This window comes from Carex rostrata, chromosome 19 (genome assembly GCF_964058835.1).
Source record: "Carex rostrata chromosome 19, lpCarRost1.2, whole genome shotgun sequence".
NCBI classification, from domain to species: Eukaryota; Viridiplantae; Streptophyta; class Magnoliopsida; order Poales; family Cyperaceae; genus Carex; species Carex rostrata.
In genome coordinates this window covers 6,017,603-6,087,999 of record NC_135936.1, presented here as the reverse complement: position 1 = coordinate 6,087,999, position 70,397 = coordinate 6,017,603, and the positions used below count along the sequence as shown (strand labels likewise).

At 33.4% G+C, this 70,397-nt stretch overlaps 6 protein-coding genes and 2 long non-coding RNA genes across 17 annotated transcripts; 3 read left to right on the top strand and 5 right to left on the bottom strand.

Moving 5' to 3' along the window:
- Window positions 1-143: 143 nt before the first annotated feature.
- LOC144571791 (Inositol monophosphatase family protein) lies at window positions 144-3,369 on the bottom strand. The gene is made up of 4 exons (XM_078321170.1): window positions 2,894-3,369; window positions 1,574-1,733; window positions 947-1,189; window positions 144-715 (listed from the first exon to the last, which is right to left on the bottom strand). The coding sequence occupies exons 1-4, from the start codon at window positions 3,314-3,316 to the stop codon at window positions 315-317; spliced, it is 1,227 nt and encodes a 408-aa protein (XP_078177296.1). The 5' UTR covers window positions 3,317-3,369; the 3' UTR covers window positions 144-314.
- A 16,335-nt stretch (window positions 3,370-19,704) lies between these two features.
- Window positions 19,705-23,553, top strand: LOC144571636 (uncharacterized protein At5g41620-like). The gene is made up of 3 exons (XM_078320986.1): window positions 19,705-20,213; window positions 21,564-21,686; window positions 22,091-23,553. Exons 1-3 carry the CDS (start codon window positions 19,788-19,790, stop codon window positions 23,297-23,299), a joined length of 1,758 nt encoding a protein of 585 aa, XP_078177112.1. The 5' UTR covers window positions 19,705-19,787; the 3' UTR covers window positions 23,300-23,553.
- Window positions 23,554-28,218: 4,665 nt separating this feature from the next.
- On the bottom strand, window positions 28,219-37,471 carry LOC144571723 (translation initiation factor eIF2B subunit epsilon-like). 6 transcript variants are annotated; one of them, XM_078321088.1, is made up of 16 exons: window positions 37,171-37,471; window positions 35,011-35,244; window positions 34,247-34,561; window positions 33,609-33,716; window positions 33,033-33,225; window positions 32,387-32,649; window positions 31,807-31,936; window positions 31,629-31,705; window positions 31,355-31,511; window positions 31,251-31,324; window positions 31,066-31,139; window positions 30,676-30,764; window positions 30,448-30,530; window positions 29,911-29,982; window positions 28,926-29,051; window positions 28,219-28,494 (listed from the first exon to the last, which is right to left on the bottom strand). In XM_078321088.1, exons 1-16 carry the CDS (start codon window positions 37,303-37,305, stop codon window positions 28,453-28,455), a joined length of 2,172 nt encoding a protein of 723 aa, XP_078177214.1. In that variant the 5' UTR covers window positions 37,306-37,471; the 3' UTR covers window positions 28,219-28,452. The 6 variants fall into 6 exon arrangements, with proteins under 6 accessions (XP_078177214.1, XP_078177213.1, XP_078177215.1 ...); XM_078321087.1 differs by having other exon boundaries at window positions 31,251-31,511; XM_078321089.1 differs by lacking the exon at window positions 37,171-37,471 and adding an exon at window positions 36,012-36,150 and having other exon boundaries at window positions 31,251-31,511.
- Window positions 37,472-42,577: 5,106 nt separating this feature from the next.
- LOC144571772 (protein trichome birefringence-like 26) lies at window positions 42,578-47,124 on the top strand. Of its 2 annotated transcripts, XM_078321145.1 has the most exons (5): window positions 42,578-42,988; window positions 44,553-44,621; window positions 44,858-45,138; window positions 45,609-46,015; window positions 46,481-47,124. In XM_078321145.1, exons 1-5 carry the CDS (start codon window positions 42,769-42,771, stop codon window positions 46,839-46,841), a joined length of 1,338 nt encoding a protein of 445 aa, XP_078177271.1. In that variant the 5' UTR covers window positions 42,578-42,768; the 3' UTR covers window positions 46,842-47,124. The 2 variants fall into 2 exon arrangements, with proteins under 2 accessions (XP_078177271.1, XP_078177272.1); XM_078321146.1 differs by lacking the exon at window positions 44,553-44,621 and having other exon boundaries at window positions 42,633-42,988.
- Window positions 47,125-55,377: 8,253 nt separating this feature from the next.
- LOC144571581 (high mobility group B protein 13-like) lies at window positions 55,378-61,313 on the top strand. 2 transcript variants are annotated; one of them, XR_013517534.1, is made up of 11 exons: window positions 55,378-55,893; window positions 56,215-56,352; window positions 56,600-56,842; window positions 56,932-56,963; window positions 57,060-57,162; window positions 57,253-57,318; window positions 57,410-57,580; window positions 57,656-57,744; window positions 57,849-57,933; window positions 58,026-58,230; window positions 61,244-61,313. XR_013517534.1 is itself a non-coding variant. In XM_078320923.1 (10 exons), the coding sequence occupies exons 1-10, from the start codon at window positions 55,516-55,518 to the stop codon at window positions 58,137-58,139; spliced, it is 1,419 nt and encodes a 472-aa protein (XP_078177049.1). In that variant the 5' UTR covers window positions 55,378-55,515; the 3' UTR covers window positions 58,140-58,323. The 2 variants fall into 2 exon arrangements, 1 of the variants encoding a protein (XP_078177049.1); XM_078320923.1 differs by lacking the exon at window positions 61,244-61,313 and having other exon boundaries at window positions 58,026-58,323.
- LOC144572047 (uncharacterized) lies at window positions 58,575-60,223 on the bottom strand. Its single transcript, XR_013517661.1, has 2 exons — window positions 59,785-60,223; window positions 58,575-58,865 (listed from the first exon to the last, which is right to left on the bottom strand). It is a non-coding gene; the product is annotated as an uncharacterized LOC144572047 (long non-coding RNA).
- Window positions 61,314-61,541: 228 nt separating the features above from the next.
- LOC144572049 (uncharacterized) lies at window positions 61,542-63,251 on the bottom strand. 3 transcript variants are annotated; one of them, XR_013517663.1, is made up of 2 exons: window positions 62,774-63,212; window positions 61,542-61,854 (listed from the first exon to the last, which is right to left on the bottom strand). XR_013517663.1 is itself a non-coding variant. In XM_078321447.1 (2 exons), exon 1 carries the CDS (start codon window positions 63,180-63,182, stop codon window positions 62,847-62,849), a length of 336 nt encoding a protein of 111 aa, XP_078177573.1. In that variant the 5' UTR covers window positions 63,183-63,251; the 3' UTR covers window positions 61,542-61,854; window positions 62,832-62,846. The 3 variants fall into 3 exon arrangements, 2 of the variants coding, with proteins under 2 accessions (XP_078177573.1, XP_078177574.1); XM_078321447.1 differs by having other exon boundaries at window positions 62,832-63,251; XM_078321448.1 differs by having other exon boundaries at window positions 62,845-63,216.
- Window positions 63,252-64,511: 1,260 nt separating this feature from the next.
- LOC144571713 (uncharacterized) lies at window positions 64,512-66,522 on the bottom strand. Its single transcript, XR_013517561.1, has 2 exons — window positions 66,002-66,522; window positions 64,512-64,877 (listed from the first exon to the last, which is right to left on the bottom strand). It is a non-coding gene; the product is annotated as an uncharacterized LOC144571713 (long non-coding RNA).
- Between the last annotated feature and the right edge of the window lie 3,875 nt (window positions 66,523-70,397).

Sequence of the window (70,397 nt, the reverse complement as noted above, 5' to 3'; positions counted from 1 at the left end):
TAATGAAATAGATGGATTTGAACAGTTTAGATTCACTGTTTGAAGTCAATTCGATAGGTTTTGGAGTTGGTGTTATATAAGCTGAATGACACCGATGTCATACTAGCCAGACTCCTAACTAAAGGTCGGTTTTCTAGTATTATAGTTCTTTTCATGCTCCATAGGCCATAGCACCCGTTGTAACTAATTTCTAGTATATACAAAAATAGTTACAAGTTCTATACAAAGCCATTTCCAACTTGCAATCACAACTTTAGGGGTAGGTAGGGTTAAAATATATGTACAAAATCACCCCCAAAAAGTTGCATTACACATCATACATCATAGCCAGGATTAACCTTCTGTTGAATATTGCCATAGCTCTCCAATTCAAGCATATCCTCTTTACTACCAAGAAATAAGGGAAGTCTCTGGTGCAATTCAACAGGTTGAATAGCAAGAATGCGGTGTTTACCATCTGAACCCCTGCCACCTGCTTCTTCAACTAAGAAACTTAGAGGGTTCGCCTCGTAAACTAAGCGTAAATGGTCTCTAGGGTTCATAGCTATACCTCCATACAACAGTGTCCTGTGGAGGTCAGCTACAAGAGAACATATGTACCGAGCCGAATACTTCTTACCAGTTTGTCCCTTTCCTTGTCGCACCGTGTCTATGTACTGCCTTAGACCTTCTGGCCAATCAAAATATCGGGCATCATTTACTGAGTATATCTGACCTGTTGGTTGTATTAAAAATGATAAAGAAAAGGGAGAAAATAAGATAAATTTGGAATTAATAAACTGATAGCTGTCTGAAGCTTAATTGCACAAAAGAGGTCAACTGGGTTTTAATTGCACAAGGGATGGTTGATTCAAAATAAAACCAGTCTTAAATCATATGTTACTGAGCTAATTGATTTTGCAAGACCGCTGAAATTTAAAAAAAAAAAAAAAAAAGGCAATCTTACCCCTTGGAGGAACTTTTATATCTGGATGTGTCAGAACAAATTCTCCAATTGTCTGGTCCAGAGTGAAGGCATGTGTACCCTTACCCGGCCCGAAACTTGCGCAAAAAATTGTGGCCGACGAGTACAGCACATATGCAGCAGCAATGAGGCGGGCCCCACTTTGTAGGGAGTTCACTTGTGCCTTCTCTTCAGTAGGCAGATGGTCAATTTCCTCAAGCCGGTGGTACACCCCGAAAATGGTGCCTGATAAAATAGATGAAGTAATTACGGTTTACAGATAGAATAACGAGAGGCAAACAGAAAAGAATGTGGAAAGCAAATTTCTTTTGATTTTGTAAGTTACTTTTTATGATGTAAAACTGTTTGGTACCTTATTGCTTCCTATAAAAAAATTTAAACATTGCCTGTAGAAGATCATCTTGGCCCTATACTTATTTTTGAAAAATCGATTTGGCATTTAGTTGAATAATTGGGACCAAACTCACACATCAGCCAGTTCAGCAACTAAATTGACTTGGCTCAAACAATTTAGGGACCACAGACGATTGCTTACATAATGCCTGTCCAATTTATTCTAACAAAACAATAATTAAGAAAAAAGAGAGAGGTCACAAACTAAGGTACCACCTGTTGGTATAGAGGCATCGATGTTTCTAGAACCATCTAGAGGGTCGGTGACGACCACAAACGGGCCTTCATCAGATATCCAGACAGGGTTTTCATCCTCTTCTGATGCCATTGCTGCTACTTTCCCAGAGCTCTTTAGAGAAGCCAGTATAATCTCATTCTACAATCAATGACAAAAGAAACTAAGGGGCTGATTAGATCAGTATACTTGTTGATTTCATATTTCATCTTAAATTATAGCAGTCTAAGAGTAAATTCACTTTAATTTGTTGAATTCAGTTGACTAGTATAACACCTAAGATCGAACCAAGCTCCTTGTGAACCAAAAGGTCATCTTTAAATTAATTAATTTTGACCTTATAACATCTATATATGTTTACCACACCTCCATATATATATATATGGAGAGAGAGAGAGTAGATAATATACAAACGTTTGTTTCTAGACTCAGAAATAAACGATTCGGTTCTCCGATTTTCAAAGTCCAAGCAGTCGATCCAAACCGTTAGATATTCAATATATATTAAAATGTGCTTGGAGACGAAATTTTATATTTTTTGAAATTTTTTTTACTATTTATTAAGCTGGTTTGAAAATTGTTGTTTTTATTAAAATTCTGCACTATTGAAAAACAACGATTTTCAAACTAACTTAATAAATAGTAAAAAAATTACAAAAAATATAAAATTTGGTATCCAAGCATATTTTAATATAGATTGAATATCTAACGGTTTTGATTGACCATTTGAACTTTGAAAATCGGAGAACCGAACAGTGTTCCTGAGTCCAGGAACAGTATATTAGCCATTCTCTCTCTCTCTCTCTCTCTCTCTCTATATATATATATATATATATAGAGTTAGGCTGGGGTGCTATGGATAGCATAGAGGCCTCTATGCTACGGCTCAATATTCGAGTTTTCAAAATCCAAACGGTCGATCCGAACCGTTCATCTTATTCTCCATATTAATATCTGCTTGGAGACCAAATTTTACATTTTTCTGAATTTTTTTACTATTTATTAAGTATTTTACAAAATTGTTGATCCAACGGTGGCTGCACAAAACAGTAAAACCGTTGGATTAGCGACTTTCAAAGTGGCTTAATAAATAGTAAAAAAATTCAGAAAATTATAAAATTTGGTCTCCAAGCAGATATTAATATGGAGAATAAGATGAACGGTTCGGATCGACCGTTTGGATTTTCAAAACTTGAATATTGAGCCGTAGCACGGGAGGCCACTATGCTATCCATAGCACCCCAGCCTAACTCTATATATATATATACACATATATATAAAATTAAGAAATTGATTCATACAGAAATTATATCGAGTGGTTTCTGTGCATCCCGACCCGAATCCGCACTGGAACTCCTCCCATCTCCACCGCTGTTTCCAACCTCATGGTTAAACGGAGAAGCGACGAGAGCAGCAATCCTTTTGCACGCGGTCTGCATGTGAGCGAGCAGTACAGCCAGGTCATCACCCACGTGGGCCCCTCCACTTCCGACGAACTCCAGCAGAGTCTTCCTCCCCTTTTCCATGTGATACTGCTTGGTACGCAAAGGTGGGGGAGGAGAAGACATCTGAGAGCTGGTGCTGATAGAGGCCGCGGCGCGGGGCGGAATCAGACAGCGGTGGACGACGGAGAGGCGGCGGAGGCACGGTGGTGATGGGTGGTGGGAGTTGGATAAAGGAGTGAAGGTGGTGATGGTGGTGTGAGAGGATAAGTGCGAAAGCATTATTATTAAATTAAATTTATATATAATCAAAGAAGAAATATTACGAAGTACGAGTGTGTTGTATTGTGTGGATTGGGTTAGGTCTCAATGTCTCATCACTTTATCTAATTTATCCAACAAATAATTCATTAAAGCAAGTAACGAAACACAAGTATGCCGGCGATTTTTATTAATAACCAAAAAAAAAGTTTTTTATAAAAATACCCTCAAAATATGAGTTTTTTCAAATATAATCAAACCGCCCGGACACAGGCGGTTTGTTTTTTTTTTTTTTTTAGAGAGATCTGATTTTTTTTCTTAATATTTTCATTTGTGAAGTTTTGGTTTTTTTTTTTTGTTTAGGATATTTGCCAAAAAATAAAACATTTGATATATTTATAAGTGGTGTCGTAACTCTTTATAACTTTGATTTGATTTGTCAGTTGAATATCACAAGTCTAAATATAACACTAATTAAGGACTAGGCAAATGCCCACTGATTTGATTTGTCAGTTGAATATCATCAAGAATCTTAACTCATTTGAGAATTAAGAGAAATGAAAATTGAAGAGATTAAAGTGAAAACCCTCTGTACTATTTTTTTTTTTTTCCTTCTTTTTTTTTCTTTACGGGAGAGAAGGTCCCTTAATTAAGGATAATAACTTGTTGTTTCACTCAGCACACACAAAATTTTGTATGTATAAAGGGTTCAAGTATGGATTGATACAACATGTAGAGCATTCAAAAATACATAGAATTGATATAAATTTCAACTTATTTGGATTTTTCTACAATTAGTTATGAATTTTCAAAGTTTAATTTTCGAAAAAACTTTAAACACCCATAACTTTGGCTAGGAAAGTCGAATTTATGCGTATGAGCACTTTTCGGAAAGAGGAAGACGAGACGGATCTGATTTTGCCCTGTGAAACACCGGGCATCGGAAGCATCAAAATTTTAAAAAAATATCGTTTAGTGCCTCAAAAATCCAGTTTAAGTTTTCGTTCGATGGTAGGCATTAAAAAACAGCGATTTTCAAACCATCTTAATAAATAGTAAAAAAATTAAAAAAAATGTAAAATTTGGTTTCCAAGCACATTTTAATATAGATTAAACATCTAACGATTTGGATCGGCTATTTAGACATCGAAACTAGAGATATGAGCGCGAATTAAAATGTCCCGTTTAATTCATGAAGTAGCATAGCCTTACTTTACATGTATATATATGTATATTATATATTATAAAAAAATTAGTTTATAAAAAAAAATTGTATATATGTATATGTATACGTGTTTATGTGTATATGTGTATATATGTGTATGTATATGAGTTTATAAAAAAAATATTTGAACTATGGTGAACTAACTCTGTAATACTATGCAAAATATGTAAATGGAATTAATGATTGAAGGTAATATACAAAATGCTTAAAGATATTTTTATAGAATAAATTGCATTTTAGTGTCAAGTATCATTTTATTAAGCATAACATCATATATTTAAGTTACTTTGTCCAATTATATGTTGTTAATTTGAAATTCCAAACTATTCGAATATTCAAAAAACCCGACCTGAAAAATATTGATCCGGGTTATTTATTGTAGTCTTTCTAATAAATCAAATTATATTGTATTTCATCTATTTTCAAAGAAATATATTCAACATTTCTAATTTTTTAATACAAAAAATAAAAAAAAATTCTGTTTTCTAAAAAAACAAAAATTTGAGACCGTGGGACCCCACGGTCTGGAAAAAAATTCTGTTTTTTAAAAAAAAAAAAAAAATTTGAGACCATGGGAACCCCACGGTCCTTATGCTTTTTGAAAAAAAAAAGTATCATATCGGTTCCGTAACATTAATTTTTTTAATTATGGTTTATGAAAAAAATTCTTACATATCCAAAACACAGCCACAGTGTTCGCGTATAATTCGAATAATTTATTTTTTGGGTGATGCTGAAGCGAATGTCAAATTATTTGGTGATCAAATTTTGACCAAATTAAATCCAAATAATTCGCAAATTTTACGAATTTTTCTCGAATTTTATGAATTATTCACGAATATTTTCCGAATTTTTTTCATAATCATTTTTATTTATTTCTTTTTGCTCTCTTACAGGACTAAGATTTTTGATCCAAATCATTTCTGAATTACGAATTTTTAATCTCGCCGAACCGAATCCAAATAATTTATTTGTCACTCTTATCCAAAACATACACTTATTTTTTAATTTAAGTTAGTAGCTTTAAATTGAGATTCAAATAATCAGAATCAAATATGATACTTCCCCAGAAAAATAATAACCAACTTTTCTTTATCATAATCATTCAAATGCTTTCAATAATCTAGATTTGTTTGTTCGAGTGTTCTAAATAACGCACAATAGCAGTAGTATAGCGTTTTCAAATCTTGAAAGCTAAGTTATGAAATAAAAATTTGTTATTTTAACTACGACCACTATAACAATAATAGCAGTCCTTATAATGCTTAGCATGTAACGCAAATAGCACGCTATGCTACATAGGTTATAATTTAAAAGTCCAAATTAAAATTTTATTATAAGGACCAAATTTTATAAGGTCCAAATTACTTTTACTTTTAAATAGAAAAAAATAGATAGTTTATGTCATGATGTTTAGATTATTTTGAATGCAAAAAATAGATAGTTTATGTCATGATACTTAGATTATTTTGAATAAAAAAAATATAAATAGTCTATAATATTATTATAAATATTTGAATAACAATTTCAATTTTATACTTCTTCAATATAAATATTATAATTCCTTAATTAATTTTGTATTAGTTATACAGTTTATTATGGCACCTGATATGCTATGAATGAGAAAAAAAGGAAAAATAGAGTAGTTCATCCCTTGGCTTATGAATATAATTTATATCCTCATTTTTCATTACTTATTGTTCTATAAAACTTACATAATGTTAATAATTAGTAGAAATATAAAATATAATTTTTAAAAGAAAAAAACGCTATTTAAAATAACTTTTGTTATAATTACGCTATTTGCGATAGCTTTTTTTTTCAGTCTTTCCGCAATGATGTGATATCCACTATTTAAAACTTTGATTTTTTTTCTAACACAATCTGAATAGAAAGAGAAAAAAAGAAAAAAAAAAAAAAAAAGCAATCCAAATTTTTGAAGAAATCTGAATGATTGGGATGAAGAAAAACATGTTTCTGTTTTTCTTAGAGAAAAAGAAAAGAAGTATATTCATATCCAAAATAATCACCCGAAACATTAATGGTACGTGTACCTATCCTTATTATTACTTTCATTTACCTTTGGAACTTATTCTGCAGAGAAAAATAAAGAAACTCTGATAGAATGCCAACAGATTATAATTTGAATGAACTTACAGAAAAGTAAAATTGAGAGGAAAATTTATTCTCAAATCCCTCTATTTTATACTTGTCAGCCTCAATTTGTTGAATATACTCTTCCTAATTCCCCAACGGAGATGGCTTAGATAAAAATTGTCCTTTTCATGGGCCGGAATATATCACTGTTCCACTATTTTATGCTTAACACAAACATGATTAAATTTGCATCGAAATGGCTCAACTTGTATTTTGTGGCGTCTCATGCAAAATGAACAGGTCAAATTTACATTAATAAATTCTCCTTAAAAAACATCAGCGGGTCAATCTTGTATATATGTTTTTCAAGATGGATTACGTGATCAGTTGTAAACAGGGATGAAAACGGTATGAATAATATCTGATCTGATCCGGATCCGTATTTGTATCTGTCTGATATATCTAATGTCCGTATCCGTATCCCAGAGATGAAAAAAGAAATATGTATATGATTTTAATTTTAATTTTTACCACTATCCGCTCTGTCCGTTTTCATCCATAGCTGTAAAACTTGGGAAATACTGGCAGCTTTGTTTCAACATTATGGGCCTTATACGGGCCGGAATTAGATCTGCTTGAGAAATCTACTTCTTGAACAGAGCAATGTGGTTGGGCCTTACAGTCTAGCCTAGCTTGAACGGCTCATATCTTATTTGTTGTGGGATAAGGAATTTGAGAATATAGAATGATCTGGCCCTTCTGTCTTAAATCTGAAGGCCCAAGTTCCGAATCAGCAACATTTCTCTGATGGAGACTACATAGCTATTCGATCAGGTTCGTTTATGACCGTCTGATCTAAAGCAAGATGCTTCCGTTACTGCACAGAGCTCTCTGCTTATAGTGTGTACCATATAAACAGAGAGCATTTGCTATGCGCTTTCTGATTGACACGCGGAGTTTAATTCTGGAGTTCGTATCCTCTGAGATATCTCATATTTTGCGTGACCGACGTGTCCGGTGCCTATTTGGAATTAGCACGGGGGCCAGTATTATTTGAGCTTCGAGATTCTCCAAATATTGCGATTTTTGAGATTTAAAAGTATTATATGATATTATGAATTTTAGAGGGGAGAATACGTAACTTTGAGGTTTTCGAAGGGTATATGTGAAATTCTCCCAAATTATATAGAAGAAATCACGGTATAGTCACGATTTCTTATTCAAAACTTGTTCTATGTCTTTGAGAGTTTGAACAAGTATAAACTGTGGCAATATCATAATTAATTGTTTTTTTCGGGATTTTAATAAAACTATGATCTTACTGTAATATGTCTTATTTTACTGGGGTAAATGCTAAAAAATCCGGATAGTAAATAAATAAATTAAAAAAACAATATTATTTGAAATGTGTGAAATATTATTCTTGAGCGTATTCCGTCTCTATCATGTAAGACTTAAAATCGCTATTAAAATAATTCGAAATTAATGCTTCTTAAAGTACGATTATGAAAGTGAGTGATGATAACTCTGTAATATCTAATGATTTATTAAATAATAATAAATTGTAATATGATTGAGAATTTGCAAAATTAAGTTAATATATTATTTTTGAAGGGAGATGAATAGTAATTTTTTTTTAGTCTATATGCGGGGGAGTATGGGAGAGGAGTTAATTTTCATTATATAGTATAGATTTATAACTAAAACATTACGACTAGTGGATTTTTTTTTTTTTTTTAAATATGGGTTGGAAGTTAAGCCATTAATAATTTAAAATAGAGGATTTTTCAAACCCTATGTATTAATAATTTAAAATAGAGGATTTTCTCACTTTGTGAGTTTCGAACTTATAACCTCTCACATAGGAAATAGAGGAGGGTTCAAATGCCCCATTTTTTGTGCCTCCATCATGCCTCCATTTTTAAAAACTTTAATAACCCAAAATTTAAATCTTAAAATTTAAAATAAAACCGTTGGATATGAACTATATCATTTTATCTATGCACATGTAAAAAATTATGGCATTTCAACTTTGTTTTGATTGTCATCTTGAGCTTGTAAAAATGTATACAAATGTGGATAATTTCTAGACGTTGATTTTTTAATTTATTGATTCATATAAAAGCAAAATCAAAATGTGATAATTTTTTATGAGCACATAGAGAAAATAACATAGATTACATCTAACGGTTTTATTTTGACATTTAAGTTTTAAACTTTGAGTTATTTAAGTTTTTAAAAATAGAGGCATGATGGAGACACAAAAAATGGAGGCATTTGAACCCTCCTCTAGGAAATATATGCTAACTAATTACAGCTTGCATACTTTAGCTGAAAGGATGTCTAATGAAAAATAAATTAAATAATTGAATAAGATTAGTGAACTGTTAACATTTTTTTTACTCAATTGTCTTCAACTGTAAAAATATAATCTAGAAATATATTTAAGGGATCATTTAAAAGAAATACAAATAAAAAATAATCTAGATATATCTAAGAGATTATTATTATTTTTTAAATGAATAACAAATTAATGAATGAGTCAAATAAAATTATTGAATTAAAATTTGAATTTTCAAATTAAAGTTTCAACACAAATAATCTCTAGATGTTGTTTTCTCCCTTTTTGTTGGGAATGAAAGATAAATAACAAAGTTTTACCACACAAATGCTTCTAAAACATCTTTGATGTATACACCAATACTCAAATAAATGGAGAAATAAGAGAGTCACACAAAGAATCAAAACAACAAGCAAGTAAGCACAAGAAATAAGAGAAAGACACAAGGTTTACGTGAAAACACTTTCGGGAGTAAACCACAGAAGCACACGACACTAATTCACTAGATCAAAAGTGTTTTATAAGTACAAAAAATTATCAAGCACAATAGTACTATCTTTCACACTCTCTTACAATTTAAAAAAATAAAAATAAAAAAGCTTAAAGAAGAAGCAACATAGAAACACCAATCTCTCTCTACCTCCGCCTCTTTGTTTCCTAAACGGAAATTATTTTGTCTTCAAATCAATACTTTTGTATCACTGATTTCTCTCTCTCGCTCCCACAAGAAAAATGAAAGCAAGAAAGTTATGACTATATTATCATATTTATCCCTCTATATTTCTTTCAATTGGATATTTAATGCTTTTAGCTTTTAATTTATTTTATATTTCCTGCATAGTTGACTAGAGGGGAGTAAGCTACTGGTACAGCACTCTAAACAAGGGAAAACGTTACACTCAGATTCAATGGATGTGGTAAATTCTCTCAATACCAGTAAACCCACAATTCTTAATTATGGAGATCACATAGAGAGATTTAGGAAACTTTGAGGGTTAAAGCATAAAATGTGCATGCTATAAATGTGGTCTACTCATAGGGAGCACGAACTCACTGGGGCTGCAGTTACTGCACACAAGTTGGCAAACCAGGGTAGAATATGTGGAAATAAATCTGCTGTGATTCATCGAGATTTTTATTTTTAACCAACAAAAAAAATATTTTAAAAATAATTACGGTTCAGCTGAATTTTTAAAAATAATCAGACCGCAGATTTTTTTCGCGACCCAAAATTTTTATAATTACGGTTCAGCTGAATTTTTAAAAATAATCAGACCGCAGATTTTTTTCGCGACCCAAAATTTTTATTCCGGGCCGCGGAAAAAATTCCGCGCCCCAATTTTTTTTTTTTTTTTAGAGTTTGGAGAGAGAAAATTTCCATGGTTTTTTTTTATAATATATGTATAATATATGTATATGTAATATATTTATATATGTATAATATATGTATATGTATATATAATGAGGAGGGATCAAGTTACAACATTTTTTGAGTTACAACAAGCATTATTTACATTTTCAAAGTCCAAATCGTCGATCCAAACCGTTAGATGTGATCTTTACAATAAAATGTGCTTGGAGACCAAATTTTACATTTTTTGAAATTTTTTTACTATTTATTAAGATGGGTACAAAATTCAATGGTTTGAATTTGACTAGTTTTTGTACCCATCTTAATAAATAGTAAAAAAGTTCCAAAAAATGTAAAATTTAATCTCCAAGCACATTTTATTGTAAATATCACATCTAACGGTTTGGATCGACGATTTGGACTTTAAAAATGTAAAAAATGCTTGTTATAACTTGTTGTAACTCAAAAATTGCTGTAACTTGATCCCTCGTCATATATAATATATGTATATATATATATCAAATTTGACCTCTACTGATAAATTAGCAAGTCTGGACTAATACAGGGACCAAACTGCAAAACTGATTACACCAGCATGTAGAGCATTCAAAAATTGACACAAATTTTAATTTATTTGAATTTTTCTACAATTAGTTATGAATTTCTAAAGTTCTACCGCAAGAAAAAACTTTAAACATCCATAACTTTGGCTAGGAAAGTCGGATCTGCGCGTATGAGCACTTTTCAGAAAGGGGAGAACGAGATGGATCCAATTTTGCCCAGGTGGTACACTAAGCATTGTCGCATCGGAAGCATCAGAATTTCAAAAAAACGTCGTTTAGTGCCTCAAAAACTCAGTTTAAGTTTTTGTTCGACGGTAGACGTACAACGATCGATATTTTATTTAGTATAATTCAGGTTTTTGTAGTGTAATTATTAATTGTAAAATTTTTTAGTGTGCATGTAGAGTAATTTAGGTTTTTGTATAATTATATTATGTTATATAATTATACAAAAACCTTAATTATATATAATTATATGTAATTATATTATAGATACATATACGTATATTATATTATAGATACATATACATATATTATATTATATATACATGTACATATATTATACATACATTATATTATACATATACATATATTATACATATATATTATATATACATATACATATATTATAAAAAAAATGAGTTTATAAAAAAAACTAAACCATGAATATTTTCTTTCTCTGAACTCTAAAAAAAAAAAATCAGAAGCCACCATTGAATCAGCGATTTTCAAAGTGGCTTAATAAATAGTAAAAAAATTCAGAAAAATGTAAAATTTGATCTCCAAGCATATTTTAATATAGAGACCAACTTGAACGGTTTGGATCAATATTTTGAACTTTGAAAATTGAAAAACGAATTAGTAGTACCAAAGCTCAGGAACTACCACTTTGATCTTAGCCAACCTCTCTCTCTATATATATATATATATTTTTTTTTTTTTTTTTTTGGACCAAAACGGCAATTCGGTCCGAGATATTTTCATAATTTTTCAACATATTTTTTTCTAGAAATCTATGAAAATGACCGAAATGACATTTGGTCTAAAAAAAAAGGACCGAAATGACATCTCGATTCTTATGATTTTTGTAAAAAAACAAAGCAATCAAGTTAGTTTGGTAAAATTTATTTTTTTATTTATGGTTTCTAAAAGAAATTCTACGGGCTGTAGCCTGTATGAGAAAAAGAAGAAGAAGAAGCTAGTGTGATAATTTAAATGTTTGGTTCTTACTTCTTACCATAATCTGATATTTTTATCTTTAGTTTTCTTAATAAAGCCAGTGTGAGGTTAAACTCATCAAGATGACAGATCATATAATTATGAGTTTGTTTAATATAAAGTCGAGTGATCAAAAATTGAAAGTTGAAAATTTATTTTAAGTATTTTTTTTCACAAGTTATTGACCAGCTAACATATTACAAAACAAATTAAAAATTTGTACATTTGACATTTAAATATATTGTTTGCGAAATAAATCGGTTAAACAATTTCAATTCATTATTTGAAGCTAATATAATTAAATAAACTCACAAACCACCACTTATACAAACTTTATTGTTTTCTTTCTCCGATAAAAGAAAAATACAACAAATGGGCTCATTCTGGAAATCCATACCATTCTTGGTAACTTGGCACGAATCTCAAAGCCCAATAATAAGCCCCCCCCACAAGTCCAAATCTCAAACTGTAAAGTGAGGACAATCCTCTACGGTAACTGGGAGGATATGGGTTCGGATCCCCTAACTTTTGGGTTTTAGATCGAGACAGTTCGATTTGAATCCGTCACTCGAGATCGTTTTGGAATTCGAATTCATTGCTCGAGATTTATGCGCTCCACTTCAGATGAATTATTGCAAATTTGAATCGGACAATCCCGATCTAAAAGCCAACTTTTGAATTACGATATGAATTCGAAGGATACGAATCCGGAATCCCTCATTCTCTACCATTAATGTTATATTAGTTGAGATGGGCTACGGTGAGCCATGGAGTAAAATAAGTTGGTGTTCCATGGCACTATATTTTTATTTTGAAAATCCAAACGACCGATCCAAATCGCTCAACATGATCTCCATATTGAAATGTGCTTGGAGACCAAATTTTACATTTTTTTTGGAGTTTTTTTTACTAATTATTAAGCAATTTTAAAAATCGCTGATCCAATGGTCCAGAAATTTTTATTGTTATTACCATTCACAACAAAACAGCAATTTTCATAATTGCTTAATAAATAGTAAAAAAATTTTCAAAAAATATAAAATTTGGTCTCCAAGCACATTTCAATATGGAGATCACATCTAACGGTTCAGATCGATCGTTTGAACTTTTAAAATGAAAATACGACATGAAGTACAAATGCGTTTTAGGCCAAGGCTCACCCTAGCTCATCTCATATTAGTTTTAATAGCAAGCTCTGCGCCAATTTTTTTTTTTTTTTTTTCTTGTGGCAAAGTTTTCAATTTCAGCCACTTGGCAGAATAGAAAGATTTGTCCAAAGATCAGTACAAGCAATGTTAAAAAAGAACTAAACAATTAGTACTGTGGTGAATGCTTTGGATTCTTTGATTCTTTCCAAAGCTCAGTACTCAGTACAGTACAACCAGTGTTATTTCACATCTTCTATTGGCTGTGTGCGTCGCATCAATGCATCATGCCCCGACCTTCTCTAAATTTCTATCCTCTCCAGTCTCAGGGAAATGTATATGAGTCCGCATCGTCTCCATTAACTCAAAAGAGCATGTGATCTAAATTAGCACGGATCTTAAAGTAAATCGGATGACCCAGATACATTAATATATGCCTGACCTTATCTGGCCATCCCATCGTCTCCGGTCTCATAAACTTAAGCAGAGATGGATATTAGTACGGTTCAAATGTCTTTTATTGTCTTTTGTTTTGTCTCACGATATATTTTTATTTTAGAATTTTAGTAACTTAAAAATTTGGAAATTTAAATATAAAAATTATAATTTAATTTTAGAATTTTAGTAACTCAAAATTTAAAATTTAAATATCAAAATAAAATAGTTACAAATGATTTATATTATTTTATATATGTAAAAAGTTATTGAATTTAGAATTTGTTTACACAATATATTGATTTGGATAATTTTTGAATATTTATTTTTTAATTTATTGATTCACGTAAAATAAAAAAGTATATATTCTTTTCTTGTGTGCATATATAAAAGATACCATAGATATGACATAGATCACATTTAATAGTTTTTCTTTGACATATAAAATTTATAATTATTGTTATTACAAAATTAAAAGAATAGAGGCATGATAAAGTAAGACATTTGAACCCTCCATGATAAATATTATAGTAATTAGTTTGTGTTTATTATGAATGAGTATTTTCTAACACATATTACATGACTTTGAACTTTTTTTAGGGCTTCGAAGCAGGAGCGGATTCACAATTTTCGTCGGGAGACAAAAAAGTATCGAATCAAATTTAAATCCATTAATTAATTGGATACTCGATAAAAAAAAAACAATGCTGTCTGTAATTTCTGATGTTTTAACTTATAATTCTAATTACCAATCATAATTCAAAAAATTTATTTTGATTTTAACACTAAATTTAATCCAAATTACAAATCAAATATCTAGAGAGGGGCCAACAAAATTTTCAGAGAAGAACAAAATCAATCAGTATCGATAGATCACCACTAAAATTTAAAATTTAGAAAAAAAACAGCTGCTCCTGGTACATGCTGGGACCGCCCCTGGGATTTTTTTGATAAACCATAATTAAGAAAATCATTTTTACTAATCCAGCATGATTGCTTTTTTTTTTTTCAAAAATAATTTTCTTAATTATGGTTTATCAAAAAAATTCCCGCCCCTGCTCAGAAGCAAGATTCACCAATAACAAGGACCTTTTCCAATTCACTACTCAACATCCTTTTATATTATATATATATACTGGTCAAGGTGTCACGAAACATTTGAACTGTTGAAAATTTTGAGAGATCGTTAGCGGGGGCAGCTGCCTTTCATTTTGAATCCTTTTATGTTATAACATACATCGAGAGCAATAAATATTTTTTTTATAACCCCTTCGTTTGTCGCGTTTCACATTTCATCAGAAGACCGAAGTTTAATAATTGCCATTCTCAACTTTTGTGTTTTATCCCTATTTGAAGTTTTTTCAAGGTTGAAAAGTATAATCTTTGGATGAAAATATATAAAAAAACCGGAGAAGGGCTAAAATGTCCTATTAATTTTGTATCTCAATCATGTCTAATATTGTTATTTTTATTTTCAAAATCCAAACAATGAATTCAAATTATTCAATATGATGTCTGTATTAAATGTCAATGGAGACCAAATTTCATATTTTTATAAAAAAATTTTATTAACTTTTTAGATAGATACTGTATTTCATATGATTTTGAATCATACAACAATAGTGAGTTTGTGCCTAATATAAACATTAATACAAAAATTATAAAATTTGATCTCTAAGAATATTTTAATATGAAAATTATGTTGAGCGGTTCAAATCGTCTATTTATAATTTGAAACTGAGATAAGAATGCGAGAAATGATTGGAGCAACCAACAGAGCATTTTAACCCTACTCGAGAAATAAAAGTTCACATCTGTTGTTATAACAGTGATGACAACAAATTATAACGTGATCTAAACCATTTGATTTGAATCGTTAACGCTTTATTTTTGTTAAAAAAAAAGTATTAGAAATATGTTCAATTCAGATTGCGCAGCTCAGTCGTGTAATTGGAGATTTAACAAAATTCATCACACAATTTCATTTATTATCTATGGAAATTTTATTGATAGTTGATAGAAATTCTACAAACAAATTAAATTCCCACATGAAAATGAATCAAGGCAGTTAATAATCATGCGTTCTGTTGACGCATTCTTTTATAATATGGATCATCTCTAGACTTAATTTAATTTGTTTTTTAAGTTCTTTTAGGTGCAAATTAATTTCACCAACCATGCCATGTGCCTTGGGAGAAGACAGCCTTCAAGCCAATGTAATGGAGGTTAAGAAATGCTAATCACCTTTTTGACTTTGACCAGAACAGATAAAATATCCTCCCAATTATATATCTTTCATTCCATGATATAAATAATTTGACATTATAGAACCGAGTATGGCTAATATAACATCAGTGTCATTTCAGTCTATATAACACCAACTCCAAAACCTATCAAATCGAGTTTAAATGGTGAATCAAAACCGTTCAAACCGATCTACTTCATTAATTAGTTGTGTGTTTACATGTAAAATTTATAAGTTTTTGAGTTTATTTGATATCAAGTCAAGCGGTCAAATGTGTGAGTTTTTAAGTTAATTTTAATACATTTATTTTTCAAATTTTTTGCCGCTTGATTTGATACTAAAATAACTCGAAAATATAAAAAGTTTGCATGTAAACGTATCACTCATAAAGTAAATCGGTTTAAACGGTTTGGATTCATCATTTGAACTCAATTTGATAGGTTTTGGAGTTGGTGTTATATAGACTGAAATGACACTGATGTTATATTAGCTATACTCTATAGAACTTTCATTCATAGCTGCTAAAAATATTATTAGAGGATGAAATATTTCAGGGTTAGAGCAATTAATGCTTAATTACAATTATGTTAATATCACCCTGTAAATTAATGTAAATCATTGATAAATAGGGCTGATATAACGGTTTTAGCATGCCGTGGCCTATACTTCTATAGGCGCATAACTTAGTGTTTAAATTAACATAAAAATCTTGATTTGGACCATAAAAACATGTGCCGACTTCTCAGTGTTAATTGTTAGCTTCTTTGCTCAATTACCCTTGCACTTTACTTATATTATATCGCAATTTGGTTTTAATTGTAACATAGAATTTTAAAAAATATAGACGACTTTAAGTATGTCAAGTCAGGAGAAAAGATTGCTTTCAGATAATTTTATTATCCAAAATAAAATTTTTGTTGTTGACATAATTCTTTGTTCCCGTGAAATAGTATAAATAGCAAAATTCGCGTATAATTTTTTGTTTTTGACTTGTCTGCCGAGAAAACATCTATCAGCAGAGCCACTTATAATAAATGGGGTCCAATTGACCTCATTTATTTTCAAAACTTGTGTTTATTGACTAATTTATATATAATTTAGTAAAAAAATGCTATGAAATTGTCAAATTGATCCTCATTTGTAGCATAAAAAATTCATATATTTGATTCCTATTCACATTTTACCCTCATAGAATGAAGGTCTAACTCTGCCTCTATCTATCAGAATATATACTCAAATAAAACAAATGTAGGCGTTTATGTACAAAAGTCACAAAACGATTATGCTTCCTTTATTCAAATCAATTCTCAATAAATTAATTACGATCCGCATCCCTAAAATTTCACGAGGTCGCAAAATTTGCAAAATGCAACTAGCGCCAAATCCGACAGCAAGACCTTCCAAAAACCAAGCGTATAATACCAACGAAGAACGAAAGGTGAAAACAGTTTTGGTTGGACCCGGAGCAAATCATTAAATGTGGAATTGGGATGATACATGAAAAAAGAGTTTTTAATATTAAAGAATCTTACAAATCGGTGGCTTTAGCAAAGAAGTTCAAATAATTAAGTTGGCCAACTTCTAAGAATTGAATTTTGCTGAATTTCCAAGCTTAGATTTTAGGGTCTTGAAATCTCTCCTCTCTCTTCTTTCTCTCTCCTCAAATCTTCTCTTCTTTCTTTCTTTCTTCTCGAAGATTTGAGGAGAGAGAAAGAAGAGAGATAGAGAGAGGAGGGATTTTGAATGCATATTCTCTGCGTTAACTCAAAACGGAATTTTTTGAATTAATGAATTTCAACTGTTTAATTTTAAACGGAGACAATTTGGTCCATGCTTATGATTAATATTCATTAACTCAAAAGATTCCCTTTTGAGTTAATGCAGAGGATACAAATTAAAAAATTTTAGGACCCTGAAATAGGAGTAAGAATTTCAGCAGATTTGAACACAACATTTACTATGCTTATCATAACTTTTAAATACCAAAATTTACATTTTTAATGCTAAACATATGAAGGAGAATTCAATTTGTAACATAAATACATCTGCGAATACTGTTGATATTTAATATTAATAAGCGAATTTGTGTAAATACTAACTCACAAAAGCACATGAAATATTTTCTTAATTAAAATTTCTATGGACATGAATAAACTCCAACATGTAATGTTTTTCTTTTCTTTTTGCATGAGAAAGTCCATTTTTAACGTGAATTTGTACAAAAGTGAACGCTTTATTGTGATGAATTTGGTATTTGGATCTTGTTTCCATCTTTTGAAGTTGTATAGCATGAATTTTAACATTTATAATTTTAATACAAATACATTATTCTTAATGTAGAATAAGAATAATATTCATAATGTTTATCTGAAAATAGCTAGTATAAATGATTCTGAGGGTTGATAATTTTACTCCTCACATTCAAATATGTTGATATTTATATTAAAAAATATTTATACAAAAGACATAAGAAATATAAATGTTTGAGTATACAAAAGTGAACGCTTTGTTGTGATTAATTTGGTAATTTTATCTTTCTTTTTTTCATCTTCTGAAGTTGTATAATATGAATTTTAACATTTATGATTTTAATACAAATACATTATTCTTAATGCAGAATAAGACTAATATTCATTATGTTATTTGAAAATAGTTAGTTTATAAAATTTTGAGGGTTGATAATTGTATTCCTTACATTCAAATATGTTGATATTTATGTTTAAAAATATTTATACCTGATGAATGCTGTTTATACTCTATTTTACTAGCAATAAAAACTTTGAAAGTTAAAAGTATTTTATTTTGAAGTTCATTATGATAGTAAGAAAAACAAAAAATGTTGAATACTTTAGGCATTAAATACAAGCACTTGTGAATTTATAGATGAATAACTCGAATATTAAATATAAACATTTTTTATGAATTTCGGACTTAGTGCAGTAGCACGAGTTTTGTCTCTCTATGGAGGTGTCGCATGTTCAACTCTCGAGAATAATATCTAAAATTTGTAATTATACAAACACTCTTTTAGAATATAGATAATGAATATAGAAAGTGAGTTGTGAAAAACAATTTCTCAAATAATAAACATGACAAGAACATGAAATTACAAGCATATGATTCCTCTGACCTGTTCTATAGAACCAGTACAAACTAAGGCCATGTTTGGTTGTGGAGTAAGAGGTGGAGTAAACTCCTTACTCCACGCTTAAGGAGTCAAACGAGGAGTAACATAAGCGGCTTAAGATGGAGTAAGATTTGAGCTAAACCGGAGTAACTTACACCACCTAGAGAGGTGGTTTAGCTTACTCCACTAAACATGATTAACTTACTCCGGTTTAGCTTGGAGTAAGAAATTTAATCCGATTTAACTTTATTCCACAACCAAACATGACCTAAAGGTTTAAATAGCATTTATTGTGTCATAGTGATCGATGCTATAAGACAAAATAACACGTTATAGCGCCATAATTTTTATGGTCCAAAAATACTATAATACGGCTATAGAACACTACTTAGAGCTTACAAAAAAAAAAATTAATTACTTCTCAGTTCTCATTTTCAGTTTTCAGTTATATACGGGCGAGTGGACCAGTTCCATCCAACAACAGAAGCGAAATATATAGTAAATTTCCAGAATCGTACCCGTCGAGCTTGGTTCCGGGACCCACCTGATCCTGGCCGTTTATTACCAATAACCACCAAAGTATGATCTGATCGAGCGGTCGCACACCTCTCCATTTCCTCGAAACAGAGCAGCAGATAAATTCCAAAAGTTTCACCTCCTTTTCCTTTACTCGCTCTTCCCTTGTTCTGTGAACCCTTTTTCCTAACTCACAGTTCTAGAGCTGAGAAAGAGAGACAGCAATTAAATGGAAGGCAAAAAGCAAGAGACAGCAAATGATGAAGAAGGAAAAGAAACGAGCTCTTCTCAGAAAAGAGGAGACCAGAGGGGCCTGACAGCAAAGGAGGAGTTCCTGGGTCTGAAACTGCGGAGAGGCATAACAGCCACAGGGAGAAAACCGGGTGGCGGGGTCCACACACCAGTGCCCACGTGGAAGATGGAACCTGACGATCTGGTTGGAGAAGAAGGACCAGAGGGGGTTGCTGACGAGGTGGGACCCAGCTCTGATAAAGGGAGGCGGAACTCCGTCTCAGCGAGACAGCTCGGGGCTAGCCTGTGGGAGATCCAGAATTTGGTGCCGCGAAACAAAAACGGGAGTAGAGGGAGCGTGAGCGGGGCCCACAGGCAGAGGCATGGGAAGGGGGTCGAGGATGAACCTGGAGTGGAGGATCGGGTGAGTTTTTCTCTCTTATTTGAAGAAACTGTTTTTTGTTTTTCCGATAATATGTGCGGTGGTGAGTTGGTACAAGCGAAGATCTTGTCTTCGTTCACAAATTTCATTATATGATTTATCTGAATTACCTTTGTACCTGCTACCTCTTTTATTTGAATTACTATACAAAAAGTGTGGCTCTGTACCTTTTTTGGTTTTGTCTGTGCTTATGCATGTGTTGATGTGGGATTAACTGAAACTGTCCCTTGCACTTTTTCTAAATTGATGTTTGCATCTTGAGCTCTTATCTTTATTGTTTTTTTTAAAATCTGAGGTATATTTTCTCAGTTAAAGGTGTCCTGCAGTAGAAACTCAGGGTAAGGCGACAGGTCATGTTTGTGCATATCGGCATTAATAGCCGTAATGGCACAAAAACTGGTGGCATTGACATACATTTACTGAACCTGAGCACACAGTACCAAAATATACTTCGTGTAGAACTTAATTGAAGTGTTCAACATTTAGTCGAGCCTGAATTTATCAGAATGGAACTAAAAATAAGTCACAAGAAGAGAATTGGATGTTGCGGTTTCAGTTCTGTTGGTAGACAAAATATGGATGCATTGCACTATCAGCCACATAAGGATGTGTCACAATATGTTTTTGGTCTTTTGCGAATATAATATCCAACAATTTAATAATTGCATAGTTGACTGCATTTTTTGTGTGGTATAAAGTGTAATTAAATACCATTCAACAACTTAATAATTGCATCCATGACTATGTAATTTTGTCATTATTTGCTGATGACTGCATATTAACAGGAATGTTTGAGGCTGACTTAAATAAGCAAAATTGCCTTATTGATTCATTCCAATTTCCAACTACCTTGTGAAGAAGAGAAATAGTTTATCGTTTTGTAGTTAAGTATAAATTAGTAATTTGATATTGTTTTGATAAAAAAAATATTTAATATTATAATGTTTTGATATTAAACTTCTGTTGCAACTGTTATACTTGAATTTAGTTTTTTCATTGCCGTAGTTTAAAGTAAGAAAAAGTATTATGACATGCCTTTTCCTTCCACTAAAACTGTGCAGACCTTAAAAATATGATTATTCAAGTGACAATAAATTGATGGACGTTATTGGAATGAACCTTCCTATCACATTATTTGCAATTGTAATTAGGTGCTTTGTATTATCTCCGAAAATTCTCTTATATATTCTTATATTTTGGCCATATGAAATGCACCAATCATGCTTCTCTGTTTAAATTATGATTATGGTCTGTATAAATAGCCTGTGTTCTGCTCCTCCCCTCGCTGCCCCTCGTGCCTGTTATGTAACTTCTTTTATCCCAATTTTTCAGCCGAGGAGTTCTGCTAGTTTGAGACAACACAGGATGGATTCCTTGGAACAGCACAGAGTAAGAGAGAGAGGTAGTCGAGCACCGTTTTCTGGCTCGCAGGCCAGTTACTGTAGTTCCATTGGGGTATGCTTCTGATTTGTCCATTTTCAATTTTCTTTTCCTCAACTTGGATAGCATAGCTGTTTTTAGAATATGTTCATCTGTTATGTTTTTTGTTACGTTTGAAAAATCATTTTATTGTTATTGTTATGAAGCAATTATGTCTCAGTCAAGTTAGTTACTAGTCTATCCCATTTAGCTTTTTGGCAAACCAATAGGTACTTGTATGATCCACAAATAAGAATAGTATATTATAGTTTTTTTTTTCTTTTCTTTTTGTAACCTTTTGGGATTGATAAACGATTCAATATTTTTGTAACCTTTTGTGATTGTCATCAACAAATTGTCAAACATTAAAATAAAAAATCAACCCCTTAGATCTTTTCAAAATTCGTTTTCTTTTCCTTATTCACCATTTATACATTCAGGCAGCTGCAGTTAACCCCGCAATGACGCCGAGCTGTTCCTCTGAAATTATCAAAACAAAGCATGGTGAGGGGCGGTACAACCTTAAAACCTCGACTGAACTCCTCAAAGTTCTAAATCGCATCTGGACCCTTGAAGAACAACATGAATCACACAATTCTCTTGTGAAATCGCTGAAGGTCGAGTTGCATAATGCTCACCTGCGTGTAAAAGAACTGGAGGGGTTACTAAAACATGTTTCAGCAGAAAAGTTGGTTAAAAAATCAAGAGAGAAGGAGAAAGTCAAAGAGGCAGTACAATCATTACAAGAAGAAGTGCTGGAAGAGAGGCGGGTGAGAAAACACACTGAGAGTTTAAATAAGAGATTGGGAAAAGATATGAATGAATTGAAAGGGGCATTTTTGAAAGCTGTAAAGGAATTGGATAAGGAGAAAAGGGTAAATTCCCTTCTAGAAGATTTATGTGATGAATTCGCAAAGGGGATTAGGGATTATGAAGAGGAGGTTAGGCTTTTAAAACAAGGGAATAATTATAATGATCACAGCCAGAAGTTCGATAGATTGATTTTGCATGTTGCTGAGGCATGGCTAGATGAGAGGATGCAAATGCAAATGGCTGAGGTAAGGGGGGACCTAGTTGAAAAAAGTGCAATTGTAGAGAGATTAAGCGGTGAATTCAAATCTTTTCTTCATTCAAGGTTAAGTTCTCACAAAAATAATATTATTAATAATAATGGTGGTAACTTCAGGCGCCAATCGCTAGAATCAGTACACTTGAATGGAACAACAAGTGCCCCTAGGGTTGCTGATGAAGATGACAGTGATTCGGTTGCGAGTGATCTGCATTGCTTTGAACTTGACATGCGTGCAAATGGCAAGCCCTCGAACAGCAAGGCCAAGTCACATTCTAGTGCTGAAAAAATAATAAATGTCAAGGAAATAAAGTCTGCTGATATGGGGCAACAATTGTATGCCTCTGACCCTCAACGCAGTGTGCAAAGGAAGCTACCGTACTTGGATGATGTGCGCAAAACCATTTCATGTGAAATTGAGGGAATTGAAGGGAATCTGCATAGAAAATTTGAAAAATCATCCGAACTGCCGCCTGGGTTTAGAGATAATACATTAAAGGCGAAGTTGATTGAAGCGAGGTTGCAGGGGCGGAATGCAAGGTTGACGGTTTCTGATGTTTCTTCGGTCTCGATGAAGTGACCACGTTGCATCTTACCTCGATGTATGTGTAGTTTTGGATTGGTGGTAAGTTGGTCACTGGAGTTTTGTGAAATAAGAGAGAATTGTCACTAGGTTGTGTTTGTATAGTGTATTAGTACCACGTAACATCTTCTTATTGGTTTTCCATTTATATTTTGGATGCCCTTTTTGTTTTCCTTTTCTTGTGATTCCTGAGGAGTTGTGCCTTTTCTTTTCTTTCCTTAGGCTTCATACAATAAAATTTTTCACTGCTATTTTGTGTGCGCACATTTCACATAAAACATTACTAAACATTAAACTATTAACTGAAAGTAGTCGTGTATAATGTCGGTAACTTTTTTTTTCTTTTTATGTTAGTCTCACTTTAGTTGTTCTCAAGTAACTCGAGACGAGCTTTTGGAGCTTTGCCTATATTGTTCACCATTTACAAAATACTCCAACTTACTTTCATGAATTATACTGGTTTCGATTTTATTGCTCAGACACTGATCTTTATCTCTTCCCTTTTCCATCTACTTGCTAATTTAGGGTTTCTGTAATTTCTTAATTACATTAGATTGAGCTCCAGTAAATTGTATAATAGGAGGTTAGTCCTTCATCATGAGCTGCAATTTGGTCTAATTAAATGTTAAGAACCTCAAAGCTTCCGTTTTTATTGTTTGCTATTGGCAGGTAACTTCGTCCCATACAAATTATTTTTACATATCACTATTTCCAGAAATCTACTTTTTTTAAGAACAAAAAACACTATTGTACTAATTTAATGATGATGAAACTGCTGCAATCTGTGCAGGCTCTTCAATTGGTTCACAATCCGACCGTGTCAATGTGATTTCATGGTCTTCTCTAAAAAAATCTGTTACACCTTTTGCATTGTTACAGAACACTGATTTCTAATGTTAATTAGTTGATACTGTGTTTCATCATCATTAAATTAATACAGTGATTTTTGTTCCCGAAAAAATGTTGATTTTGGAAAATAGTAGTGCTATGTAAAAATAATTTGTAAGGGACCAAGTTACTTTCCAATATCAAACAATTAAAAAAAATGGGCTTTTCATTTGCTTACCTTTTAATTAGACTCAATTACCTGATAGAAATGAGGAAGAAAGGAGACCAAATTACCTGGTAGAAAAGAAATCAGACCCATGTTTTGGTTAATCTGATACCAAACAATATAAGTTAACATAATATATGCCCTTATACCTCTTAGCATGAGAATGTATTGTGCCAGTCAGATGCTCGAACCCTAAGAAGAAATAAACGTATTTTTCTAACTTGATATTTCGTCAGACAATTTCTCAAAATTTATTATTAACATTATTTAAGATCAGCTTCTAATTAGTTAAAAAGGATATGCAAATATAATATAAAGTGCCTTATTTTTCTGTATTTTGATGGAATTGTATCATAATTATATTTTGCACATTACTGATAAAAAAAGTTAAATATTTTTCCTCTTTCATCATTTTTATTTGTAGCATTTAACATTTGTCTTTTGTAAAGGAAAAAAATTGAGTCTTGAAACTAAATTTTGCATTTAGGCTTTTGTCAGAAAAATCGAAACCTTAAAACTAAATTTCTCTCTTACTTTTTTTTCCCTCTCTATGCAAGGTTGGTTAATAGCAGAGTTTCAGCTTTTGATTGCTTATCTCCCTGTCTATCCGTCTGTGTCAAGCTTCGAAGAGGTATATTATTGTCTTTAATTCTGTGCTCTTATTATTCTTTGTCAATTAGGTTGCATCATAAATGGTTTTAGTCAACCAAAGAAATCACCAATTTGTTTTGATAAATATGCAATTTACTTCTCAAATCTTCAATTTAGAATCTGCTTTTAGCAAGTGAATAAGAAATTTTGCACATAATTTCTTATTTTTTATAACAATAATATGCATACAAGTGTACATATTTTCCTTCTTATGCAAAATAACTACATTTTTTGCACAGATTATATCAAGTTAGCAGAAATTTTTTATAATTGTGTTTTGCAATGTGTCATGATTGCTTATTAGAATTGAGCATAAACTGTAAAATATATATATATTATAAAAGGTTTATTGAGTATATTTACCCAAAAAAAAAGTGCAATGTACTTGCATTGCAATTATTTTGGTATATTTTTCAAATACTTGATGTTAAGATATTGAATTTGTTAAAAAGAAACATGTCATTGAATTCCATCCATTATGTTTATTGTATATTAACTCAATTATTGTGAACAAGAAGAATTTGCAATAATCTTTCCACTATCTCATAGTCTCCATTTTGAAATCATTGATGGCTGAATAATGTACTTGGCTATGTTGGCAGCTATATTTTCAAGTGGTGCCAGTTTACAAATAAACATACAATAATCTGCTGCAAAAGTGTTGTCCATCACCACTCACAGTTCACGAATCAAAGGTTAGTTTACCTGTTGTATTTTTTTAGTTTAATAACTTTGTAGTGATTTTGTCAATTAAGTTGATATATTAAATAGTTCATTTACTGTGCTTTGAAAGTATAGTAATAGAGTTATTAGTCTTTCCTTCAATGTTCATCATCAGTTGGAGATAACATCGATTTAGGTCATGAGTGAAAATGATCAGAGTAAATTAAGAGCAATAGAAATTAGAAGAGAGAAAAGAGTTCGACAAAGGTCTTCATATGTGATGGGAAGATACGTGTCTACTATCGATATAACTTTACATATAGTTAGATATCAATCTTAATAGTTAATTATATATATTCATATGCAATGTCATGAACAATTTTATTACACTCCTCTCGACAATAGCTGCCGAAGCAAAGCGACGCATCTCTCCATCTCCTTCGACTACTACTTCTCTATGGAGAGCAGACCCTGGGCTGACCTCCCCCAAGAGATTCTATCCCGAATCGCTTCAAAATGCAGCGGTGCCACTGATGTGTATGTCTTCATAGGGCGAATCTGTAAGAAATGGTGGCAATACCTAACAATGTACTCCCCGGAACCTCCGCTCCCTTCCCCGAAGCTCCCCTTCCTCCTTGTCCCTCCCAAACTCATTGACAGTCGTCCTCCCAAATTCATTGACAATCATCTCCCTGGGAAGGTCTTCCCTCTCTTCACTATTCCAAAACTCATTGATAATTGGTCCCCGCTTGCAAACTCTATGAATTCAGTATGTATTGGTTCGTCTCATGGCTGGCTTATTACTCTTGGCAAAGAATCATCTGTTTCTTTACTAAACCCTGTAACCGCCGATTCAATCCCTCTCAAGCCCCTCTCCACAATCAACAACAAACTTCTCTCATTCAATCCAAATTCATACCCAGAATACCATGTCAAGACCAAACAAAAAGCCCGAACACTGTACTATCAACACGATCTAGTTCAATTGTCTATCCTGTCCTCTGATCCGGCAGAAGGTAATGACTTTACCTTACTGTTATTCCTAAAAGGATGGGAAAATTGCTACTTCACATTGAACGGAAGAGATGGCGCCTGGACTGCGCACTTTAACCAACCGACCGAAGTGAAAGATGTAATCTTTATCAGAGGGGTTTTCTTTACCTTCAGTCCATGGACATTTGGTATTTTTGACTTTAGAAATGTTGAAGCGGGATTGTCAGCGAGACTTTGCAAATTCAATTTGAATGTGCGATATGGAAAAATCTTCTTGGTTAATTCCAATAGTGTACCTTTGACAGTGTACACCTGTCCGTTAGATAACCAAAGGCCAGAAGTCGTCGCAAGAGGATTATACTAGGTGAATTTGGTGTATGAGTGTATGAGAGGTGTTGATATTTCATTGTTGATTTATAACAGGGCGTACTGAACTATTTGCTGTTTTTGTGACTTGATATTTTCTACTCTCAGTTGAGGTGTTCCCTGTTTGGAGGGCACACTAAAACTAATTTTGTAATTATCCAATTTCAGTAATATGAAATGGGCTTCTGCCTTTTTCAAAAAAAAAAAAAAAAAACAGGGCGTACTGGGGATTATACTAGGTGGTGGGGTTGGCACCTATCTGTACCGCTCGGTGTGAACTACCCCTTGTTCGACTCAGCATCTCTGAACTACCGCACGGTGGGATTATACTAGGTAATTAGTTTGTTTTTTTCACAGCCATATTGATAATGATTTTATTCTTTGCAGCATCTTTTGCAAGAGCGGTCAAACTCCATGTAATGAATTTTATTTTTAAGCCAATCCATCTAAAACACCAACTATGCCGATATGAAAAATATTGGATAAATGATTAGGATAAACAAGGCATACTTCTTCAATTTAGTTTTCTGACTGCTATTATTTTGTTGTAATTGTAAACAGTTATTGGTTTTGTAATATGTCTATTGTATGAATTTAATGTAATTTCGACAGAAGAACTTACATGTTTGTAATGCAAACTGAGTATCTATTTGTTGTTATTTTCTTAAATATTTGTTCAGTAATAGTTTCAAGTGAGATTTCATTCATCTAAGATTGTTGCACATTTTTAGTTACTCCTTTAATTTTCATTAAGATTGCTGCAAATTTTCAGTTACTCTTTCATTTCGAGTAAGATTGTTGCACATTTAGATTAGGTTCAAGTTATATGCTTCCTTATCCTTACACCCGGCTGTAGTTCATTCTGAAAAAAATCGCTCAAAATTGTAGTCCATAGAAGCATCACTCATCCCCAGTATTTTTTTGTGTGATCCTACCTTTAAAAATCGCCTAACCACTAACCAATTAAGTTGCTTATGGTTAGTTCCATTAGTTTATTTATATTATCCTAATAATCAGCTCAGCCCATTTGCCGAAATGTTGCCACTTGTTTGAATCCCATTACGCCATACAAACAATCCAGTTCTGAGTGACCATATGAGGTGCAATATTATGAAATGAGATTGATGTGGCGAAACAAACCAATCACCAAGGGAAAAATAATGGGAAGTATGGGGAAAAAAGTGGCAAGTATGGGGAGAAAACCAGCACAAATTCAAAAGCTGAGACAATCACACATTCACAAGCCCACAAAACCAGAATTAAAGGGAAAAAAGGGAGGGCCTATTGAGGCAAGCTAACTTCTCAAATGGATCACACTGAATATAAAGTAATTAACAATATTATTTATAGTACATAAATAATTTCGTCCCTCATCCCATATTTTCTAAGCCTTAAATTCCAAAATTGGTTTTAAAATGTAGCTTCACTCATTTTCATCATCCTCTTCTGGAGCTTCTTTGAGCCACTGTACCCATTCAAATTCAAAATCAAATTATTTTCGATTAAGTGGTTATTACAGCTTAGAACTGACAATTAAACCAAGCATGAAGTACAGAATATGAATGGCAGGTCAAGGTGGCACTATACAAAACCTTTTTGTATTTTGCTTCTTCACCATTAGAAACCTAATATCTCACTAATCTTCTTCTTTTTCTTTTCTTTTTTCTCTCTTTTACATCAAATCGCAGTTCTTTTGAACATAATAATTAAATTAGGATATTTAGAAAGAACAGGTGCATTACAGGTTTAAATTGTTACAATACACAAGAATGCACCTATCCTAGCAACAATCTAAACATCTAAAACAAGGTCTGATGTGTCATTTGCAAATTGGGATAAACTGGGAAAATTTTGCAAAGAGACCCAAAATTAACATAACTTGAGGTTAGAGAATACCTTTAGAAAAGGTTCTGCCTGCTCGACGAAGACCTTGTCAGACTCATCAGCCGCAGCCTTTTCTGACTCCCATTTAAGAATGGCATTTTCAGTAATTACTTCCTTGTCATATAACTGATGCAAAACCTGTCAAACCAAACTAAATTAGTTTGTACCAAGGATGACGTACCAGTGTAGTACACAGCATGTGCAGGACAACTTTCTTCTTGTTTTAGTGCTGAACTACACTTATTAGAGACTTAAGAGTGGCAAAATCTTTGACAATTTAAAAGTTCAAAACATCATTTAGATTTCTCAAGTTTGATAATATCCATCAGACTTTTGACTGTAGATTGTTAAACCAGAGCCCTTCGAGTTCGTGATGTTTTGATCACACAAAAGTATTTAAATCGCAAAAAGAATTATTATGCCAAAGTTTAGAGTGAGTCTATGGTACTATGCATATCACGGGTTGTTACCGTGCTACGGCTCTATATTCGAGTTTTTAAATCCTAACGGTCGATCCGAACCGTTCATCTTGTTCTCCATATTAATATGTGTTTGGAGACCAAATTTTACATTTTTTGAAATTTTTTTACTATTTTTTTAGATATTTAGAAAATCACTTGATCTGAAAATTCTGGACCATCCAAAAACAGTGATTTTCAATAAATCTAATGTAAAATTTGGTCTCCAAACACATTAATATAGAGAACAAAATGAACAGTTCGGATCGACCGTTAGGATTTGAAAACTCGAATATAGAACCGTAGCACGGTGCCAAATCGTAATATGCATAGTACCATAGACTCACTCCAAAGTTTATATTGAACATAGTTAAAGTACCACAAAGACGATTCAAAATATATTCTGTTATTTTCTTAAAAATAAACATAAAATCTTTTTCCATTCAAGAACAATCCGTAAATACACAAAAGGCTCTAAGGCAAAGGGAATAGCATATGCAGGAAAGAATGAAAAAGAATAGAAAGAAAGAAATAGATACCGAGGAGAATATAGGAGAAAATTCTCTGGCAGTCTCCATGCACATCTCCTCAAACTTCAATATGACTTCTATCTGCACAACAAATATGCGAGTAATCTTCAGTTGAATTAAATTTTGAGCAGTATTTCAGCAGTGAAACACGGTACCAAAATAGCAGCAATTGTGCCATGTCATTTTCTCTCTCCTTTTTTTTTTGTTATGCACAGAGGTTGCATCCTTTGCTTGCAGGAAAATATTAGATAAAATATGTTACAATTATAGAATGCATCAAAAAATTCTATATAATCTCTCTTTCCAAATTAAATAAAATAACATCAAATATAAGCGGCAAGCAGATACATGTCCACAGACTGAAATTGAATGGGGAAGTTCCTTTGCGAATGCTTGCTTTCCCAACAAGATAAATCAAATATACATCTAAACAGTGTAGTATTATTTTCAAATGAAATAATCCAGAAAATTCTACAGCATCGTACTTATTTCGCACTAGTCCAGATCACTTAAACATTAAGCATAGATGAATCTAGAAGATTTTACCTCCTCATCCACATTTGTTATGAAATTCTTCAACAGCCGCTTTGATTTCTCAATTGCATCAATGGTTGCCTTTAGCAAGTTGGCTGAACATTTATTGCAAAGAAAAGAGGATAAGGGGAATTTTTCCAAAATTAGATGCACATTAAGCAGGAATTATCATTTTACTTCATTGTGCAATCTTTGAAGTATTGAATGTATCTATTTAGGATAATATTTTATGAAGATTACATTTTGAGTTGGAAGCAACAAGGGCACTCTTAATTACAGATTGGAACACAGCTCCGGCACACTCCGCATGTGATACATTGAATGATAACCTGAAACAAAAAAAAAAATACATTTATGTCAACTGTTGTTGTATTAATTCTTCTCTATTTTTTGTACTTTTCATAATATTATATAAACAGCCATCTTGTTCTTATTAATGAAGTCAAATTACTGAGTACAATATATGTACATTAAAAAGTCAATTTACAATGATTTACTAAGCTCTCTTGGGGGGAAACTTATGATTAAAGCTCGGCTAGAAAACCAAAAGAGCACAAAATTTGGATACCAGATCAAACATATCATCAACCTATACAAAACACAGACTAATGATCAATTGATTAAGCACACCTGAGCATATTGATTTCCAATTGCACATTGTCCTCAGCCACCCCACCAAGAACTCTCTCAAATGTTTCCTCAACCTGAGAAAACAAGCAAAAAAAAAAAAGAACATGAAGCACATGTCCTTGCTATAAGAAGTATGCAAATTCACACATGCAGCAAATAGAAAGCTATTAGGCGGATGTACATACCTCCTTATCAAACTTCGCAACATCTCCTTTGTATTCACCGTCGCTGTCATCAAAATTGGTGCTCTTAGTCTCAGATAAATGCTCCCCAGAAGGTGTTATGCCAGTTTGTTCTGCATCCGATGACGTTTCATCTTCAGCAAGCATCTTAGCATAGAATTCGTTTAGTTTCTCCTCTGGAATTGGGGCCAAAGAGTACCTCCATTCCTCTTCATTTCCAGTTTCACAACTTGTCCATATGTAACCAACCCCAGATAGATCATCCTACATAAAAAAGTGACAAAATTAACAATCGTGGTTACAAAACTGAAAAGAATAAAAAATATTAATCATTGTGCAGCTAAAAGATTCGAAATATCCTAGTAAAGGAGGGGGTGATACCTCTGACAATCCTAACTGTTCGGTATCAAATGAAGCATGATCATGTTCAGCATTTGCAGGGTTAATATTAGTAATGGCTGCATGAATAAAATCATGTTAAATATTTGCAAACACAAGCTAACTTTTCTACCAGGATATCAGAAAAAAAAAAATTACGTGAATAAGATAAAAATGTTACATGGGCTATCAATAACACCACTGCTGCTATCTGCATATTCAAGCTCCTCATCACTGTCTTGCTTCCTGGGTTGAGGAAGCAGTGACACCTTGGAGTACGCTGGGATTGTTATATTATGACCTACTTCAACCTAAGAAATATTACTTCGTTGGTTAGATATCACTATATGCATATTTTATAAAATGTCAGATGAGAAAGAAGAAAACTGAAAACAGATAAATGTGAAGGCGATAGAATTTAATAAAAAAATACTGAGAATACATACATCAGGAGTGAAATAAAGGATACATTGGCACATTAACACTACTAACCAGACCACTCAATGTTTGAACAATTGTAATGCCTATATTGAGGTTGTATCTTGTATGTATCTATTACAAAATTTTGGTGCTAATTTCAATGATGAAAAGATCACATGCTGTCCATCCAGTGCTGCCAGCATTTTTTCAATAGCAATTTCATCCAATATCTATGCCAACAAAAGGTCTCTTATGTTTTTTTTTCCACAAGTCGACAGGCAACACCTTCCCCATTATAAAGCCAAACTCCTCCATAACATCAACAAAATACTACAAAGTACCTTAAATGACAGTATCACACCGAGCTCGAGAGTGGCACCAGTAAATAGATGGACACCAGTACAGACAATTGAATTGCTCAGTCGACAGCCATCTTCAATTGTCACATTATCCCAGATATAACAGCCATCAATGGAGACATTTCGGCCAATAGTGCACAACTCACCAATAATTGAGTTTGACACTGAACTGTTGTCTCCAATGGTTGTACCACTGCCAATTGCACTGAATGCACCAATGCTTACCGAAGGAGATAAACTGATGTCTGAAAAGATCATCAATTTTACTTTTACATCAACCGTTAGATGGAAAAAGGTAAATAAAAATTGTCATACAACATTTGCTATAAGACTCCTGTCCCATGGAGTAGCACTGTACTGGTGTCAACTACGTTTTCATAATTTCACGCTTTAATGATATAATTTTCAATGGGAGTGATAAAACTTGATGTGACAGATGCACATACTTAATGTCATTATTTTGCAAATTATGAAAACAGTACTAGGAATCACCCCACCCCCAGAAATGGCCTATTTTAATTTTTTACCAGGTCTAGGTAGGCAGGTAGCCCAAGACCTGAAACTCACCAAAACCCAAATGTAGGGCAATTAACAACCAATATCTCTTTTATGTGATATTTAAACTCACCTGGGGCTTTATATATGCCTTCCCTGTGTAATCTCATTTGAGAGCGATTACCAGCATATAACACATCTGGTACCAAAGGAAAAGACCATCGCTGAATTATGTCCTTGCTTATGGTGTCATAGCTCCTGTAATTGTCTACACGTGCAGTATAGCTTGAATCAATCTCATGCATATATATCTTTTTTCCCATAATCTGAAAGTATCATCACATGATTAGCAAACACATCTCAAAACAAATGACAGACATCGTTGAGGTGCTCGTGATTAAGTTGAGGTGATCAAAATGAGTCATCTAATACTATCAGAAAATGCAATTGTTCCCTAACCACCTTACTGGTATGGGTATTAACAGGTACAGGTATTGGTAATATTTATATGAAACCAACCCATTTTAGTACACCATTCATCATTAAAAAGAGATCACACATATAAAGTAACATAAGTTCTGAAAATAATAATAACAACAACAATAATTATAATAATCATTACGAGTATTGATTACTTCATTCGGATTAACCTTAAAACTATAAACCCAATATATTGAAAGATAAGGAAGGTTGAGGGTAAGGTGCTTACATCATCATGAAGTAATCCCTTAACAAAGTGATGGCGGAGATGTTGATAGTCGAAATTATCCAAGAAGATTGTTAGCACCTCAGGTGAGCATATATCTATATAGCAATCCTACAAAATTTTCAGATAAAAAAATTCCCATCCAAAATAAGTGAGGGGCTGATTGATTCACTTACTATCAACAATGACTGAAAGTGTTGCTTTGACGACAATCTTCAAAAAGTTATAAATGAAAATCAAGAGCAACTGATCTTATACAACACGGTTCAAAAAAACATATAAATTATGTATATCTTGCAACATAAAATATGATGATCAGTTCAGAACCTTGCTTGAACTTCAGATTGTTAAGTAGTATCATAGAAGAAAAATAAAGGTAACCTGTGGCACCACAAACTTGTCATAGGTATACTCCTTTTAGGGAAATGATTGAACTAGATTGGTCATGTCAGTAGGAATAGAATACCATTGTATTAATATTACATGATCCTATAATGAAGACTCATGTAAAAGAGGCATACATGGTGTTTCTTGTTTTTTGTAAAGGTGCATATCGAATAAAATCAACCTAGATATAACAAGTACACTGAGAGGTACACTCCCGTGCAGTATTTTGCTTAAGGAAAAAAGGAATGTATTACCTCCAAGTCAGTTCGTAGATAGAGGGATGGATTATCAGCGAGCAACGACTTATCGAGTGTCACTTCTTGCTTAGAGCTGTCAAATTGATCTTCATAGAATAAAAGTTGCTTTGTCTCAGGATCAATGGCCGTCACTATCTCGTCATTTCCAAGGCGGCTCTGGGGTGTCAGAGGCATTGGCTTAGATCGCTTGACAAACATAGTCATGACTGTGTTCGGATCCTTCTTCCTCCTTTCTTTGTGAGCCTGGAGCGCCTCTGTAAGGTTCATGTTGCTTATTGTGTCGCCTGTTATGAGAATGAAGTCCCCTCTTATCTTCACAAAAGTAAATGAATATGTTATATCAAAGTTATATGAGGGCATTTGTCCAGCATTAACTATTTTTGGGCATCTCATTGGACTACTTTTAATTCATTTAACAAAACTTAATAGGTTGATTTAGTTTGTTAAATACAGGTCAGTATGGGCTGCCCGTTACATGCCATTGAAACTCATGAGTGTCTTTTCACTACATATACCAACTTTGTAACCAAAGCTACGATAATAGTGGATAGCTGGACATCATTCCCTATTCTACTGAAACCCATTCTTTATTTTTTTATCTGCTCAAGGTCATTTCTGGACATCCAGATAAATCAACATGCAAATAATTACAGAACAACACATACAACAAATAGAATCTCCAATGACAAAAACAACACAAATCAAAACGTTATTTTTCTGAAAAAGTTGTATAGTAAAGGAGGAAAACTCTGGGCACGTACCACATTTTTTCCCTCGATGAAACGCAGGGCATCGCCAGCACTAATAGAGGAGTTGGATTCAATGGTGGTGATGGAGAAGCTGGCACGACTCTGGCCCCAGGGTGACTTGCTTATGTACTCCTTCACCTGCTCAGCATGTGCACAGCAAAAGAGGAACACCTCCTCCGCCCCAACAGACTCCAGCCATGCCAATGTGTAGTCTATCATCGGAGTGTTAACCAACGGCAACAACACCTGGAGTTAAGTGATCAGGCAGATTTGACATGAATAATTGGAGACATTTGTATGATCCTGGTTACTCAGTTATGCATCAGTATTTAAAAATGATCAAGTTTTAGGGAAAATTGGTTATTTGCCACTCCAAAACCTTCAAATTTGAAAAATGCCACTCCGAAATTAGAAATCATCATAATGCCACTCTAAACTTAGTTAATTTTTAATTTTGCCACTCCAAATAATTAATGACTAAAATACCCTCCCATCACTAAAATGCCATCTCTATTTTTCCCCACTCATCTTCTTGTAACAGAGTAAGGAAACCAGAATCGGTGTGGATCTGCACTCCATCAGAACCAACAGAGTCTTGCGTGAAATTGTACTTGTTAATTCTGAATTGACACGGCCATTCACTAAAGTTTGATCTTTCAAGCCCATGCTCTCAGCCAATTTCGTTGCTATATCTACAATCACCTTGTGCAAACTTTCGGCATAGGCCTTGATCGTCTCCCTTTCATGATCATTAAGAAAAATTAAAAAGTTGAAGAATTTTCAACTATTAAAGTGTTAATTTAGTAAATTAGGCTAAAATTGAAAATGAAAAATTCAATTACAGATATTTTGTAAAATCATCTCAATTGCCAGCCAGTGATCAGGTATTATTCACTGGAAAACCTATGCCAGAACATAAAATCTTTATCAGATAACAACAGTATCGATTATTCATAACAATTCTGAGCACAAGTTGCCAGCTTTTTAATCTTAATAAAAAAATTGATGATTACCTGACATGGCTTGGGGCATCAAGGATAGAGCAAAAGGCATCCACGTCAGACAGAGAAGCGGCGTCATAAAGACCAAAGGACTCGTACAACGGGTTCTTGGGAGTGGGCGCCACGTAACCACTTCCATGGATGACATCAGCATTTCGGCGCTTGACATCATCGGGGAGGTCGAAGAGGACCTTGACAGCGGCCTTCATTTCGGACTGGAGACCTCCAGGGATGCTGTGGTTGATCACACGAAAGCAACCCCAGTAACGAGAAGCTTCTAGAAGGTCCTTCTGGTTTGGGTCTGAGAACTCCGCTAGATCTATCACTGCTAACTTTGCCATGAAATTGGGTCTGAGAACCCCTGTAACAAGTAGTGGATGAGTAGAGACTAGAGAGAGGAAAAGAAGAAAGGGGTGGAGGGAGGAAGGGTATTTTAGTCATTAATTATTTGGAGTGGTAAAATTAAAAATTAATTAAGTTTAGAGTGATATTATGATGATTTTTAATTTCAAGATGGCATTTTTCACATTTGAAGGTTTTGGAGTGGCAAATAACCAATTTTCCCCAAGTTTTAAGGTTATTTGGGTTAGTTGAACCTCACAGCTCAATTTCTACACCAAGAAAACTGACAACAGTGCCTATGTGAGAGGCTGAGAGGAGTTGCTTGCTTTTGCATAATCTTTCCACCATTGTTTTCTCCTCTTTTATGTGACTGTTTATTTTGTGGGTTTAGGGTGAGTTGAAGATTTGGGTAATATATATAGCTTATTTTAAACCTAAAATTCCAATTTCTATACCAGAACCAGACACATTAACGGTACATCTGTACCTGTGGAAGAGGTTCAAATGAGTTTTACACTACCATAAGTTTTCTTCTCACTTTATTCAATATCTTTATTATTAGATTGAGTAGAGCATAATCTGAGTTTGGTTTAATAACTGTACATCTGCTTCCTTAAAAGGCTTAAAGACATGCAAGAGGACATTGACATAAGTGAAAAAAAAATTAAGTTAAATTATCTCGCCAAGCAATGCTGCTAAAGAAAAAACTATTTTGTCTCCTACATCCTAACCTTCCTAATTGAACAGTACAACATTAACCCACGGTAATTTTGCCACACGCACACACACACACACACTATAAACACAGAGAGAGCGAGAGAGAGATTGCCTTGGGGCGCTCGAGGGTGATCGGGCGGAACTTCAAATTGAAGGTGTCGGCGAGTAGTATGGCCTGGAGCGGCGTCCGGGCAAGCTCCTCCGGGTCGTCGGAGGCGGCGCTCTTGCCTCCTTTCTTTTGCGCCATTGTTTGCTTCTTAAGTCTTAACAGAACCTTCAAACCTTTCCTCCTCCTTTTAGTTTGCGGAATTAGATTCGTTCCTGTTAGTTGCTTTCCGAGGGTTTTTCTTTCTTTTTTTCCCTCTTTTTATTTCTTTTTTCTTCCGGTGGTTATTTTTTTCTTTTTTGAGGGTTTTCTAAATTTCCAGTTGTCGTCCTGTAGCGGAATACGCATCCTCTCAGATATTTCATATTTTGCACGACCTTTTGGAAAATCTCAACCGTTGAAATACCTTGTGCACGAATTTTAATGCTCAAATAATACTGGCCCCTGAGTTATCCCCTAATAGGCACCGGACACGTTGGTCATGCAAAATATGAGATACCTGGACTCACTCAGAGGACGAGTGCGTATCCTCTGAGATATCTCAACTTTTGCGTGACCAACGTGTCCGGTGCCTATTTGGGGGTGATGTAGGGGGCAGTATTATATGTGCTTAGAGATTCGTGCAGAACGTATTTAAACAGTTGGGATTTTCCATAAAGTCACGCAAAATTTGAGATATCTCAGAGGATACGAATTCCTTAGAGGACACGCCCTCCTTGTAGGGAAATAAATCTGCTGTGATTCCAAATCTAACCTTTCACTTTTTGAAATACACAAATTTCAATAATACTTATTTTTTATGCACGAATCTCTAAACAGATAAATGGATGGATATGTAATAACAAGGTCCTACGATCTCTTTAGAATCACAGCAGATTTATTTCCCTCCTTGTAGCGTACTTGAAAATTATGTTGTCCGAGGAAAAGAGAGAAGTTTATTTGTATGGGCTTGGGCTCAATGCGCTACCATGTTTTATAGAGTTAGGCTAATATGACACTAGTGTTATATCAAACTAAATAACACCACATCTTAAACTCTTAGATCTGCTTTAAAATTTGTACAAAATGAAGTGCTTGAACAGTAAAAGCGGATAGTACGAATCTTAAAGCATATCTAAGGGTTTAAGATGTGGTGTTATTTAGTTTGATATAACACTAGTGTCATATTAGCCTAACTCTGTTTTATAAGAATATTAACATAACCCAACTGTCCCATGAACAACAAATTATAACTTTAGTAATAGTTCTTATTTCCCTTCTAATTAAGAAACCTAAAAAATAAAAAAATAAACATGTATATATATAACATGCTGTCCTTTTTTGTTAGTCACATACCCTTGCCATAGGAATCGTATTCGCATTCTATCTATCCTAATTTAGAACTGCGATTGGGACTCTAAATAGAGATAAAGCATAAAGGGGGACATAGGAAAGAGCTGAGTTAAATAAGGTAAGTCTCCCTCCTATAGAGAGCAATTGACCCTTTTAATTTTGGAGTTTCCGTGACAGTTTGGTAACTAGAAATTTTCAATCTTTGACCGCTAGTTTTCTATCATGTAGGGTTGAGATTTAAATTATGAAATAAGGAGTTTAGATCTCAGTTATTCTATTAAATATGAATTAATTAGGTTGATTTAAATAAGCATAACTTTAAAATCAGGTTTTTAAATTTAAACCTTGGCAGTGGCTGCTTTTTTGTCTTATCTCTCTCGTGTTTAGCCGATATTATTTTTAATATTATCATATTATTTTAGAATTCAACTAAACATAAATAGCTTAAGTCGATCTAAATTTAAATAATTAATTTAGATCTTCAAAACTTTAAGCCTCAACTAATTAAATACCACCAAAATTACAAAACTTAAGTACATAACCATTTTATTAGTATTCCTAAATAAATTAAGGTTTGTAAAAAGTTCACTTAAATTACAACTATTATTTTCTTCTTTTTTGGGATAATATAGATCACATCTTCGGCAACACGGCATCACCGACGCTTTTGTTTCTTCTTTTAAAATATACCATCACAGCATCACCGACGATTTACACCAATTACAGTTCCTAAGCTTTGGAACCTTATAAAAAAAAATAATAAATAAATCAAATAACATGGAATGACCGTAGCATATAAATTCTTTGTCTATTATTTTTAGAAAATGAAATGGGCTTTATTGCCTTTTTAAAAAAAAAAAATTTTAGTAAAATATCAATAATATATATGGACGTATGCTTTATCAATGACAGTTCTTTTTAATGGGTGCATTCAAAGAATGCTTCTGAGCAAAAAGCCGAAGTAAATTGAGGAGAGAGGAGCTAAACGCTCTCTATAAATTGAAAATTTTCAATTATTTTAATTTTAATTTTTTATAAAAAAAATATTATTAGCTGCTCATAAAATCAAAATACAGAATATCTATTTATCCAATTATCTCTATCTTAATTTTCTAATTTTGTCTCTGTAAAACATAGACAATAAGTAAACTGTGAAATAAAGGATTTAGGCCTCATTTAAACCACCAAACGTGATTTAATTGAGCCGATTAATAATGGCTTTCTCTAGACCAGTCTAAAAAAAAAGTTAATTCACCTATCAAGGTGGTTTAACGTTTAGTCGACACATGTGGCTTAAGCTGGCAAATATCAAGTATCATATGATTCATATATTTATAGTTTATTTGTGAAACAAGTTAATTATATAATTCTTGAATCACAATAAATTTATATGTTGGATTGTTGGTTAAAATAAAAAAAATTGTCTCTAACTTTAATTTTGTAGAATGAAAGAATTTCATTAAACGGTTCAGCTTAACCGTTTGAATTTCAAATCCAATTAAAGTGTACTTTAATACTAATATATTTTAGTAATTAATATTTTGCATAAAATTTTATCTAATCTATATCATGTCAATGTGATTCATATTTTTTTTTTTTAAATAGTTAATTTATTAATGCACACTATGTAAAGTTTCAACGATCACCATATATCGGAACAAATTACGGTAATTAACGAATAATTTAGTCTAAAAATATACAAATAAATATATACATTAAATACATCATCACATTAAATTTGCAAAGAAAGTCCGTATTTTGAAATTGACGCCTCCGACATCCCTTAATTTCGAAATAGTAATTATTAATCTAAAGTTTTTAATCTTTAGGCAGCTCCGAATTCCAATAACCTTTCAGCATTCACGCAATCACGCCATTAACGTGAGAGATAAAATAATTGGACGCACTTTCAGGACTTCACATCTCCTAAAGTAACTCAAATATTAAGTTTATTCTGGACCGTACGATTCTGTTTAAATTGGCCTAGATTCTGGTTGAACAGTCCGAATCTAAACTCAAAATTTGAGGTACTTCACAAGCTTTGAATTCAGAAGGTTAGAAAAATGATGCCAGCTGTACACGTAATCGTTTTCTATTAACCGCTTCATTATTGATATATGACAATATGACATGGGTTTAGCAATGCATGCGTGGAAGCACGTCGTCCGTTGGTTCAGATTTCAGAATGGAATATTGAACGTGACCACTGACAACACAGGTATTTTTTATTTAATTTGTTCCCTCGTAATTTGTAACAATCAGGGGTATAACATGTTGTTTAGTTTGTAGATTATAATTAAGAAAATGCTCAAATGCACAGAAATGTACTGCCTATAATTACGAGTCCGTGTCCCCCGCCCCCGGTATCTGAGGTGCGATTAATAAAAATGGACGGTCTATATTAATTTCATTCAGGCCGAACTCAATTCAGTAGCCGTTGAAGTTATAGGGGGTCTGCTTTGAAATTTGTGTCAAGTGAAATGAACGGTTCAGATTCACCGCTTGCACGTACCTGGGGTATAACTGTTTAATAGGGTAAAATTAAGAGCTCCGAATTAAATAATTAACTGCTACATTTTTTTTTTAAAATTGAGGGGTGTCAAAATTTTGGGTACAGAGAAGAGGAAAAAAAATACTGTTTTTTGGTATTCCATTTTTAATTGTAAAAAAAATTAATATTGTTCTAAATAACGATTTTCTACTTTACCACTTTTCCAACTTCACTTTTTTCTATTAATATCTAAAGTATCACTTCTTAGTTATTTTCATAACTTCCCACCTTACAAAGAAAATTATTTATGAAAATAAATAACCTTTTAAAAGAAGATATTATTGCAAAAATATCGGACATGTAACAAATTTTGGACATAAATAACTATTTTTACCGAAACGCTATAGACATGTATATTGAAAAATAACATGATAAATTATGCAGAAATTCTGCTAAGCAATATGGAAGGGTTTTATTATTTTTAATACTTTATTTATATTTAGATACATGATCGCACAACTAAAATATGTCTACTTTTATATAACTAGGAACCTTAAAATTTTAATATTTTCTTACGAGTGAAACATATTCCTATTAATATAAGTTTTATCTTTCAGTATATTGTTAAAAAAGAAGAAGGTAAAATATGGAATATGAGCATATAATGAATACTTAAATTGATATAAATTTATAAAAAAATTATTTGAGTTGAGCATCAAATTATCAATGTCACAATAAAATAAAATAAAATAAAAAAGACAATAATATAAGGCATTTTTTGCTTCCTCTTTCAATAGCATTTTTTACATATTTGATACAGGCTTATATTAAGTTTGTACTATAATTAAAAAATTCTAAAAAAAAAAAGGTGTAAATTGAGTATGAAGCAAGAAAAAGTTTCTCAAATAATGTAATTGTTACTTTAAAAATAGCACCGCCCATAAAATAATTTCCCTATTTACTCGAATTCGTTTTTCCACTTTCAGAAAAGAGAAATTAAATAGAATAAGAAAAGCCATCAAAAGAAAAAAGAAAGGGGCTCTTAAAAATTACTGTTACTGTTTTACTAATTAAACAGAGTCCGCATCGTCTGCATCAACTCAAAAGAGCATCTTTTGAGTTAATAGATATCAGCCGTCCGATTATAAACGGAGCCCATTCGGATCCCCACCTATAACATAGGGCGTCTTTAAATTAGTGCCGATCTAATTTGCACGAATCTCAGAGCTGATCAGACGGCTAGATACATTACCTCAAAAGATTCCTTTTTGAGTTAATGCAGAGGATACGAATTCAATTAAACAAGCACAAAGTCCCAGAGGAGCGTAAATCCACTTTTCACACCAACCCAAATCTACTCTAACCGAAAAGACAAGACAGCACAAGAGTAACAAGACGAATCCGAATCTGCTGTAATCCCGGAAGAGATTACAGAGCCCTGAAATTTCAATATCAACCGTTTAAATATTTTCTGCACAGATCTTGAAAAAAGGTAAGTTTTCATGCACAAATCTCAAAAAAAACCAACAGTTCGGATTGGAATTACAGGGTCCTGTAATTCCCAAAGAATTACAGCCGATTTATTTTCTAACAAGACAAAGCAGCTCAGATTTCATCTGCCATCTCTTTCCCTCTCTCTGTTCCTTTCCCACCTTCCACCTAAATAGTGCTTTCGCTTTCCGATCTCTCTCTCCTCTCTCCTCTCACTCACTTTCTCTCTTCACACTCAAACTCACTCCTCATTTTAGATCAGAATTTCGTACATTTGTTTATAAGATTAAATGGGATCGGAATTGGTACAGCCATGGCCAGGTCTGAATCGGAAGAGTAACCATGCATGGATCAAACTTGTACTAGTAATTCTTCTATTTGGTGTTGCATTTCGTCTCTTCGTGTCCTCCTCCAACCAGCGGTTAGTGTTACCGGACTACGTACGCCATGCTTTCGTCGGGGGGCCTCACTGGACAGAATCGACGTCTCTTGAGCCGGGTCCAGAGAAAGGTGAGATCCTTTGCAAATTCGTTGATTAATGTAGGACTTGTGATTTAGATAATTGGAGGAGATAAGAAACTGTGCTATTGCCATTTGAGAATGGGAGAGATTTTGACTAATAAAATTAGAAAAAAAAAAGGTTGAGGGGGAAATTGCTGAAATATCAATGTTGACTTGTAAATCTCGGTTACCACATTGGTCGTTGAAACATTCTGGAAAGCCGATTTTACCATTGGTAGTTTTTTTTAATCTAAAACAGAGACTATTTGTGAGATTTGACTTTGTAGTAAAGTTGGATTGAGCAATCTACGGCGTATATTCATGGCTTTCCTTGATATTTGAAACTATCTTGCTTCCATACTTGGTCAAACTATAGCTACTTATTTTAGTTGGATCCGCTGATCTAGACAGGAGGACATACGAATTTGGTAAACAACCCGCATCTTTGAGCAATTTTGTGTATTTATTTTCCTCCTATGGTTTCAACTCTGGCTTGGCATTGGTTTTTCTATCATTTGTTCTTAAAACTTGGCTCTTTAAGGCAGGCATTATGATTCATACTTAAAGAACCTTTGGCTGAATGAATCTTAAGTTTGGAGAGTTTTTTTATTTTTATTTTTTAAAGAACTTTATATTATTTTAATTTTTTTTTAGACATAAAGCGTTTATTTTTAATCCTAGTAATAGAAGCTGTATAGCTTTTATTTTTTTACTCTTTAGTACTAGAAGCTGTATGTTCTTACTACAGAGATTGGTACAATCTGAACTTTGACATTGGACGATTAGTATTAGTAGAAAACAAGGTAACTACGAATTTTATTTCTGCATCACGCTATGTTTGTACTGGACGGTATTGACTGGTAGGTAGAGTGGAAAAAAACGTGCTGTGCTGTGACTAACATGCCGTGATTTTGGTCTTGTGCCGTCCCGTGCCGTCCCGTGCCGTCCCGTGCCGTCCCGTGCCGTCCCGTGCCGTTACCAAGTTAATTTTTCACGTGCCGTGCCGTGACCAAAATATCAAGGGGTGGTCACGGCATGCCAGTGGTCATGGCACGTGAGTCACACTGTGCCTAAACATGCTGTGACCAAATGTGTCTCGCGTGACTCGTTTGACCATTTGATCATAATTTAAGTTGGTTTATTCAAGATTTACCATTTAATCAATATCTAATGGTCCTAATTACACGTGACTCGCGTGACCACGTGCCATGCTGTGCCATGACTAGATCTTTCATGTGCCGTGCCGTGCTGTGCCAAAGTTTCAAAAGATGGTCACAGCACGGGACACGCGAGTCACGGCATGTAACTGACACGCATGTCGTGCCGTTCCGTGCCGTAACCATGTCGTTCCGTGACGGAGCCGGCTCCGCCGTGCCATTTTTCCCACTCTACTGGCAGGCACTTGTACTGTGATTGAGGAATGCAAATTGGTGCTGTTAATCTGCTGATATAACACAATTTTCAGCTATTATACAGAAATCTATTTTCTTTAAAAGATGTCAGACTTCCTTCTTGGTTATGATAGAGCTAATACGAATTTATGAAAATATCTCAAATTTGGAAACTTTGGCAGATTTTGATGTGGAAGAAATAGATGCTGGTGATCAAAGAACTTCGGATGCCCAAAAGGATTTTCTACAGGGTACTTCCTCATTGTTATTACTTGGTTTTGTTATTGTGGTTTCTTTTTATTAGTGATCTAGGGCGTAAAAAACTAAATCCTATTCTTGTACCAGAAATATATATAGTAGTTAACTTCTACGCTTCTAAATTCATTTTCTTTGTCAGTTTTCTCTGAGATAACATTGTACAGTACCTTTTCCTTGTCTCTATAAGAAAGTTCTGATGTTTCAACGCTTATTCTCTATTTGATTACAGAAAGAAGATGCGATATATTCTCTGGGGAGTGGGTATATGATCCTTCAGGTCCACTGTACAAGAATGACACATGTCGTTTCATCGAGTCACCTCAGAATTGTATGACAAATGGTCGGCAAGATAGAGAATACCTCTACTGGAAATGGAAGCCATATGGCTGTGACTTGCCAACTTTTAATGGGGAGAAGTTTCTGGAATCAATGCGAAATAAGAGCTGGGCTCTCATTGGAGACTCAATTCTACGCAATCATGTCCAATCTATCCTCTGCCTTCTTTCAGGGGTAAGTAACTGTACCTATACCTGACACCAGTAAAGCCTTGAGTTTGTGCCATGCTGGTATTATGCATATTGCTCAAGCATAGTTTGGGGACTATCGCCTGGTACATAACATTAACATCTGGCTTACCTTTGTAAGATTTAGCATAGTTTGGGGACTATCTGCCTGTAATCTTGATCTGCTTCAAGTACCTTTAAGCATCATGTATCATGGTAAATTCTTATTGGTATAACCTTACCGGTTCATAATCAGCCATTACATACCAAATCCCAGTATAGACAACCTATACTGTAGGGACCATTTCGGAAACAATATCAACTATCAACTTCAGCAGTCTCATCAACTAAATACCCTGATAGGTTGATACTAAACTTTCGAGATGACAGAAATTTTAGGTTCAACCATTATTGCAGCCAAAATTCACCTTCGTAATCATGCAATTCTAAATCCGACAATAATTTTTCTTATCCCAGATTGAAGATCCTGAAGAAGTATACCATGATGAGGCCTTCAAGTCAAGGCGGTGGCATTTCAAATCTCACAATTTCACACTCTCTCTCATCTGGAGCCCTTTCCTGATCAAAGCTGACATTTTTGAGAATGATGACGGTGAATCAAAGGCTGATTTAGAACTCCACCTCGACATTCTTGACAAAAATTGGACTGATCTGTATCAGAATTTTGACTATGTGGTGATCTCAACCGGGCAGTGGTTCCTCAAAACAGCAATATACTGGGAGAACGGCACAGTAATTGGGTGCCATTATTGTAAAGGTAGGAACTTGACAGATGTCTCGATTGGATATGTGTATCGAAGGACACTACAGGAGGTGTTTCAGTTTATTAATTCGTCACCTCACAAGCCTATTGTGTATTACAGGTATGCACTTTGTTGGTATAACAGCCCAATATCTAATTAGACATAATGCATGGCTAAAAATACTTGAGGCTAACTTAATGGTAGTTGTTCACTCTAGATAAGTTACAAAAGACAGCTGCCTCCAAAATTAGGCACATTTTTCGATTCCTTCGCTTCTTAACGTGTAAGTTTCTGGGGATGGGATGGGGGTTAAGGTTGCAGTGTATGTCTGGTAATTGTTTGCATCTTCCACGTCTGTGCTAAAGCTTTCGCCCTCTCTGCAAATACCGTAGTTTCCCTTGTAGGGGCATTTTTGTGTTTCCACTGAATTCTGTAAAGAAAAGAGTTTAAACTGTTTAATTTCCAGAAATTTGATTAGCATATTTTAAACCAGAAAGTTATTTTACAAATTATTTGCAACTATACAAAAATTGTTAGCAACAAGTTATAATTCATTCGTCTCTTCTTATATTTTTATGCTTACAGGACATGGAGCCCAGACCACTTTGAGAACGGCGAATGGTGGAGTGGTGGGACCTGCAACCGAACACAACCATACAAAAAGGGTGAATATAACGGTAAAGACATTGACCGTCTGATGAGCAAAATCGAGTATGATGAGTTCAATGACGCAGTTCGGCTTGGTGGGTCCCCCATGAGGTTGCTAGACACGTTCGGTCTCTCTTTACTAAGGCCTGATAGTCACTCAGGTCCTTTTAGAACCTTCCATCCTTTTGATGAACAAGGGAGAAAGAAACCTAGTGTGGTGAATGATTGCCTCCATTGGTGCTTACCTGGTGCAATTGATGCCTGGAATGATTTATTAATGCATATGCTGGATATTTGAGGAACTAGTTTGTCCCGGTATCCAGTGCTCCAGTGCTGTACCCACGCAATTTTCAATTACCCAATGCTGCCATTTTGATTTAGTTCTTGGGTTGTTTGTTCTGGTGCCACTTATTTATATGGCAAGTGTAAGTAGATTAGACTTGTTATCCTGGCCTCGTGAAAGATGTGCCGCTATTGTTGCGTTAATTATGTAGGTGAAGTATATATGAATTGTATATTCATGCAAGGTAAATAAATGTGTTATTAAACAACTGCCCGATTAATTTCATTCCATGTGTCAAATATCTATCAGGACTTGAAGTTGGTTAAATCAGGGAGAAAACATTTACTTTGACAACTTGTGCTCATTGCAGTATTTTTTTGACCTCTCTAATTTAGTGAGCGTTTTGCGGTTTGGCGATGGTACCAAAATAAAAATGTTTATAAAATAGGTCAACCTCAAGTGTCAACATATTACCCTTCGGCAGGCTCCGAATTTTTAAAGGTGAACAAAATCAAATAATAAAAAACAATTTAGTTTTATTATGCATGTGATGTGCCATTTTTTTGAGAGAAGCAAAATAAAGTAATTTTTATTCAGAGAGCTACGAGAGTCAGACGGATTTTTAAATTTTCTCTTCAACGCTAATTTGAAGAGAAATGGGCTTGGCCCATTTGAAATTATCTTCTTTTTGTTACTGTGCAACGCGTATTTCAGAAGAATTACAGCGGCTGGAGGACTAGATCTGTTTTAAACAAAAAAATCAGCAACGAAATTAGACTGGGCCTATTACTGTTTTTAAACTGTGCTGAACTTGAAGAAAATTTTTAAACTGTGCTGAACAAAGAACTAGATCTATGTTTTCAACTGAATCTCAAAATTCAGAGGGAGGCAGTTGCCTCCGGAGCCAATGGGAAGCGTATTCTCTGCGGAGCTTTTAATCTGGTTTGTTCGTTTCGGATCGAATGGATCAGATTAGATTAGATCTTGTAAATTTTGAGAAATTTTTTTTTTTTCCAATCCGGGCAAGATTTGATATAGTCCGTCCGATTCGAAACAAATGAACCAGATTAAAAACTCCGCACAGCTCCGCAGCGATTGGCTCCGCAGAGAATACGGTTCTGGAGCCAATGTGGGTCTGTTCCTGATTAAAGCGGTCCTTACATTCTATCTCGGTCCGAATTAGTTCGAATTTTGATTGAACATGAGTGATCTAAATGAAAAATATTCTGTTACCTCAGAGGATATGGATTCCTTCGCTATACGCTACCCGCCAAGCTGTCTTATCTCCTCGCGACACTTTACACAGAGACCATCAAACCTAAAACCAAAACGAACTATTCAACTCTATACAGTACTTTCTAACGAATTTCAAACAATTGGAGGTGCATGATTTTTTTTTTTTTTTTTTTTTTTTAACAGCCGTAAGCTCTACAGTCTACCCACATACACATTTTATTTCTACACATGTGATTTGAACTATTGTTCTCATATAGGATTTATACGGTTATACCACATACTAACTGCACTTATGAGCAGTGCGCGGAAGTGCGGATAGGAGTATCAATGGGTATAATAAGAGTAGGATGAAAAATATTTTTATAAAGTAAGAGAATTTAAAAATAAATGTACAATTAAGTTTAACTAAATTATTTTTTTATAAAGCATGAGAATTTCAAAGCATGAATATCTATTCGGACAAATTCAATTATTTAACTAAATAACAAAATATGCAAATAAAAGTAATATATTTGATAATTTTCTTATAGTAAAAGACATACACTGAATAACAAAAGTACATAATTAATTATTACTCAAATATTATCATAATAAATATCACACAAATTAATTTTATCATTACTAATTATTGCTAAATATTATCATTTAATTTAATTTTATATAATTACTCTATAAGATAATGGGTACAAAATAGCTTTTATCCATACTCTTATCCATTTAGTTAACGAATAAAAACTCTTACCTATGCTCCTATCTGAGCTAACAAAAAAAAAAAAATCTAACTCATACCTACCTTATTGGACAAGTATTCTCCCAAGTACCATAGACGATTCTGCTCACTTTACGGTTTGAGATTAAATTTTAGTCGCTTTGGAATTCGAGTTAGCACAGGGACAATATTATTGGGCTTTGAGATTAGTTCCTTTTGGTGTGGATCCGACTTTGTTGCTTTTTTTATAGAAAAACAGAGTTATGCTTTTCTGATCCTAACCATTTAAATTTTTTCATTCACGTATCTATAAAAAAAAATTTCATGCACAAATTTTAACAAATTTAAATAGTTGGGATCAGAAAAGTTTCTAAGCAGCAGAGTCCGTTCCTTTTGGTGTTATCCGTTCAACTAAAACCGGACTCCAAGGATCAGAACTTCCGAAGGAATTAAAAAATGCATATTCCTGCCCCGCATGGTCTATAAGTGCAGCCTGTTCGTTATATTTTTTTTAGTTTCTTTTTTTTTGTGCGGCTGTCAACAAGTATGTTATGGATTAGATGAAGATACTTCCACATTTTTATTTGTCTAAATTAGTCTAACTCGTATTTTATCTTATCTTAACGCCATTAAGTATTAGTTATTCTGTCGTTTAGAATAATTAGATATCCAATAAATTTATAACTGTATTTTGATTCTTAACTCTATTAAGCTAATAGATATATTAAACACATCATATAAGTAATATCATAAAATATAAATATTATAATTATTGATATCATATAAGTTATCAATTAAACAAAACGAAATAAAATGTTGTATAAATTATTTTTGTTATGAATTACTAATTAAAAACTATATAAAATGTTTGATGAATCAGTTTTAATCATATATTATTAAATAAATAAATACTATAAATTATATAGAGGTTGACTAATATGCTTTTGGTAGCACTTCGGCCGAAATATCATAGAGTAAAATTTCAATATTTCATATTCGAAACGTCGACCTAAGTAGCTTAGTAAATTGGTTATATATTGAATTTGTAGAATAACAATTTTTATGATTTTTAAAGATGACAAAAAAATGATCTAAAATTAATCAATATTTTAAGCTATTTTTTGCCATCTTCCAAAAATTATAAAAAATAGTAAAAAAAATTTCAAAAATTATAAAATTGATATGCTACAAGTTCATTATATAATCAATTTACTGAGCTACTTAAATCGACATTTCGAATATGAGATTTTAAAATTTGACCATATAATATTTCAACTGAAGTGCTACCAAAAACATATTAATTTCCCTTTTGCCATGTTTCGGTGGTGCCCAACTGATCCTGATCATTCATAGTAGCCTGTCAAGTTTCTTTCCGTTATATGGTGGCTATGACCAAATCAAATTATGATAACTTGGAGGATCGTAGAGAATCTGACATCTTATGACTAATATTCCAGATAAGTGTATATTAATTCTTGTAAATTTTTTTTTGAATTTATCCCATAGTGCTTTGGATGATATTAGAAGTATGCATAGGCGTGTGATTTCTGGCTCCATGGTGTTGATGAGCAGGTAGTCTGATGTTTGTGATTCAGTTATTTTTTTTCCTCAGTTGTCTCATATATTTGATTTTGCTGGTTTTAGTTTTTTTAGGATTCTATCGATAAAACCTTAATTTTTCTCTGCCACTGAGGCCTATTTGGATGGATCTTGACTAAGGAATATATATAGTCTTTGTTGCTACTAAGTATGATTATAGTGATTTTGGAGTTTTTAGTTAAGAGAGACATGTTTAATTTCTGTATTTTGTTGGATTTTTCAGACTTTTCTAGTTTTGTTGGTAAATAACTATTTTTGTTGTATTGTATATGGTTGATTTTTCTGATTCAGCTAATATAAATAGATGGTATCGATCAGTTTTTTTTTATGTTGTGGGAGTTTGGAGATTTTGAATTTGAGGTTTTTTTCGGCCTGGGTAGGCTTTAATCCCGAAATTTTTATTAATATTCAAAATATTTAATTAATTTCAAATTACACTCACTTTTTGATAGGATTTTCAGAAATGACCAAATTGGCTAAAATGTTGCCGGTATTGAATCACTTTTCCAGTTAAAACTCACATGTTCATTCACTTCTACAACCGATTAAAACCTCACTAGGTTTTTTTTTTACAAAACAGATTTTTATTTTATTTTTTATTGAAATATTATAAATATTTAATATATTTCTTTGAAAATAGATGTAATACAATATAATTTAATTTATTAGAAAGACTGTGACAAATAACCCGGATCAATATTTTTCAGTTCGGATTTTTTGCGGCTGTAAGAAAATTAATATATTTCTTTATGTGTTATTGGAAAAAAAAAACTTGGATTCTGAGTTATTGATCCCGGTTCAAAAGGAATCCGTACCACCTCAGGTAGCTAAGGTGCAAGTAGAAAATCCGGACCATTCTTTTAGCTTGGCACAAATCTGAAAGTAGACCCCCTACAACCATAATAGGGACCACATTGAGTTGGATATGAATGGAATTAATCTGAACCGTTCATTTTTTTTAAAATTGTACCTCAGGTACCTGGGCAGACATGGACTCGTTCAAAAGTCACTTCTAGGTAAATACATAAAATATTGTGATTCTTCTATTTTTGAAAAAAAAAACAAAAAGTTATTTAATGATTGTTATTAAAAAGGAATTCTTGAAATAGATACAACTTTTAGAAATTAAATGTACTTAAAGGATCACAATATTTTCTGTATTACCCAGAAGTGACTTTTAAACCGCGATCAATAACTCAAATTCAAAGCATATTTATTTTTTCCAATAACACATAAAGAAATATATTAATTTTTCTTACAGCCGCAAAAAATCCGACCTGAAAAATATTGAACCGGGTTATTTGTCGCAGTCTTTCTAATAAATCAAATTATATTGTATTTTATCTTTTTTCAAATAAAATTTTAAATATTTCTAATATTTCGATACAAAAAATAATAAATTATAAAATTTTCTGTTTTGTAAAGAAAAACGGTGAGGTTTTAACTGGTTGTAGAAGTGAATGAACCGGTGAGTTTTTAACCGGAAATTTGATTCAATACCGATAACATTTTGGTCAGTTTGGTCATTTTTGGAAATCCAACCAAACAGTGGGTATAATTTGAAATTAATTAAATATTTTGGATATTAATAAAAATTTCGGTAACTCCAATGTGTTTGCTTGTTGTGTGATTTAGATGATTAATTCATGCTCTAAAATTATGCTGAATATTTGGGGATACAAGGCTAAGCTCATCAGTGGTAGCAGAGAGGTGTTCTAATGAGATAAAACTTTGGCTGTCTCATTGTTGAAAGCAATTAGGTGCTTTAATTTTTTTGTTTTTTTTGCTTTGTTTGTTTTCTTAAGATTTCTGATGTGTAAGAGGAGCTTCTGTAAGCTATGTAGAGGACTGTAAGCTGTAACAACTTTTAATTTTATATAACCTTGGAAGCCACTTCCAAGTTTTCAAAAAAAAAAATTATGCTGAATATTGGAAAATTAGGAGAGAATATGATAAACAAAAATTATTTCATATTGTTCTGAGTTACAAAGATACAATGGCACTATTTATAGATAAAAAATAATAGTATCCTATCTTATGTTAATGTTTGTCTAAAAATCTATTATAACGTTTTTATTTCTGTAAAAGAAAAAAAATAGATGGAGGTACAAAAATGTTGCTCTATATTTTTTCTAAAATAGTAAAAGATAAAGAGAACTCAAACTGGGTCTGAGGCTATTATTTCTAAATTTTATTTTATTATTCTTGTTTGTCATCTTTGCAAGATTTATACCCTGCTCTCCAAATTCCGATTGTCAGTTTACTGAATGATAATATTTATACTTTTAAATGTACCTTAAACAAAAAAAAACCTAGAAGAAAGCAAATTGAAGTATCCATGTTGTTTTGAGTAACCTTTCTTGCTAATCTGCATTAATAATGAAATACGCACTGGTATGTAGAAGCGATGATAACTTATTTAACCAGTAAAATTAAATTCTACTATTTGAGGGACTTGTTTGATAGTATGGTTTTTGAACCTGCTTCAGTAAATTTTTGATCAACCTAATTTTTGTAATAGAGAACATGCAGACTAGCGGGATATCGATCTTGGTTCATGCTATCCTCTATTTTACTTTGATCACCATCTTTCTCATAGCGATCGACGTGCACATTTACTCATAAAATTTATATAAAATTTATGTAAAATTTCAACATATATAATTGATTTTCACTCATATCCTAACTATTAAAAATAGGTATCCGTAAATGATGCAAATGAATTTGCTACCAGCTAATGTGAGTGGATACCATGAAAATATATCTTTTTTAATAATGCTATTGTTATGCAATAAATATAATGCTTCTACTTTTGAGCGTTTTTGGTAACAAGGCTTGAGCAATATATACAGACAAAAATAAAACTTGCTAGTTTGTTGAAACAAATAAGCATGATCATGGCATGCCTTTCTCAACTAAAGAAGAATGAATTTTACATGCCTTTTACAAGGATTGTTTGAAGATTACAAAATTGTAACCATTACTGCAATTATTGAAACTTTTTATTTCTTAAAATTCTGACCAGTATGCAAGTAGGTAATCAAACAAATTAATGTTTTGAATCGGAGCTGCACAATATTGTTTGCTAAGACAGTTTCTTTTTGGTACATAAACCTTTTTTTTTTGTAAAACAGACCTTTTAAATGACTTCATTATTTAAAAGAAATATAATTCTGCATAGTTCAGTTTGATATCAATTTCATATTTGTCAACTCGGCATCATAACTAAATCCTATTCTTAAATATTCTGGAATATATTTAAGTTCCAAAAACAAAATTATATAATTATGCATAGTTCAATTAATTATATTTGTCAAATCGGCGTTATAATTAAATCATATTATAAAATATGTTTCTATTCTAAAAGCAAACTTATAAATCAACTAATGCATGTTGAAATTTTAAACCAATTGAGAACCAGTGTTTGATCTAGTGGCAAAGACAATATTCTCCGTAGAAGATCACATGTTTAAAATTCGAAAGAAACAATCTTTTGTGAATATTAAATAATTGGGTGGCTTGACCTCCAACCTTTACTAATTTTTTTATTTTTATTTTAAACCAATTCACATTACCCACTTCCTTAATTCTACACTATTTTATTTAACCATGTATATATATTGAAATTTAATTGGTTTTGTTTTTAAGTTTTTATATAAACTAATCCCTTATAAAATATTAAAAGTGTACTTTGTAGTCAAGTCCTACTTTTTTTTTTTTTCCTATCTATTTAACTATTTCATTCATTCCTCATCTGAGAGAAGGTTGTAATTTCACTTTATTGTTGATGAAGACTGTGGTTCAAATATCAGTGACAATATATTTATGTTATTTATTATACTTGCTACTTTTTTATCCAAATTTTCTAATTTGGTTCCTGCCCATGCTAAACAACCTCAATAGGTTTTAAATCAAATTCTCATTATTTTTCATGATATTCTTCTTCATGGGTCTTTGATGCTTAAATCTTGGGTTCTAGTAAGTTATTATTTTTCAATACCATGTAAAATTGTATTTGTAGGAGACAACAAGGCAAATAATATAACTGTAATTATATTGATACGGAATTTTATGGTTTGATGATCCGAGAAAGGGAGAATTTGTACTACTAGTATGATTTGTATTTTGTAATTTTGAGTTTAAAATGCATTCTCACAAGTTTAATTTGCAAAAATAAGTTTTTCAATTGATCAAAACGTTATTGAGTTCATTTTCATTTTGTTTTCCATAAAATGTCACATAATTGGAGAGCAGAAGGATTTCTAATTCTTACTTTCTCGTCTCTATTCTGGATCGTCTGTGTCGGGGACATAATATTTCTGTGTACTCAAATCTGACATGTGGGTCAGAAATGAGAATCGTTGTACATAATTCTTCTCAAACACGTGTCAGTGTTCCAAATGCAGATAGATTTCTTTACAGCTGGGACCGAAAGATCCGAGTAATATCATTCCATAAAACAAACTTTAATTCGGGTCCTCTGAGATATCACATATTTTGCGCGACCTTTTGGAAAATTTCAAATTTTCAACCGTTGAAATACGTTCTGACGAATAATACTGGTCCCCGAGCTATACCCGAATAGGTATCGGACACGTCGGTCACGTAAAATATGAGGTACCTCAGAGGAGATACGCACTCTCCTAGCAATGGATTCATTGCATCTACATTGATGTGTTTCTTAATTAAAGAGATCATTACTTTCTCAAAACAAAAGATTTTCTCCAGCGATACACATACACTACTTACTTCGAGTGCGTGTCCTCTGGCATACCTCATATTTTGTGTGACCGACGTGTTCGGTGCCTATTCGGGGATAGCCGGGGGCCAGTATAATTTGAGATTTGAGATTTGTGCAGAATGTATTTGAACGGTTGAGATTCTCCAAAAATTCACGCAAAATATGATATATCTCAAGAGGATCCGAATTCACTTACTACTACCTCCGAGCCGTTTAAACGGACCCCAAACCAACTCTTCATTCCTCCATAATCCCATTCAAAATTTGAAAATTTTACCGTTTGACCGTCATCTAACGCACCCCTTTTTAAATCCGCCTCCCATCTGGATTCCCCCATCCAACATCTCTTCTCCCACCTGTTGAACAAAAAAAAGCCTCTCTTTCGCTCCCTCACTAAGATAACAATGGCGGCAGTGAGCAAGAGAGGAAGGGGCCGAAAAGCCCTAAATGATGTCACCGAAAGTGAGGTAAACATCTCAGCCGGAATTACCGAAATATCTGAGAAATCAAAAGACATCACTGCCATTGTCTCCCCTTCAAAGGGTAAAAATGCCAAATCAAAGAAAAAAGCCCAAAACCCAACGGAGACCTCATCCCCAGCATTCACTGATGAATTGGAGAAGCTGCAAGCTCAGTTGCAGCAACTTCAGATCGAGAAGTCAAAGACAGATGAGATGCTGAAGGAGAAAGATGAGATCTTGAAGAAGAAAGAGGAGCAGCAGGAGAAGCTCCAAGCTGAGCTCAAGAAATTGCAAAGGGTTAAGGAGTTCAAACCCACTGTGGTACATTTCTTTATCAATTTTTGTATTTTTTTTTTCCATTACTTGATCTTTTTGGGCGCTTTCTTTAGTTTGTGCAATTTACCAATTTTATCTCAGAAATAGGAGATTCCCTTCTATAGCCCTCCCATCAAAATTAAGAGTACCAATCTGTTCCATGTAGAGAAGAGGAAAACTTTGGATAGTTCTGATTTTAGTTTCTTTGATTCTTGTTATTCTCTGTAAAAGGAAAACTTGGATAGTTCTGATTTATGCAGGCATTTACAGGAAAATTTATTTTTCTCCTTATAAAAACTGAAATTGTTGGTTGATTTATTGTTGCAGAACTTTCCTCTGGTCAAGTCTCTCATAGAGAAGGAGCAGGAAGAGAAGGACAAAAAGAAAAAGAACAAGAGCAGTAAAAGTACTTTGAAGAAGCCCTGCCCTGCCTATGCTCTCTGGTTAAAAGATCAATGGACTGAGGTGAAATTTAAATAAGAATTTCCTTTTCCTTATTTATTTCTTTCACCAAGTTTACCTGTGCCAAGAGATTAAGCACAAGAACTTGGTGAATTAGGTGGCAACTCTAAGAAAAATGTTTCTAGATGTTGTGGCTACCTGTTTAGAAATTTGTGGCTACCTGTTTAGAAATTTGGGTCATCAATTTTCCATAACTTAGTTCAAATAGAACTTCTCTTAATTAGGTCTCATTGGTCTTATTTTATTTTAGATAAAAAAAGAGAACCCAGAAGCTGAATTCAAGGAAATTTCAAATACACTTGGTACAAAATGGAAGGGCTTAAGTGCAGAAGATAAAAAACCTTATGAAGAAAAGTACCAACAAGATAAAGAAGCATATTTGCAAGTTGTTGGCAAGGAGAAGCGTGAGACAGAAGCAATGAAGCTTCTGGAAGACGAACATATGCAGAAGACTGCCATGGAATTACTGGAACAGTATTTGAAATTCAAACAGGTTTATAACAAAAAAAACTTTCTTTTCGTTTTCCTTCTTGTTTTGGAAAAATGCACAAAAGATGTTTATGTTGGTCAAATATATTTCAGGAAGCTGATGACTTGGGAAAGAAAAAATCAAGGTACATTTTCCATAATTAATAATTATTATTTTAGTTTGACTTCATTTTTTCCATTTCATTTTTGCAATTATGCTTACAGTTTAATATATAATTTAGGAAAGAGAAGGATCCTCTAAAGCTAAAGCAACCTATGTCGGCATTCATCATATTTTCTAATGAGAGGCGTTCAACACTAGCCGAAAACAGAAGTGTTGTTGAGGTAATATAACAAAATTCAACTAATAGAGAGTTGAAAAATCTATTTTCAGAGATGTTATGCTAAGAAGGCTTCTTTAAATTTTTGTATTAGGTTGCCAAGATAGCTGGAGAAGAATGGAAGGGGATGTCTGAGAAGCAGAAAGCTCCCTATGAAAAGGTATAAAATAATTTTGGTTTGAAACTTTTTAGAAGGAAATTTTTTAGTTGGATAAACCAATATTTTTTTTTCTGTGTGTTTTGCTTCTAAGATTGCAAGGAAGCACAAGGAAGAGTACAAACAGCAAATGGAGGTTTATAACCAGAAAAAGCTGGAGGAAACTACTGCCCTGGAAAAAGAAGAAGAGCAGCAGAAGAAAGTACTAAAGCAGGAAGCCCTTCAGTTGCTAAAGAAAAAGGAGAAAACTGAGAATATCATAAAGGTACCAGTATTATTTATTTTTAATCAAGTGTAATAAATTTATTTCAATTTTTACATTTTTAGATTTTTGAAACAGAAAACAAAGGAAAATCAGAAGAAGCAAAAGGATGAGAATGCTGATCCAAACAAACCTAAGAAGCCTGCTTCCTCTTTTATTCTATTCAGGTTTTCATCACGAACTTGTACTGCTGTGGTATATTCAGGTTTTCACTCTAACAGTAAATTAATTAGGAAGTGTACTAAAAATACTTTTCGGTATATGATTTCAGTAAGGAAGCAAGGAAGCAGTTGCAAGAGGAACGGCCTGGCACGGCCAACTCTACAGTGAATGCTCTTATCTCTGTTAAATGGAAGGTAAATTGATTCAAAATAAAATTTAATGTTGATGAACTAAATCTAATTTTTACATCTTGTGGAGAATAATGCTGTCATATTTGGTTTTGAAGGAGCTGAGTGAGGAAGAGAAACAAAAATGGACCGAGAAGGCAGCAAAAGACATGGTCGAGTACAAGAAGGAGATGGAAGAGTATAACAAATCCAAACCAAGTTCTAGCAATTAATTTGTCCCAGTTTTAGATATCAGGATTTATTTTAGATTTAACTTACATTAGATTTCTTTAATTTATTGAAAAGCTTCCGCCTCGAAGCTTGGTTGAAGTTATCATTGGCATTGTTAGATTTCTTTTATTGATGTGCAACTGCAGTTTTACTTAAATCAATGCGAAAATTATCTTATGATATGTTCGACCTTGTTTTTCCATCTTGGGTTACTATTACATTCTCATGGAGTCAAATTTTTTTTTTTCATGTTGGTTTTAAAAAAGTTTTAATTTGTGTGTTCAGTTCATTGTTTAACTAGTTTTTTCTAAGTTTATCTTATAAAATAAAGTATGGGTAGCTTAAATTATTAGAATTAGTAAAAAAATAATAATAGTTATTGATCAGAAATCAATAACTATTTAGCTAAAAAATTTAATATTAGTATTGCTAAAAAATATTAACAAACTGCAGTTTTACATTTAGCGCTCTACTTAAAATATTTACAGCTGTTTCACTTTTTACAATCAAGATGTGGAACACTTTCACAACATTCCTTTACAAGAAAAGATTATTAGAAGTTCTATGTCAAAATGAAAAATCCAAAACTTGAGATGGATACAATGCAAGGACTTGTGCCGTTTCCACTCAAAACAGCAAATATCATGCGTTCAATATCTGCAGCACATCTCAGTCATCTGTTTATGTCTGTGCTGCCCCAAAAGCTCCAATTCAGCAACATCTATTCTCTGCATCCGTCACAGGATAAAAGAGCCAATGAAATCACCAATTAATAGATCCAATTAATAAAAGAGCCAATGAAATCACCAACATCTATTCTCTGCATTTCTCAATTCATTCTTTCTTTGGCTTCAAAAGTTTGGAAAGACCACATTGTCTTCTCAATTCTAGTGCAGAAAAATTGGTGATTTCAGATAATCTGGAACATAAAGTTCATATCAGATTATCTGAAATGGTATGTAGCAGAAGCTCTTTCTACATAAAAGTACCAAAATTTGACAATTTGAATTATTCTTGTTACCATCTACTTCAACATATATAAGCAATTTCAGAACAGTACCTTATTACCTAAATTTTTGCAAAATTAGCATCAAAAGGAGGTACGATTGTTCAAGACTCCAAGTATAGAACAATACGTGCTAACAGTTATTCAATCATATCTAACTATACAAGATTATGTCATAACCTTATTGGTAAATAATTATGTTTCGACGAACAAGCTATCATATCAAATCTCTATGAGCATTGAAAAAATATTCTTGAGGAAAATTTCTAGGTACAGACAACGAAAATGAAATTCTATTCCAGAAGGGCCTCAACATTATTCTATACAACATATAATTTGGAGATTTGGAGCAATTTGCTCGACTCAATTATGGGAAATAATTCAAAGACAAGGTATATGTTGTACAGTGACGTAAGTTGTGTGCTCAAATATGCCAAAATATGGCTGTCTTCTCTTTACGTGTTTAAAAGCAACTCTCTTGATTGCAATCCTAACAGTATGTTCTACTTTTCACTGAGTTAATCTCAAGTTGCCGTAATTTTTCTAATTAATTGCAAACTATAAAACACTCACCACATGTCTTTTTCCCAAATAAGGACAATAAGTCAATAACTAACCATAAAATTTTATCAAGCCAGCACCATTTTATGAGAAAAGGGGCTAAACCCTTCCTTTTCCAAAGAAAAAGAACAAACTCACTAAATTCTGACACCTCTATTTGCCTTCATCCTTATCGTCAGATCGAGAAGGAAGGGGGTTAGATCCTTTGATAAACCATCCAAGCGCGAAAAATGACACACCAGCTAGAATTGCGGTGCCCCATGCGTGGGAGTACCAGCGGCTGTACTGTCTGATGGCAAAGCGCCACTGGTCGCGCAGCGTCGCTGGGTCGGGGTTCACCGCGTCTGGCGGATTGGGAAAACCGCGAGGCGCGTGGTGGTGGTGAGAGCTGTTAGACGAAGATCCAGATCCAGGATAGGGTTTTGGGGGCTGCGGCGGAGGATTTGGCGAGGGTTTATCCACAGCTGAGCTCGGTTTTTGATCTGCCATGGCGAGTATTGCTTGCTGCCTTGCTCTCTCTCTCTCTCTCTCTCTTCTCTCTGCAGTGTTGTTTCCAGTTCTGGTCAAAAGTATATCGGTTGGGCTAAAGCCTATGAGAGGTTCTGAAGCCCAAGAGAATGAAGTGCAAAGAAAATAAAAGTCACAGAGAAGGTTTAAAGCCCAAGCCCAAGTCCAAGCCTGTTTCATCAAAGGATAAAATTAGTCGTCTTCACATGGGTAACCAACATATTAGTGTTTATATCTCATTCTGGAGTAGAACTAGGGTGTTCTTAAGTTGACCAAGTCTCTTGGAGAACGCAAGTCTAAAATCCGTCAAATTAACTTCACATAATGAATCTGAATCGTTTAAACCCGCCTATCTTATGTGTGATGCATCTACATGTAAAAAAATTTAATTTTGAAATTAATTTTGCATAGAGTCAAAAGGTTAAAAAACATTCAAAAAATGAATGCATTAAAATTAATTAATTAACCATCTAATTTTGACCGCTTGACTTTATACTAAATTAATTCGAATGTTTAAAATTTTCACATGTAGACGCATCCCTCGTAAGGTAGACAGGTTTCAACGGTTTGGATTTGTCATTTGAAGACGATTTGACGGGTTTTAGACTTGAGTTCACCAAAGGGGTTAGTGAACTTAAGAACACCCTAGTTCTACTCCTTATTCTGTTTCATATGTCATAAATGACACTCTGTATCCACAAGTAAAAAAAATGAAATAATTATCCTCCAAAAACCAGTTAATAAGGAGGTAATGGATACTTTTATTAATTTAATAAGAATTCTAATAGAAATTCTTTCAAAAAAAAGAATTCTAACAGAAAAGCCAATAAATTGTATTAATTTGTGAATTTTTGAAATTTAGAAAGTTAAATATAATATTATGAATTTTAAATTGTATTAATAGAAAAGCAATTAATTTGTCCCGGCTTTAGATATCAGGATTGATTTAGATTTAACTTAGATTAGATTTCTTTTATTGATTGAAAAGCTTCCGCCTCGAAGTTTGTTTGAAGTTATCATTGGCATTGTTAGATTTTGATTGCAACATTGGATATGCAACTGCAGTTTTACTTTAAATCAATGCGAAAATTATCTTATGATGTGTGATTGTGTTCGACCTTGTTTTTCCATCTTGGGTTACTATTTTCACCTTCATTCTCATGGACTCATTTTTTTTCCCAAGAGCTTGTTGGTTTTAAAAAAGTTCTTCATTGTTTAACTAGTTTTTTCTCAGTTTATCTTAGAAAATAAAGTATGGGTAGCTTACTTTTTTTAATTTTATATTAATAGTTATTAATCAGAAAAGTAGTATTGATCAGAAATCAATAACTATTACAAGTATTGCTAAAAAATATTAACAAACTGCAGTTTTACATTTAGCGCTCTACTTAAAATATTTACAGCTGTTTCACTTTTTACAATCAAGATGTGGAACACTTTCACAACATTCCTTTACAAGAAAAGATTATTAGAAGTTCTATGTCAAAATGAAAAATCCAAAACTTGAGATGGATACAATGCAAGGACTTGTGCCGTTTCCACTCAAAACAGCAAATATCATGCGTTCAATATCTGCAGCACATCTCAGTCATCTGTTTATGTCTGTGCTGCCCCAAAAGCTCCAATTCAGCAACATCTATTCTCTGCATCCGTCACAGGATAAAAGAGCCAATGAAATCACCAATTAATAGATCCAATTAATAAAAGAGCCAATGAAATCACCAACATCTATTCTCTGCATTTCTCAATTCATTCTTTCTTTGGCTTCAAAAGTTTGGAAAGACCACATTGTCTTCTCAATTCTAGTGCAGAAAAATTGGTGATTTCAGATAATCTGGAACATAAAGTTCATATCAGATTATCTGAAATGGTATGTAGCAGAAGCTCTTTCTACATAAAAGTACCAAAATTTGACAATTTGAATTATTCTTGTTACCATCTACTTCAACATATATAAGCAATTTCAGAACAGTACCTTATTACCTAAATTTTTGCAAAATTAGCATCAAAAGGAGGTACGATTGTTCAAGACTCCAAGTATAGAACAATACGTGCTAACAGTTATTCAATCATATCTAACTATACAAGATTATGTCATAACCTTATTGGTAAATAATTATGTTTCGACGAACAAGCTATCATATCAAATCTCTATGAGCATTGAAAAAATATTCTTGAGGAAAATTTCTAGGTACAGACAACGAAAATGAAATTCTATTCCAGAAGGGCCTCAACATTATTCTATACAACATATAATTTGGAGATTTGGAGCAATTTGCTCGACTCAATTATGGGAAATAATTCAAAGACAAGGTATATGTTGTACAGTGACGTAAGTTGTGTGCTCAAATATGCCAAAATATGGCTGTCTTCTCTTTACGTGTTTAAAAGCAACTCTCTTGATTGCAATCCTAACAGTATGTTCTACTTTTCACTGAGTTAATCTCAAGTTGCCGTAATTTTTCTAATTAATTGCAAACTATAAAACACTCACCACATGTCTTTTTCCCAAATAAGGACAATAAGTCAATAACTAACCATAAAATTTTATCAAGCCAGCACCATTTTATGAGAAAAGGGGCTAAACCCTTCCTTTTCCAAAGAAAAAGAACAAACTCACTAAATTCTGACACCTCTATTTGCCTTCATCCTTATCGTCAGATCGAGAAGGAAGGGGGTTAGATCCTTTGATAAACCATCCAAGCGCGAAAAATGACACACCAGCTAGAATTGCGGTGCCCCATGCGTGGGAGTACCAGCGGCTGTACTGTCTGATGGCAAAGCGCCACTGGTCGCGCAGCGTCGCTGGGTCGGGGTTCACCGCGTCTGGCGGATTGGGAAAACCGCGAGGCGCGTGGTGGTGGTGAGAGCTGTTAGACGAAGATCCAGATCCAGGATAGGGTTTTGGGGGCTGCGGCGGAGGATTTGGCGAGGGTTTATCCACAGCTGAGCTCGGTTTTTGATCTGCCATGGCGAGTATTGCTTGCTGCCTTGCTCTCTCTCTCTCTCTCTCTCTTCTCTCTGCAGTGTTGTTTCCAGTTCTGGTCAAAAGTATATCGGTTGGGCTAAAGCCTATGAGAGGTTCTGAAGCCCAAGAGAATGAAGTGCAAAGAAAATAAAAGTCACAGAGAAGGTTTAAAGCCCAAGCCCAAGTCCAAGCCTGTTTCATCAAAGGATAAAATTAGTCGTCTTCACATGGGTAACCAACATATTAGTGTTTATATCTCATTCTGGAGTAGAACTAGGGTGTTCTTAAGTTGACCAAGTCTCTTGGAGAACGCAAGTCTAAAATCCGTCAAATTAACTTCACATAATGAATCTGAATCGTTTAAACCCGCCTATCTTATGTGTGATGCATCTACATGTAAAAAAATTTAATTTTGAAATTAATTTTGCATAGAGTCAAAAGGTTAAAAAACATTCAAAAAATGAATGCATTAAAATTAATTAATTAACCATCTAATTTTGACCGCTTGACTTTATACTAAATTAATTCGAATGTTTAAAATTTTCACATGTAGACGCATCCCTCGTAAGGTAGACAGGTTTCAACGGTTTGGATTTGTCATTTGAAGACGATTTGACGGGTTTTAGACTTGAGTTCACCAAAGGGGTTAGTGAACTTAAGAACACCCTAGTTCTACTCCTTATTCTGTTTCATATGTCATAAATGACACTCTGTATCCACAAGTAAAAAAAATGAAATAATTATCCTCCAAAAACCAGTTAATAAGGAGGTAATGGATACTTTTATTAATTTAATAAGAATTCTAATAGAAATTCTTTCAAAAAAAAGAATTCTAACAGAAAAGCCAATAAATTGTATTAATTTGTGAATTTTTGAAATTTAGAAAGTTAAATATAATATTATGAATTTTAAATTGTATTAATAGAAAAGCAATTAATTTGTCCCGGCTTTAGATATCAGGATTGATTTAGATTTAACTTAGATTAGATTTCTTTTATTGATTGAAAAGCTTCCGCCTCGAAGTTTGTTTGAAGTTATCATTGGCATTGTTAGATTTTGATTGCAACATTGGATATGCAACTGCAGTTTTACTTTAAATCAATGCGAAAATTATCTTATGATGTGTGATTGTGTTCGACCTTGTTTTTCCATCTTGGGTTACTATTTTCACCTTCATTCTCATGGACTCATTTTTTTTCCCAAGAGCTTGTTGGTTTTAAAAAAGTTCTTCATTGTTTAACTAGTTTTTTCTCAGTTTATCTTAGAAAATAAAGTATGGGTAGCTTACTTTTTTTAATTTTATATTAATAGTTATTAATCAGAAAAGTAGTATTGATCAGAAATCAATAACTATTACAAGTATTGCTAAAAAATATTAACAAACTGCAGTTTTACATTTAGCGCTCAACTTAAAATATTTACAACTACTGTTTCACTTTTTAGTTTTTACAGATATCAATTAAGAGCTCAATCAAGATGTGGACACTTTCACAACATTCCTTTACAAGAAAAGATTATTAAAAGTTCTCTGTCACAATGAAAAATCCAAAACTCGAGATACACTTCATACAATGCAAGGACTTGTGCCGTTTCCACTCAAAACAGCATCAAATATCATGCGTTCAATATCTGCAGCACACCTCAGTCATCTGTTTATGTTCACTGTTCTGCCCCAAAAGCTCCAATTCAGCACCATCTCTGCATTAATAGATCCAATTAATAAAAAAGCCAATGAAATCACCTAAAGTTTGGAAACACCACATTTGTCTTCTCAATAGGTCTAGTGCAGAGAAATTGGTGATTTCAGATAATCTGGAACATAAAGTTCATATCAGATTATCTGAAATGGTATTTTAGTAGCAGAAGCTTTCTACATAAAAGTACAAAAATTTGACAATTTGAATTATTCTTGTTACCATCTACTTCAACATATATAAGCAATTTCAGAACAGTACCTTATGACCTAAATTTTTGCAAAATTAGCACCAAAAGGTGGTATAGAACAATACGTGCTAACAGTTATTCAATCATATCTAATTATACAAGATTATGTCATAACCTTATTGGTAAATAATTATGTTTCGACGAACAAGTGATCATATCAAATCTCTATGAGCATTGAAAAAATATTCTTGAGGAAAATTTCTAGGTACAGACAATGACAATGAAATTCTATTCCAGAAGGGCCTCAACATAATTCTATACAACATATAATTTGGAGATTTGGAACAATTTGCTCGACTCAATTATGGGAAAATAATTCAAAGACAAGGTATTTGTTGTACAGTGAAATAAGTTGTGTGCTCATATATGCCAAAATATGACCATCTTCTCTTTACGTGTTTAAAAGCATCTCTCTTGATTGCAATCCTTGGAAAAAACGTTACTATATGGTCAGTCACTTCGGGCTACTGGGTTGGGATCACAGATCTTTGATGAAAGTGTGCTATTCGTCACAAAACGTATAAAGAATCGACCTTTGTTTTATCGTAATTGACTACTGAAAGACATGTCAGCTGCGACCCGAGGCTTTTCTTCTCTGTGACTCCGTTTGGAACTGAGATATTTGAGATCTCAACTCCTCAACCGCTTGTTCGTTATGTTCTACTTTTCACTGAGTTAATCTCAAGTTGCCATAATTTTTCTAATTAATTGCAAACTATAAAACACTCACCACATGTCTTTTTCCCAAATAAGGACAATAAGTCAATAACTAACCATATACTACAACATTTTATCAAGCCCTTCCTTTTCCAAAGAAAAAGAACAAACTCACTAATTTTTTTTTTTTTTTGAAATACAAACTCACTAAACTTTGACACCTCTATTTGCCTTCATCCTTGTCATCAGATCGAGAAGGAAGGGGGTTAGATCCTTTGATAAACCATCCAAGCGCGAAAAATGACACACCAACTAGAATTGCGGTGCCCCATACGTGGGAGTTCCAGCGGCTGTACCGGCTGATGGCAAAGCGCCACTGCTCGCGCAGCGTCGCCGGGTCGGGGTTCGACGCGTCTGGCGGATTGGGAAAACCGCGAGGCGCGTGGTGGTGTTGAGAGCTGTTAGACGAAGATCCAGATCCAGGATAGGGTTTTGGGGGCTGCGGCGGAGGATTTGGCGAGGGTTTATCCACAGCTGAGCTCGGTTTTTGATCTGCCATGGCGAGTATTGCTTGCTGCCTTGCCCTCTCTCTCTCTCTCTCTCTCTCTCTCTCTCTCTCTCTCTTCTCTCTGCAGTGTTGTTTCCAGTTCTGGTCAAAAGTATATCAGTTGGGCTAAAGCCTATGAGGTTTTGAAGCCCAAGAGCATGAAGTGCAAAGAAAATAGAAGTTCAGTGAAGGTTTGAAGCCCAAGCCCGTTGAATTTTATTTTTGCCCAAGCCCAAGCCTGTTTCATCAAAGGATGAAATTAGTCTTCACATGGGTAACCAACATATTAGTGTTCATATTTCATTCTGTTTCTTTTGTCATAAATGACACTCTGTATATATCACAAGTAGAGAAATAAAATACTTGTCCTTGAAAATCAATAATAAGGAGGTAATGAATACTTTTATTAATTTAATAAGAGTTTTAATAGAAAAGCCAATAAATTGTATTAATTTGTTAATTTTTGAAATTTAGAAAGTTAAATATAATATTATGAATTTTAAAGGGGAAACTATGTAATTTTGAGATTTTTAAATGATATAAATGAAATTCACCCGAAAGGAAAAATATGAGAAGATGACAACATTATATTATTCAAATTTCTAAGATTCTGCATCAAAATAGAAATTGTTTCATTGGTGTAAAACGAGAAAAAAAAAGTATGTTTCTTTCAATTCAATATTGAAAGTATATCACACACATAAGCACATTCTATATTCTATGTATAGAATGATTGAAATTAGACAAGTAAAAATATTACTCGTTTAATACGCAGGACGTCAGTTTTGAAAAGGAAAAAATATTGTGAGGTAGTACGTCGTGTAGAAAAGTCAAATTACGACAATATCAATGACCATCATGAAAAAGAGTAATTATAATTTCCCCCACCTATCCATCCCCCATTTCATCCCTCAACTAATTTTCTATTTTAACTATAACTATAACTACTATTTCTAACAACCTTTATTTCTTTTCTTTTTCTCCCTTTCTCTTCCACCTCCATTTTTTCTCTTTCACCTCCATTTTCTTCTCCCACCTCCTTCTCCCACCTCCACCTCCGCCTCCCTCTCCCACCTCCCTCTCTCACCTCCGCCTCCCACCTCCCACCTCCCTCTCTCACCTTCGCCTCCCACACATCACCTCACCTCACCTCCGCCTCTACCTCCCTCCCCCACCTCCGCATCCCACCTCCACCTCTGCCTCCTTTTTTTCATCGATAAGCTCCCCTCCCTCTCCCACCTCCCACCTTCTCCCACCTCGAAATGGTAAATACAATAAGCTTCCTCCCTCTTACACTTTCGCCTCAGTTTTTTCCCTCTATGCATGCTGCTCCCGCTCCAGCGAACGTTCTGCCGAAGATCATCCGTCACTCCATCCCAATCAAGCACGCCTCTGCCAGGAATGAATACTTCAACGTGTATGAATGAATACTTCAATGTGTATGAACGAATACTTCAATGTGTATGAATGAATACTTCAATGTGTAGGAATGAATACTTCAATGTGTAGGAATGAATACTTCAATGTGTAGGAATGAATACTAGAGCACATCTCTACCGGGTCAGATCCGTCACTGTCGATCGTATCAAAATAATTTTGTATATGTATATGCAATTAATCCCTTTCATGTTTATGTTTCCCTTTCTCATGAAGTAACGAGTTTTGCAAAGAACAAAGCTTTATTAATGATGAATTAGACCACTGCGTATTAAATAAATGACATAAAAATAAATTTTGAAAAAAAAGAGAGATATATGAATGAATACTTGATGTCTTAGATATGAATACTTCAATGTGTATAAATTAATACTTAATATCTTAGGTATGAATACTTGCGTGACAATATATTAATACTTGTGCAACGGATAACTCGAAAGTATGTCATCATGGATCTCATTTGCAAGATAAAAATGTGTAGAAAACGTTCGTGATTTTAAATTTGCAAAATTTTTCACAAATCGTCAGAAATATTGATTAGATTGAACGGAGAAAAAAAAAACCCATCTCTAAAAACATGTAAAAGATGGATGGGTGATGTTCTAGTTTTTATATTTGCACTTGCATGACGAGGATGAATACTTTCTCGATAATGATGAATACTTGTACAACGGACAACTCAAAAGTATATCATCATGGATCTCATTTTAAAACTAAAATTATGTCAAAAACATTCGTGGTTTTAGATTTGCAAAATTCTCACCGATTGTCAGAAATATTGATTAGATTAAATGAAGAAAAAAAAATTTCACCTCTAAAAACGTGTCCAGTTTTTTTTTTAAAATACTTGATATATTAGGTGTGAATACTTAATGTGTTATAGATGAATACTTGATGCATTATAGATGAATACTTGCGCGTACAAGTTGTAAAATCTTTCAAATATTATGTGGTCCCCAAATAGTAAGTGGTCCCCCTAGGTAGTCAGTTAATGACCGAAGTAGTTAATGACTGGGGGATGAAATGAGGGATTGTTATGGGGGGATAGCTAGGTGCTCCCCATGAAAAAATGCAGGATGAACTCCAAGCATCCAAGCATGCGTCTGTTAGTTTGTAATAATCTAGAAGTCAATAATACGATAAATTAATCATAAAGCTTTGTTCATGAATTGAATGTTTATTTATATATCATTTTGTTGCCTTGAGTATTATTGCATTTATGGATCATTTCGAGTTCATGACTAAAATTGTGAAACTCCATAATATAGATGATATATACTCTTAAAAGGTCACTGACCAAGGTAATTAGCAGGAACACTAATTACCGCTATAAGGTTAGTATGTGAATTAAAAGATGGTTAAGTTTTACAAACCACCTGACACGAGATGTCATTTTAATCACATAGATACATGTTCTAGGAACATGGTATTTGACAGACCCGAATGAAACATTAAATAGAATTGTGTTCGTGTCATTAATGTTTTCATTCAGTGTCAAAGTTCTACAGTATGAGGTATTTATCGTTCCCACTAAGAAATATATATGAGTGAGTGCTATCTAACGCTGTCCGTAAAAAGCAGCCATAACGGTAGCATTTCCATATATATAACTTAGCTGAGGAAGTGATAGTCTGCCAATAATACTATTTGTCCCTCGTATCTCTATACGAGCTATAGCATCACTGGGCCCCTTGATAGAGTTAGATTATCTGCATGCGGTATAATTACAAGAGTAATTATATTTGATAATCTACTCAAGATCAAGAAAAGATACAGTTACCAAGGATGACACACATCTACCTTGAAACTGATCTGATAGCTATGAGACAGAAGAACTGACACAAGTAAATTGTTTACTGGATCGTGATATTGTACAGTACAGCATCATCTGTGTAATTGGATGGTCATGATGTGTTGCCAGATGCCACCCATGACTAACAGAAGTTAAAACAGTTTTAACCCTGTTTACCAACATAACACAGATCCTATTGGGTCACACCATATAGGAGCTACTCGGAGAATCTTACTGATTAATTATAAATTGATTATAATTAATATTAAGATGGTTATAATTAATTATACGTGATATAATTAAATTATAAATATCATTTAGAATGACAAGCAGAAACAACGGTTAATTTATAAACGTACACGTTACGTTGTATAAAAGTTACCGAACAATAACCGAAAAGAAATATAATTGTACATGACAATTATATATATATGATTTGGAATTTTAATTTTTAATTATGGATTTGAATTATGGGTTTAAAAGCCCAAAATAATCAAAGCCTTAATTAAAATTAAAGGCCCAAAGTCAAAGCCCAAAATCAAAGCCTTTTACTATTCATGCCTTAATGGGCCAAGGGCAAAATGGTCATTTCACACCTATGCCACCTTGCATGACACCTTAGGGGTGTAGAAACATGGAGAAGAGTGTGGAAGGGTGTGGAAGGGGTATTTTGATCTTTTCACATATTAAAGGATGAGGTGTCAAGGGCTTTTGGTAAATAGATTTGTTTTGAGGGGTATTTTGGTCTTTTGCGAACCTCCTCAAAACACTATAAATAGAGGGGTGAGGGTAGAGAGAAAATTTGCTAATTCACATGTTAATCTGATTACTTCGTTAATCG

What these genes read in the sequence shown, in the direction of transcription:
- LOC144571791 (XM_078321170.1), bottom strand. Translation starts at nt 3,316, where the DNA reads ATGCTTTCGCACTTATCCTCTCACACCACCATCACCACCTTCACTCCT. An exon ending in CGATGCCTCTATACCAACAG is followed by an intron (nt 1,190 to 1,573) that starts GTGGTACCTTAG and finishes CTATTTTATCAG; the next exon opens with GCACCATTTTCGGGGTGTAC. An exon ending in TATAAAAGTTCCTCCAAGGG is followed by an intron (nt 716 to 946) that starts GTAAGATTGCCT and finishes TACAACCAACAG; the next exon opens with GTCAGATATACTCAGTAAAT.
- LOC144571636 (XM_078320986.1), top strand. Translation starts at nt 19,788, where the DNA reads ATGGAAGGCAAAAAGCAAGAGACAGCAAATGATGAAGAAGGAAAAGAA. An exon ending in AACCTGGAGTGGAGGATCGG is followed by an intron (nt 20,214 to 21,563) that starts GTGAGTTTTTCT and finishes CCAATTTTTCAG; the next exon opens with CCGAGGAGTTCTGCTAGTTT. An exon ending in GTTACTGTAGTTCCATTGGG is followed by an intron (nt 21,687 to 22,090) that starts GTATGCTTCTGA and finishes TTATACATTCAG; the next exon opens with GCAGCTGCAGTTAACCCCGC.
- LOC144571723 (XM_078321087.1), bottom strand. Translation starts at nt 37,305, where the DNA reads ATGGCGCAAAAGAAAGGAGGCAAGAGCGCCGCCTCCGACGACCCGGAG. An exon ending in TTGGAAATCAATATGCTCAG is followed by an intron (nt 30,765 to 31,065) that starts GTGTGCTTAATC and finishes TTTTTGTTTCAG; the next exon opens with GTTATCATTCAATGTATCAC. An exon ending in TGTTGCTTCCAACTCAAAAT is followed by an intron (nt 30,531 to 30,675) that starts GTAATCTTCATA and finishes ATAAATGTTCAG; the next exon opens with CCAACTTGCTAAAGGCAACC.
- LOC144571772 (XM_078321145.1), top strand. Translation starts at nt 42,769, where the DNA reads ATGGGATCGGAATTGGTACAGCCATGGCCAGGTCTGAATCGGAAGAGT. An exon ending in TGAGCCGGGTCCAGAGAAAG is followed by an intron (nt 42,989 to 44,552) that starts GTGAGATCCTTT and finishes AAACTTTGGCAG; the next exon opens with ATTTTGATGTGGAAGAAATA. An exon ending in TCCTCTGCCTTCTTTCAGGG is followed by an intron (nt 45,139 to 45,608) that starts GTAAGTAACTGT and finishes TTCTTATCCCAG; the next exon opens with ATTGAAGATCCTGAAGAAGT.
- LOC144571581 (XM_078320923.1), top strand. Translation starts at nt 55,516, where the DNA reads ATGGCGGCAGTGAGCAAGAGAGGAAGGGGCCGAAAAGCCCTAAATGAT. An exon ending in AAAACAGAAGTGTTGTTGAG is followed by an intron (nt 57,163 to 57,252) that starts GTAATATAACAA and finishes TTTTTGTATTAG; the next exon opens with GTTGCCAAGATAGCTGGAGA. An exon ending in TTATCTCTGTTAAATGGAAG is followed by an intron (nt 57,934 to 58,025) that starts GTAAATTGATTC and finishes TTGGTTTTGAAG; the next exon opens with GAGCTGAGTGAGGAAGAGAA.
- LOC144572049 (XM_078321447.1), bottom strand. Translation starts at nt 63,182, where the DNA reads ATGGCAGATCAAAAACCGAGCTCAGCTGTGGATAAACCCTCGCCAAAT.